This window comes from Oncorhynchus nerka, linkage group LG24 (assembly GCF_034236695.1).
Source record: "Oncorhynchus nerka isolate Pitt River linkage group LG24, Oner_Uvic_2.0, whole genome shotgun sequence".
Taxonomy (NCBI): domain Eukaryota; kingdom Metazoa; phylum Chordata; class Actinopteri; order Salmoniformes; family Salmonidae; genus Oncorhynchus; species Oncorhynchus nerka.
In genome coordinates this window covers 28,406,413-28,477,219 of record NC_088419.1, presented here as the reverse complement: position 1 = coordinate 28,477,219, position 70,807 = coordinate 28,406,413, and the positions used below count along the sequence as shown (strand labels likewise).

At 42.4% G+C, this 70,807-nt stretch overlaps 4 protein-coding genes and 2 long non-coding RNA genes across 11 annotated transcripts; all 6 read left to right on the top strand.

Annotated features, from left to right (window-relative positions):
* The first annotated feature begins 4,732 nt into the window (after positions 1-4,732).
* LOC115107790 (uncharacterized) lies at positions 4,733-7,799 on the top strand. 3 transcript variants are annotated; one of them, XM_065008791.1, is made up of 7 exons: positions 4,733-4,838; positions 5,492-5,509; positions 5,675-5,869; positions 6,009-6,214; positions 6,461-6,501; positions 7,030-7,075; positions 7,316-7,799. In XM_065008791.1, the coding sequence occupies exons 1-7, from the start codon at positions 4,829-4,831 to the stop codon at positions 7,391-7,393; spliced, it is 594 nt and encodes a 197-aa protein (XP_064864863.1). In that variant the 5' UTR covers positions 4,733-4,828; the 3' UTR covers positions 7,394-7,799. The 3 variants fall into 3 exon arrangements, with proteins under 3 accessions (XP_064864863.1, XP_029487288.1, XP_064864862.1); XM_029631428.2 differs by having other exon boundaries at positions 4,734-4,836; positions 5,496-5,509; positions 6,461-6,505; XM_065008790.1 differs by having other exon boundaries at positions 4,734-4,838; positions 6,461-6,505.
* Positions 7,800-23,972: 16,173 nt separating this feature from the next.
* LOC115107789 (uncharacterized) lies at positions 23,973-28,491 on the top strand. Of its 2 annotated transcripts, none has more exons than XM_065008788.1 (10): positions 23,973-24,770; positions 24,948-25,142; positions 25,289-25,494; positions 25,743-25,787; positions 25,952-25,967; positions 26,364-26,564; positions 26,668-26,870; positions 26,964-26,999; positions 27,206-27,251; positions 27,490-28,491. In XM_065008788.1, exons 1-10 carry the CDS (start codon positions 24,758-24,760, stop codon positions 27,588-27,590), a joined length of 1,062 nt encoding a protein of 353 aa, XP_064864860.1. In that variant the 5' UTR covers positions 23,973-24,757; the 3' UTR covers positions 27,591-28,491. The 2 variants fall into 2 exon arrangements, with proteins under 2 accessions (XP_064864860.1, XP_064864861.1); XM_065008789.1 differs by having other exon boundaries at positions 23,974-24,080.
* Positions 28,492-31,752: 3,261 nt separating this feature from the next.
* LOC115107307 (uncharacterized) lies at positions 31,753-33,850 on the top strand. Of its 2 annotated transcripts, none has more exons than XM_029630702.2 (6): positions 31,753-31,858; positions 32,591-32,610; positions 32,774-32,968; positions 33,115-33,320; positions 33,501-33,524; positions 33,610-33,850. In XM_029630702.2, the coding sequence occupies exons 1-6, from the start codon at positions 31,755-31,757 to the stop codon at positions 33,772-33,774; spliced, it is 714 nt and encodes a 237-aa protein (XP_029486562.2). In that variant the 5' UTR covers positions 31,753-31,754; the 3' UTR covers positions 33,775-33,850. The 2 variants fall into 2 exon arrangements, with proteins under 2 accessions (XP_029486562.2, XP_029486563.1); XM_029630703.2 differs by lacking the exon at positions 31,753-31,858 and adding an exon at positions 32,114-32,471.
* Positions 33,851-36,586: 2,736 nt separating this feature from the next.
* LOC135564297 (uncharacterized) lies at positions 36,587-43,459 on the top strand. The gene is made up of 2 exons (XR_010460872.1): positions 36,587-38,968; positions 39,066-43,459. It is a non-coding gene; the product is annotated as an uncharacterized LOC135564297 (long non-coding RNA).
* Positions 43,460-55,188: 11,729 nt separating this feature from the next.
* Positions 55,189-59,198, top strand: LOC115107306 (uncharacterized). 2 transcript variants are annotated; one of them, XM_065009434.1, is made up of 9 exons: positions 55,189-55,325; positions 56,204-56,398; positions 56,545-56,750; positions 56,995-57,039; positions 57,199-57,214; positions 57,621-57,821; positions 57,917-58,119; positions 58,509-58,554; positions 58,791-59,198. In XM_065009434.1, exons 2-9 carry the CDS (start codon positions 56,218-56,220, stop codon positions 58,880-58,882), a joined length of 990 nt encoding a protein of 329 aa, XP_064865506.1. In that variant the 5' UTR covers positions 55,189-55,325; positions 56,204-56,217; the 3' UTR covers positions 58,883-59,198. The 2 variants fall into 2 exon arrangements, with proteins under 2 accessions (XP_064865506.1, XP_029486560.1); XM_029630700.2 differs by lacking the exon at positions 55,189-55,325 and adding an exon at positions 55,862-56,034.
* A 7,037-nt stretch (positions 59,199-66,235) lies between these two features.
* LOC135564296 (uncharacterized) lies at positions 66,236-67,626 on the top strand. Its single transcript, XR_010460871.1, has 2 exons — positions 66,236-66,411; positions 66,509-67,626. It is a non-coding gene; the product is annotated as an uncharacterized LOC135564296 (long non-coding RNA).
* The last annotated feature ends 3,181 nt before the right edge of the window (positions 67,627-70,807 follow it).

Here is a 70,807-nt window from a genome sequence, read left to right as displayed (position 1 = left end):
AATGTGATTTTCTGGATTTTTTTCTTCTAATTTTGTCTGTCATAGTTGAAGTGTACCTATGATGAAAATTACAGGCCTCTCTCATCATTTTAAGTGGGAGAACTTGCACAATTGGTGGCTGACTAAATACTTTTTTGCCCCACTGTATGTGAATAGGGAATACATGAGAGGGCTGAGAACGCACCCTTGTGGGGCTCCAGTGTTGAGGATCAGCGGGGTGGAGATGTTGTTTCCTACCTTCACCACCTGGGGGCTGCCCGTCAGGAAGTCCATGATCCAGTTGCACAGGGCGGGGTCGAGACGAGTTTGGAGGGTACTATGGTGTTAAATGCTGAGCTGTAATCATTGAACAGCATTCTTACATAGGTATTTCTCTTGGCCAGATGGGTTAGGGCAGTGTGCAGTGTGTTTGCGTCGTCTGTGGACCTATTGGGGCGGTAAGCAAATTGGAGTGGGTCTAGGGTGTCAGGTAGGGTGGAGGTGATATGGTCCTTGACTAGTCTCTCAAAGCCCTTCATGATGACAGAAGTGAGTGCTACGGGGCGATAGTCATTTAGATCAGTTACCTTAGCTTTCTTGGGAACAGGAACAATGGTGACCTTCTTGAAGCATGTGGGAAGAGCAGACTGGGATAGGGATTGATTGAATATGTACGTTAACACTCCAGCCAGCTGGTCTGCGCATGCTCTGAGGACTCGGCTAGGGATGCCGTCTGGGCCGGCAGCCTTGCGAGGGTTAACACGTTTAAATGTTTTACTCCTGTTTGCCCCGGTGAAGGAGAGCCCGTAGGTTTTGGTAGCGGGCCGTGTCAGTGGCACTGTGCTGTCCTCAAAGCGAGCAAAGAAGTTGTTTAATTTGTCTGGGAGCAAGACGTCGGTGTCCTCAACGGGGCTTGTTTTCTTTTTGTAATCCGTGATTGACTGTAGACCCTGCCACATGCGTCTCGTGTCTGAGCCGTTGAATTGTGACTCTACTTTGTCTCTAAACTGACACTTTGCTTGTTTGATTGCCTTGCTGAGGGAATAGCTACACTGTTTGTATTCGGTCATGTTTCCATTCGCCTTGCCATGATTGAAAGCAGTGGTTCGCGCTTTCAGTTTTGCGTGAACGCTGCCATCTATCCATGGTTTCTGGTTGGGGAAGGTTTTAATTGTCACCGCGGGCACAACATCACACTTGTAATTAACTCAATGTTGTCGTCTGAGGCTATCCAGAACACATCCCAGGCCATGTGATCGAAACAATCTTGAAACGTGGAATCTGACTGGTCAAACCAGCGTTGAACAGACCTGAGCACGGGCGTTTCCTGTTTTAGTTTCTGTCTATAGGCTGGGAGCAACAAAATGGAGTCGTGATCAGGTTTGCCAAAAGGAGGGCGAGGGAGGGCTTTGTATGCGTCGCGGGAAGTTAGAGGAACAATGATCCAGAATGCTGCCAGCCCGGGTCGCGCATTTGATATGCTGATAAAATTTAGGGAGCCTTGTTTTCAGATTATCTTTGTTAAAATTCTCACTCACCTAATTTATTTTACTAGGCAAGTCAGATAAGAACAAATTCTTATTTTCAATGATAGCCTAGGAACAGTGGGTTAATTGCCTGTTCAGGGGCAGAATGACAGATTTGTACCTTGTCAGCTCGGGGATTTGAACTTGCAACCTTTTGGTTACTAGTCCAATGCTCTAACCTCTAGGGTACCCTGCCACACCTAAGGACTCTGTTTACCTTGGCTCCCGTGCAGGCCCATCCGGATCCCTCTTTGGCGTTCACAGTGGAGGTGGACGCGTCCAAGGCTGGGATAGGAGCCGTGCTCTCTCAGCGCTCGGGTACGCCACCGAAGCTCCGCCCCTGTGCCTTCTTCTCGAGGAAGCTCAGCCAGGTGGAGCAAAACTATGACGTTGGGGACCGGGAGCTGTTGGCTGTCGTCAAGGCTTTGAAGGCGTGGAGATATTGGCTTGAGGGGGGTAGAGGGCAGCATTCGGAATTTTGGATGAAAAGCGTGCCCAAATTAAACTGCCTGCTACTCAGGCCCATAAGCTAGGATATGCATATAATTAGTAGATTTGGATAGAAAACACTCTAAAGTTTCCAGAATCGGACAATGTGGCTGGATTTACAAGATGTTTATCTTTAAAATGGTGTATAATACTTGTATGTTCGAGGAATTTTAATTATGGGATTTCTGTTGTTTTGAATTTGGCGCACTACAATTTCACTGGCTGTTGTCGAGGTGGGACGCTAGCATCCCACTTGTATCAGACAGGTTAACCAGGATGTGGGTAGGTTTCTGCGGTCTTATTGCTAGGACCGGCCGGGGGAGTGGGCGGCGTTCGTGCCCTGGGCAGAGATGGCCCACAACTCACTTCGCCACTCCTCCACTAACCTCTCCCCCTTCCAGTGCGTACTGAGGTATCTGCCGGTTCTGGCTCCTTGGCATCAGTCAGACCGAGGCTCCTGCGGTGGAGGTTCCAGCGTGCGGAGGAGACATGGGACGCCGCCCATGTCCACCTTCAGTGCGCCGTGCTGCGCCAGAAAGCCAGCGCAGGCCGTCACCCGAAACATGCCCCTCCGCCTGCCCTGCCGGAGGCGGGGTCCGCGGTTTGTGGGGCCATTTAAAGTCCTGAGGAGACTGAACGAGATGTGTTTCAGGTTACAGCTCCCCCCGATTACCGTATTAACCCCTCGTTCCATGTGTCTCTCCTCAGGCCGGTGGTGGCTGGTTCACTCCAGGAGTCTGAGGTGCGGGAGGTTCCTCCGCCCCCCTCTGGACATCGAGGGGGCCCCGGCGTATGCCGTTTGCTCCATTCTGTTCCCCCCATGTCTGTGTGTGGAAATGTTTTTTGTAATTGTATTGTATATTTCAGACTGGTGTGCGACGGGTTATTTCTAACCGTATTTTGCTGTTCTGGGTGCAGTTTGGGTTTTTGCAACATTAAACTGCTCCGGTTGTTACCCATTTCTGCTCTCCTGCGCCTGACTTCCCTGCAGCCAGTTATGCACCGCTTACAAGGACTAACTTATTCCTTGCCACCCACTCTGAAACTAACTGCAACTCTTTGTTAGGTGTGGCAGTCATTTCAGTCGCTGTAGTAGCTGACATGTATAGAGTTGAGTCATCCGCATACATAGAAACTCTGGCTTTACTCAAAGCCAGTGGCATGTCATTAGTAAAAATTGAAAAACGTAATGGGCCTAGACAGCTGCCATGGGGAAATCCTGATTTTACTTGGATTATGGTGGAAAGGCTTCCATTAAAGAACACCCTCTCTGTTCTGTTAGACAGGTAACTCTTTATCATAAATATAGCTGGGGGTGTAAAGCCATCACACATACGTTTTTCCAGCAGCGGACTATGAACACTATGACACTGCACTTGTCACGTTCTTTCAAAATCGAACCCAGAAGCAGACCAGGACAAGGAGAGTAGGAAGAAGGTGAGTATTTATTTACAAGTGAATGTGAATGGGTAGATATATCCAGGTGGCGTAGCGGGCAGCGGTGGTGAGTTGATGGGAGTACATAGGTGGATCCAATGGGGTAGGGGAATCCTCCGACGACCAGGCGGGAATGGGGTAAATGATCCGGGTGAGTAACTGAAGACAGAACAAACGGAGGTAAGTTTAAGGCAAGCAATACGTAAAAAACAACAAAACAAATTCTATCCAACTTGAGGCTGATACTATGGCACAACATACTGTTCATGGCTAACGATCCGGCAGGGAATGGATCTCAGGTCAGAGCTTTTGAAGGGGAGAGGTGATGATCAGGACAGGTGTGCAGATTACTGATGGGATACAGGTGCGGGTGAACATCGATCTCCCAACAAGCTAATTCGCCCGGCAACCAGACAGGGTGCGTTCCAGGACACCGGAAACACACTCCAGGACAGAACACAGGCAAACACAGACTCAGGAAGCGGGATTCGTGACAGCACTAGCCATATCCACCTGCCCACTGCTTAGTACTGCCTCTCAGGGACCTTGTTGCATTACTCTCTTTGCATTCTTCACGGTACTACTGGACTCTGACATTGCTTTTCAAAGTCTGATGAAGGAAATCTTTCAGTTGTACATGTTTACCTCAGTAACCTCATTGCTGCTATCCCTGCAATTCAGTTGCATGCATCCTTTCACTTTCAATTTGCCGTCATTGCACATTAAGACTTGTCATTTGTACTTTCAATTTGCCTTCATTGTACATTAAGACTTGTCATTTGTACTTGCCATTTGCCTTCATTGTACATTAAGACTTGTCATTTGTACTTGCCATTTGCCTTCATTGCACATTTATACATCCCACTTAATAACATACATTGTATTTAATTGTTTCACTTGTACATTTTTTGCACTCTTTTATTTGCACTTCTGGTCAGATGCAAACTGCATTTCGTTGTAGTGTACTTGTTCCATGACAAAGTTGAATCTAATCTAATCTAATGATCAATAATGTCAAAAGCTGCACTGAAGTCTAACAAAACAAATTAACAATACTGGATGCGATTTCTGTCTGAATAATACTCATATCGTTAGTGACAAGTTATCCCTTTTTCTTTTTACTTTTACAACGATCGTTATAGATGCTTTTTTAGGTTGTTAATGGTTAACTAGGGCATACCAATTTTTAACTAAATGCCAGTTGAAAAAACAGGTGATGCTGCAGTTTTAAAAGCCTGCTATAGTGTCTCTTGAATATGAAAGTGAAGCTGTTTCTGATAAAACCATCTCTCCTCCTCTTTTCCCTCAAGCTGTGTACTTTTCACTTTCCTCTGGGCATCAAAGAAGGGAGTCAGATTGTCTTTCAATAGTCAACATCCAAAGAAATTCACACCATTATGGTTCAGTAAGTCAATTTTCCTCTTTACATTTAGCACTAACTTAGACATGATACAGTTAAAGGCAGATCTGATCTGTTTATCGTTTGTTCAATTGATATCTGAACTTAAACAACGAAGACTGATCTTTTTTTTCACTAATTGGTCTTTTGAACAATAATATCAGCTCTTTTTTAAATAATTTGTCAAAACTTCAGAATTGGTCTGCCTGTGTAAATGAAGTCATTATGTCTCAGATTAGTTGTTCTTAGGAGTGCACCTGTCTGAAAACTCAAGGAAGGATGAACAATGCATGAGTTATCGTAACACCACTATGATTTATGAATAAGTAAAGTTGATGTGGTGTGTATAGGCTATTGGTGCATATTGGAAAATATAATGAGGTTTATGATGCTAATTATATGGGTGTAAAATAGATGTGAGCAATCCACTTTCACTTGATGTTTTCTGTAGATCACATGGTCCAATAAATGCAAGAGGGGATGTGGGTGTGAGACTGCACAGCTTATCTCAGAGGGGTCTGTCATAGTCAGAATGAAAGTGAAAGATGACTTGAAATACTTATATTGTCTGCACACTGGTTGTTATGTTATACAGTAAGATGTGTATTTTATTGTCTGTTACATGATGCATATTTTTTCCCTGTTTACTCCACTTACATGTCCAGAATGGAACGCAGAGGTAATTATTTTAACAGGACACAGACCTACCACTTATTTAAATAATGTTTAAGGTCAGATCTTAGGTTAGGCTTATAGCTGTCTGGGCAGTGATCTAAACCAAAACATTGCTACTTTTAGTTAGAGTCTGTACTTGACTTTTCTTTTTTTGTCCATTATAAAACAGAGGTGACAAGTTTGATGAGGTACTACACCATCACCACTGGCAATACTATGGATTCTCATAATCAGTTTATGAGACAACTTGGAGGAGGCTTCACTGAAGTGTTGTCACCAGCGCAGAGTGATGTCATCATGGCTTTCTGTCCCATCGTCTCTCGTGCTGGTACTGATATTGAGGCAGCACTGCAGCAGATTCCAGGTAGCCAAACCCCATAGTATCCTCCAAAACTATATTACTGTCTCTTCTATCTCCATATCAGAGTTGATCTAGATAGAACATGTATCAGGTGGCTAATGACATGAATAAATGCTTTGTTTGTCCCTCATCCTTTTGACAGAGGGTAAAGATGTCATTCTGGTAGTCCTGCATCACTATTATAACCCAGAGTGCACTGTACCTGACAGCAGCAGACTAGTGACCAGAAGTGATGTAATACTCACAGTGGACTGTCTGTTCCATGAGAGTAAGGGAGGACTACTGAACTGTCCTCGCAACAAAGCAGCAGTTGGTAAAATTCGGAACCGGCTGAACATGAAGCCAAAGGTAGTTCACCCATGTTCTATGTATATCTGTCATTCAGTCAGGATCATTCATGAATTGGACACACAAACCAGACTCAGCGGGTTAACAAAAACAGTACATGCAAAAGCAGACATTTTAACTGAAGCATTTTATTAGACAGGGTCCAATAGTGTAAATAATGTTTTAAATGAAATTTGAGTATTTGTTATTTTTTATCAAAGTATACTGAACTTCTTTATTCAATACATTTAAATATTGTATTCATAGGTGATAGATGCCATCGTGGACATCCCTGATCACAGAAACAGGCCAGTATGTATATTTTCATTTTAGGAGTTGCCACTTAACTCAACAGTTTTATACCACTGTATGATGCCATATTTTAGTCTGATGCATCTTTTTATTTTATTTTATGTAGTTTATAGAGATCCATTTTTTTGTAATTTGTAAGCTCTCTGTCGCAGCACACATTTATTGGAGGTAAGTACTAGCTATAAATCATACATTAATATGATATATACATTATGTATAATATTTACATTCCCTTGTCATTTAAGAAAACTGCTATTGGGGGATCAGTGTTGATGCCTGTAAGAAAAACAGACTGTTAACAGATGGAAGCAGTGTTTGACCACATCCACCATTTTCTCATTTCAAGTGCCTTTACAAGCAGGGTCTATCTTTATTTTCATGATTTCTTCTTTTGTATTGTTGGTCAAAGTCCTATTCAGAGGTCTACATGTTGCTAGTAATGTAGTACATATACAGTACAACCTCCATACTATTATGAAGGTTTTGAAGCCAATGTGTCTTTTTCCAATTGTTTTAATTTCCAGATGGTGTGTTCCTGTGTCCTTGATTGCATCTGGGCAGTCAGGCGTTGTAAGTCCATCATTAAGTAAAGCTCAATTCTACAACATTACACTATTTACAGTTGCTTATATACATGTTATATTCACAACTAATAACTATATAATCCATATATGAAGTTGTTGGTAATTATGACATGTTTTTATAGAGGTTATATTGTTTGCATTTCAGAAACATTGACTGTATTGTGATAATTGTACTTTACTGTAGCTAACTGACATACAGCTTTGAATGTTTTCTACTCTCTTACAGGTTGCCAGAGATCACCATTTGCATGTGTTGTTGGGCTCATTATGTTTATTGCTCTTTTCTGTTTGGTGGTATTTTTGATTGTTTCTTTCTGGAAACAATGAGGTTTATCATAATAACCCAATGGAAATAGAGCAAGTAGGTCTAAACAGCAACAGAGGAATAAACTGTAGAAATTACACAGACAACACAGATAAACTGATTTAAATATACATTAAAAATAATGAATAAAGCCTAATAAAGCACCTACTCTACATACATCTATCTATCTATCTATCTATCTATCTATCTATCTATCTATCTATCTATCTATCTATCTATCTATCTATCTATCTATCTATCTATCTATCTATCAGGATAGTATATTAGTTTAAGATGGCATGATGCTCATGTAATATTGTAGGACTACTCTGATAGTATATTCTGTGTTGTCACTTTGTTCTGCTTTGACTGCCCTTCTTTTAAATATTAAAGTCATTGAATTTCAGTTGCTTTATGAGTGTGAGTCATTGATGAATCACAAATAGTCATCATTACGCTTTGACATTAAGAACATGAACCTGTATTGGGGTAGGAGTGATGCTGCGTTGTTAACCAAGTGGGAAGGTGGTATTTACCAGTTGTGTAGTCGTAAAAATACCAGTTTGCACTTGTTGAGAAACGCTGATTGACTAATGGCCAACAAGTTGTGTCAACCATGAACTAAAACTACAGCTATGCATAGCCGCAGGAAGTAGGGGTCCTGGGGGTGCTACCCCTGAAATATCAGAATGAAAATCTATATATGAGGGGGTGTGGTATATGGCCAATATACCACGGCTAAGGGCTGTTCTTACACATGATGCAACACAGAGTGCCTGGACAAAGCCCAGAGGTCCCTTATAGTTATTATAAACTGGTTACCAACGTAATTAGAGCAGTAAAAATAAATGTTTTGTCATACCAGTGGTATATGGCCTGATATACCACGGCTGTCTGACAATCAGCATTCAGGGCTCGAACCACCCTATTTATAATCTTTGTTTAAATGTGGACTTCCTGTATACAAAAGTCATTTTCTTTATTTGTTGTTACTGTTTAGGAAATGAAACGATGCATAGCCAACAATATGCCTGTCACGCCCTGACCTTAGAGAGCCTTTTATTCTCTAATTTGATTAGGTCGGGGTGTGACTAGGGTGGGTACTCTAGGTTCTTGAATTTCTATGTTGGCCTGGTATGGTTCCCAATTAGAGGCAGCTGTCTATCATTGTCTCTGATTGGGGATCATATTTAGGCAGCCTTTTCCCACTGGGTTTTTGTGGGATCTTGTTTTTGTGTTGATGCCTGTGAGCTCTACAGAACGTCACGTTTCGTTGCTCTTTATTATTTTTGTGAGTTTCAATTAATTAACATGTGGAACTCTACGTACGCTGTGCCTTTATCCGTTAATTCATTAGACGATTGTGAACAGTCCCACAATTTTTTCACAAGTTATTACATTTCCACAAAATAACAACAGTGCTTATTTGCAGTGCTGGGCAACTGCTCCGCCCACAAACGTAAGGCTCTCCAGAGGGTAATGAGGTCTGCACAACGCATCATCGCAAACTATCTGCCCTCCAGGACACCTACACCACCCGATGTCACAGGAAGGCCATAAAGATCATCAAGGACAACAACCAACCCGAGCCACTGCCTGTTCACCCCGCTATCATCCAGAAGGCAAGGTCAGTACAGGTGCATCAAAGCAGGGACCGAGAGACTGAAAAACAGCTTCTATCTCAAGGCCATCAGACTGTTAAACAGCCACCACTAACATTGAGTGGCTGCTGCCAACACACTGACTCAATTCCAGCCACTTTAATAATGGAAATAGATGGAAATTGATGTAACAATATATCACTAGCCACTTTAAACAATGCTACTTAATATAATGTTTACATACCCTACATTACTCATCTCATATGTATATGTATATACTGTACTCTATATCATCTACTGCATCTTTATGTAATACATGTATCACTAGCCACTTTAAACTATGCTACTTTGTTTACATACCCTACATTACTCATCTCATATGTATATACTGTACTCTATACCATCTACTCCATCTTGCCTATGCCGTTCTGTACCATCACTCATTCATATATCTTTATGTACATATTCTTTATCCCTTTACACTTGTGTGTATAAGGTAGTAGTTTTGGAATTGTTAGGTTAGATTACTCGTTGGTTATTACTGCATTGTCGGAACTAGAAGCACAAGCATTTTGCTACACTCGCATTAACATCTGCTAACCATGTGTATGTGACAAATACATTTGATTTGGCTACACTAATCCAGTTCCCTGCAAGTATGTGTAGCTGAAGCCTAAAATGACGACCAGAAAAGTGGGTGAACGGACAGAAAAGAAGCAAATTGGGCATATTTGTTGCTACTGTTTGTTGCTACATATTGCGTGGCTGATTGGGCTGCACAACGATTTGATAAGCCAGTGCTCCTGTTTCCACTAGATAGACAGCCACAAAGTAAAACCTACTTGGTATCAGGGTTGTGTTGCTAACATGGCCATTTTTTTCTAACTCATGATTTTATTTCAAGTAGGATAGCAGCCTACACAAGAAATAACTGATATTAAAAGGCAATGTATGGTAGTTGCAAGGTAAAAAACGTATGAAAAAAACCACAGCTTAAAACCTCAGAGCTCTCCCCTACTTTGTGCTATTTCTGCCTGAAGACATACCCAAATCTAACCAATATGCATATTCTTGGTACCATTTGAAAGAAAACACTCTGAAGTTTGTGTAAATGTGAATTGAATGTTGGAGAATATAACACAATAGATCTGGTTTAGATAAAACAATGGAAAAACCATACGTTTTTTATTTTTATATCATCTTCTTTAAAATGAACAAGATAAAACAAACATTCAGATAGGATGATGGGGACAAGTTCAGTGAAAAATATAAGAGGGCAACAGTACTTGTGCAAAGTTTCAGAATGATAACTTTCAAAATGACATTTATCATGAAGTCACCCAGGTATCCCACACAAGTAGCCAAAATGTACCCAAGTGGCCAAATTGGTGAAGGTATACATTTTGAACCAAATAACTATATACAAAAAACCTAAATGGTATTCTAACACCCCCCCCCCCCAAGTGAGATAAATAAATGGGGGGGGGGGGGGAACAGGGCAAAAAAAATATTATTGATTAAAAAAAAATATATATACACATTTACAAAATAACATGGGTAACTATTTACACAGTTTCAATATTTGGAAGACCCTCAGTCCTCTATCAAATCAAATCAATTTATATAGCCCCAGCCTAAAACCCCAAACAGCAAGCAATGCAGGTGTAGAAGCACAGTGGCTAGGAAAAACTCCCTAGAAAGGAAAAAAACTAGGAAGAAACCTAGAGAGGAAGCAGGCTATGAGGGGTGGCCAGTCCTCTTCTGGTTGTACCGGGTGGAGATCACAGTGGTTGTAGAGGGTGCAACAGGACAGCACCTCAAGACTAAAAATGAACAGTTTAGGGTTCCATAGCCGCAGGCAGAACAGTTGAAACTGGAACAGCAGCAAGGCCGGGTGGACTGGGTACAGCAAGGAGTCATCATGGCAGGTAGTCCTGAAGCATGGTCCAAGGGCTCAGGTCCTCCGAGAGAAAGAAGGAGAGAAAGAGAGAGCAGACTTAAATTCACACAAGACACCGAATAAGACAGGAAAAGTACTCCAGATATAACATACTGACCCTAGCCCCCACCCACTACATTAGAGGGAGCATCAAGGAGTTTGCTGGCTACAGCACCACTGCACCAAGCCCTGTTCCTTCTGCTCCTGCCACAAGTGTTCATCTGCACAAATATATTTGTGCAGGCATGGATGTGCCTAAGGGCCAAAAGTATATATATATACACACACACACACACACACAAACAGAGACATAGGCTATGGTCGTTCTCATACAAACAAACAGACCCTCACTCACAATGACTAGCTAATGTGTACTTTACCCATTTCATTACATCTTTATATATTGCAAATAAAATGTAAAAACAATCACAAATAATATTTTATATTAATTTAATTTCAAACAACGGCATTAGCATGAGAGCAACTTACCAGTCCAAAACAATGTCCTCTCCATTCAAAAAATATGCCTCAGTTTCAGTCTTCAAAATGGAGTCTTCAAAAAAGCAGATGTCTCACTTTCACGATGAATTTCCTTTAAAATTGTTTCTACATTCGTATATCTAGTCTTATAATTAGCTTTCCTTGACTTATTCGCCATGATGTTGGATAAATAAACAGCTGAAGATGCAAGTCACCGAAATACTGCATGCGTAATAAGCTTTGCTCCTTCGAGGTAGAATTGTCAATGGCGAAAGAACGGTCCTTACGCCAGCGTTCAATGGAAAGGTTTGTCAACAAAGAATCATGGGATTATTACCGTTTACCTATGCTCATTGGCTATCTACCCAGCTAGATTTCAAGACAATCAGTGGTCATTGGGTTAAAAGACAGTCAATCAACGAGACAGTGGTCATATAATTGGTGCACAATGGGCTCGTCGCTTGTTGTCTTCCAATCGTTTTTTCCGGGTCAATACGTCCCGCAAAATGACCCATCAGGTTTGGTTGTGTTACAAACAAACAGTTGATTGCAAGGAAACCAAACATGACTGGATAAAGTCAGGGAAAGTCTGTCTATTTTACGTTGGATGTTATGTCGAAAGTTGAATGACACGAAATTCAACGAGATAAGCGTTCACAAAATGTTTTGTGTTAGGCTATAAAAAATGGATTTAACCGAACAAAATACCATTCATTGTGTAACAATGAGCCTTGGGATTGCAACCAGAGCAAGATCTTCAAAGGTAAACAATTTATTTCAATGCAATCTGTGATTTCGTTACGCAAGTGCTAGCTGAATAAGTAGTTTGATATGGGGGTCTGTGCTCAGATAATCGCAGCGTATTCTTTCGCAATAAATAATTTAAAAAATCTGACAACGCAGTTGGATTAGCAAGATTCTAGGCTTTCAAACCATGTGAGACACTTGTATTTTCATTAATGTTTAATATGACTATTTATGTAGAGATCGCCTATGTTGTCGAATTTAATCCTGCTAACGGGTTCGGTGCGCAGAGAGGTTAATGCAAACCATCTAACCTCTACAGCAGAGCGCTTTCTACACACCCACTCCTTTCCACACGCCCAGTACTTTCCTTTCGACTCACCCACTCCTTCCCACACGCCCAGTACTTGCCTTTCGACTCATCCACTGCCTTCAGATCAACACACCCACTCCTTTCCACATACCCACTGCTTTCCTTTTGACACACCCACTTGCCCATACTCCGATCGCCATATTGAGCTGCAGATTCCCCTTTCTCGTTCTGAGATCACTCACTCTAGACCAGGGGTGTCAAACTCATTTCGCATCGTGGGCCACATACGGCCTAGGGAGATGTCAAGTGGGCCGGACCATTAAAATTATACCATACTCTGCTACACTGCTCCACGAAATTGAAAATTTATGGAGTTGTATGAACAGTAGAATTCCATCACACAACTTTTGTTTTGAAGCTGCTGACTAACATTAAAGTGCACATTTTTTAAATCACCACAGTAAGGATTCATCTTCACAGAGCTGTATTCTTTCAATGCAAACAGTATCTAAGGCAGCATTTTAAAGGTGTTAGTCTAGTCTGGACTTGTATTTGTTCCTGAAACTTGGCATCTTTTGGCCTGTACAAGTGCATCAACACCAGGTGTCATGTCCTGACTAGCTGTCACTTTCAGAATGTCATTTAAGTGCTTGTTTGTGAGCCTTGAACGCATTTTTGTTTTATTGATATTCATCACTGAGAAAATTTGTTCACAAAGGTAGGTTGTCCCAAACATGCACAAAATTTTAGCAGCCAGGGCTGTTAATTTGGGGTACCCTGGTAGTAGATACTGATAAAATCTGTCCAGACCTACAGAGGCAAATTTGCCCTTCAAATCTGCATCACACTGCAAATCAATTATCTCTAGCTGAATTTCGACCGGCAGATCAGAAGCTTTAACTGTGAAAGGTGAGCGAAAAACTGAAAATTCTGTCTCAAGTTCACCAAATACCTGAAAACGTTTCTCAAACTCCCGCAGTAGTCCTGCAATTTTGTCTTTGTACCGTTTCATGTCCGCATCAGGTCTGGTCACACACACATCTCTCAGACAGGGGAAATGAGCAGGGTTGCCATTTGCCAGTTGCATCTCCCACAAAGTCAGCTTCAACTTAAATGCATGTATGTTGTCAGAAAACTGTGTGACAACTTTTTTGCGGCCTTGCAACATTTTGTTCAGATTGTTCAAGTGTTCAGTAATATCAACCAAGAATGCAAGGTCCCGTAGCCATTCCTGAGATTGTAATTCCAACACCGGTTTTCCTTTTTTCTCCATGAACTGTCCGATTTCCTCTCGTAGATCAAAGAAATGCCTCAGCACAGCGCCTCGGCTTAACCATCTCACTTCAGTGTGGTATGGCAGGCTGTGGGTAATGTTGCTGTCGCTGAGAAGTTTGTCAAACTGACGATGGTTCAGACCTCTGGACCGGATGAAATTTACAGTGCGAACAACCACCTCCATGACGTGGTCCATTTTCAGCGACTTGCAACACAATGCCTCCTGGTGCAAAATACAGTGAAATGTCCAGAAACGATCTCCTCCATTAAGGGCTTGTACTTTGTCTTTGAACTTTGTCGCGACACCTGCTTTCTTTCCGACCATGGATGGCGCGCCGTCTGTAGCCAGGCTGACAGCGCGGGACCAGTCCACTCCAACTCTGTCCAATGCAGCAACGACAGAGCCGAAAATGTCCTCGGCTGTTGTGGTGTCCATCATTGGCACCAACTCAAGAAACTCTTCAGTAACAGTCAATGTCTCATCAACTCCTCGAATAAATATGGCCAGTTGGGCCACGTCTGTGATGTCAGTGCTCTCGTCAATTGCCACGGAAAATGCAATAAATGACTTGACTCTCTGTTTCAATTGACTGTCTAAATCTGCCGATAGTTCCAAATCCTCTCTGCTATAGTATTCCTCGTCAGGCTAATATTGGCAAAAGCTTGTCGCTTCTCGGGACATACAAGTTCAGCCGCCTTCATCATGCATCGTTTAACAAAGTCACCGTCGGAATACGGCTTCGATGCTAATGCTATTTCGCTAGCAATTAGGTAGCTGGCTTTTACCGCTGCTTCACTGACTTCTCGGCTCTGGATGAAAGTTGACTGCTGTTTCCTCAGACCCGCCAGCAATTCGTTAATCTTATCTCTTCTCAGTTGTCCTTGCAAGCCGTCATATTTTTCGCTGTGATGAGTCTCGTAGTGGCGTCGAATATTATATTCCTTCAATACCGAAACTTGTTGCAAACACACCAAGCACGAAGGTTTTCCGTGCATCTCTGTAAATAAATAGGACGTGGTCCATTTTTCTTTGAAAATTCTACACTCCTTATCTACTTTTCTCCGTTTGGATAACGACATTTTGGCTAATGAGGGTGTAGCGGAGAGGTAGAGACCAAGGTATTAACAACGTCGTAAAAAGCAGCAGATGGCGCATTGATACCGTCTGCTGTTTTCAGTCTGTCTCAGTGATGCGGCTTGTCTTCTACTCTGATGGAAAGAGTGCGCCCCTTAGCGGATAATCCATGAATTGCAGCGAATTAAAAATATTAATTCCATGTCTTTTATGCATTTTTTCCACTTTCAAATTATCCTGCGGGCCTGATCGAACCTCCTTGGGGGCCGGTTCCGGCCCGCGGGCCGTATGTTTGACACCCCTGCTCTAGACTAATGAAATAAACGTCATCAGGCTACCACCATAGAGACACTGTAATCAACAGCTACCACCTCTTCACTCCCTCCTCACACACGCTGTATGTTTAACTTTCTCTTATAATCAAACAGATCAACTGGCAAGAACAGCTACAAGGTATGTCATGTTTACTTTTTGAAATACATCGCAACTTAAACAATAAACATTAGGATGTTGTAATCAAACCAACTTTGCACTTGTTGTTGTTGAGTGTATGTCAAGGGAAATGTAAAATGTTACGCTGTTATTTATTCATTGCAATACTCCTCTCCAGAGAGGAATGTCGCAATGCACTTGGGATATGTGAGGTGAAAGGCGTGAGATACATCACCATGACACCATGAGATACATCACCATGACACCATGAGATACATCACCATGACACCATGAGAAACATCACCATGACACCATGAGATACATCACCATGACACCATGAGATACATCACGCTGGCATAGATGTCCTCTTTTGGGAAGGTCACCACAGGCATGGTTCCAATGGCCAGTACGCAGTTGGTTTCACAGAGAATCGCGACAGGGCTGAAGAGTGGTCTCGCCTGAAGAAAGGTGTTGGAGTCTTCTGCAGACCGACACAAACACAAAGAGAAAAACAAATATGTCCACAAAGACAATTCACACTCTTTGTATGTTATGGTTAAGTAATGAAAATTCTAATACATGCACCTCAAGGATGTGAAGCATAGCCTCACTTGCATGTCCTAACTTATTCAGTGGAGCCACAGGTGATGGGAATATATCTGGTAAAGCCTTCATCATGGCGTTTGAGTGCTTCAATACAATGTGATTTTCTGGATTTTTAAGAAGAAATATCTTATTAGACAAAAAACGAGCATATATTGCCTTTATTTAAGATATTTAATCTTACTTAGATTTCAATTTTTGCAGTGGAAGCCTGAATTATTCTAAGACAAATCAACATTTCAGATAATTAATCTAGTACTGAAAGCCTAAGCTATAGCTAGCTAGCACTGCAGTGCATAACATGTTATGAGTAGTTGCCTCAAAGAGAGAAAATGACAATAGTTGAACAGTTTTGAACAAATTCATTTCTTCCAAAATTAAGGAGAAGGGGAAAAAAAGGAGGTCGATGTCACCGGCCTTCTAGGCTGCACTGAACTGTGTCATTACACACACCTGGTTCCAATTCCTCACTGATTGGGTTTGTAATAATGTGCCCTTTGTTTCCCCACTGGGCTGTCGATTACTGTTCCAATGTCCATGGTCATGTGAGTACCTATGCATTGTTTCAGCCTGAGCTGCGTGCTTTGTGTATTACAGGTCTTGTCCCGTGTCGTTCTTAAAGGTTTACCCTTGTTCTTTTGTTTGGGTGTCACGACTTCCACCAAAGTTGGCTCCCCTGCCTGTTCGGACGGTCGTCGTCACCGGCCTACTAGCCGCCACCGATCCCTTTTTCGTTGTCTGTTTGTTTTGTCTTATTAGTTGCACCTGTCTATTTGTGTGCTTGATTGGCTTCCTTATTTATAGTACGTTTACCCGCCCTTGTTTCGTGCGGGATTACTCATATGTTACGTGTGTATGTTTTTTGTTGTTCGTGCTCTGGACCTGGTACCCTGTTGTGTTGGGTCGGTCCACATTTTCCACGCCCTGTTTTGTTGGTCATTATTTTCTGTGCGATATTAAAAGTGCTTGTCTTCCTGTGGAACTATATGCTTTCTGCGCCTGATTCTTCCCTCATGCACCAAGTTACCCGTGACATTGGGTACATCCCAGTGTTTTCTATACGTGTTTGTTTTGGGTGTATTAAAAACCTGGATGTATTCCTGCGCCAGTCTCCAAATCCTTTACATCAGCGTGACACAACCGCCACTAAATCTAAATGATCAGATCCAAAAAACTGATTGGGTGAAATGATGAAGCAAGTGGCTGGTGAAATACAGCTTTACTCTATCCAATCAGAGAGGCAGGATCAACATACAGCCTGTCCTTCTCTTTACATACAGCCAGTTGTATTATTGAGACCACGCAGAACCTCACACATGACTGACTGACATGAGAAAGGAATGGAATGGTTACAAATGCAAGGCGAATGTTAATGCTGCCGTCTGGACTCTCATACAGGAGAATATTTGTCTCTCCTCATCACGCTTTGAGCCCACATCAACAAAAAAGCATTTTACAAATGTACATGTTAATATTTTTAAAACACTAAAATGTCATTTTAAAAACGTTGTACACCAAATATGTATTTGAGTGTACTATTATACCTGAGGCATACTAATGAGGCAATAATGTCATTCCTGACATAACCTGACAGGTAACAAAATGAACAGCAGCTACTGTAGCTGGGCACATTAGACATGAAATACAAAAACGTCTAATTTCAAAACATACCTGCATGGAATGGATACAAATGCAAGGCAAACGTTAATGCTGCCTCCTGAACTCTCATACATATGTATATTTGCCTGACAAAAGACAGTGCAGAATGCCTGTGAGAGAACTCATGCTGCCTGTACCTGAAAGAGACCCCCTAAGCCACATATGTCAGAGTCAAGGCCCGCGGGCCACATCCGGCCCGCAAGAAGGTTTTTTACGGCCCCTGGGATGATCTTGATTTATTATTAGAACCGGCCCGCAGCAAGCCGGCAGCCCGCAGATCTTTTACACGCACCAATACTACATTTCCCACAATGCAAAGGTGACGCACCGAGCAGTAGGCTGCTTCATTTCAATATTTATTGGCACAGCAGTCGTCAGCATCACAGTAAAATTAACTTTCAGATACCCATCAAAAATGGCAAAACGGAAGGTGGATACTGAGAACCGGGGGTTTCAAACAAGGTGGGAGTCGGAGTATATGTTCACGAAGGTAGCTGGAAAACCTGTGTGTCTTCTGTGTGGAGAAAGTGTGGCGGTACTGAAAGAGTATAATCTGAGACGACATTATGAAACGAAACACGCGGACAAAAACAAGAATATGGACATGGAACAAAGGCTACAAAAGGCAGAGGAATTAAAACGAGGCCTCAAATCTCGACAGGCTCTGTTCAAAAAAGCCAAATCACAAGGCCAGGCTGCTGTCAAGGCCAGTTTTATTTTGGCAGAAGAGATCGCTAAATCAGCCCGGCCATTTACGGAGGGGGATTTCATCAAAAACTGCATGATTAAAGTTTGTGACGAAGTTTGCCCAGAAAAAGGCAACTCTTTTTAAATGTGAGTCTGAGCAGAAACACCATTGCCGAGAGAGTAGACCAGTTGTCCATCAATCTAAAAGAGCAGCTTGTGAAAAAGGGAAAAGATTTTATTGCATATTCCTTGGCTGTGGATGAGAGCACCGACATTTCTGACATTGCCCAGTTGTCAATTTTCATCCGCGGAGTGGACTCCAACCTAAGCGTGACAGAGGAGTTTTTGGCTTTACGTCCTATGCATGGCACAACTACGGGGCATGATTTGTATGAAGAGGTGTCAAGATGTGTAAATGAGATGGAGCTGCCTTGGGAAAAACTCGTGGGTTTGACAACCGACGGAGCACCTGCGATGTGTGGACACAGGAGCGGACTGGTGGCGAAGATACGGGAAAAGATGCAAGAGGAAAACGCGACAGGTGAGCTGACAGCTTATCATTGTATCATACACCAGGAAGCGTTGTGCGGTAAAGCCTTGAAAATGGAGCATGTAATGAGCATCATCACGCGCACAGTTAACTTTATCAGAGCCAAAGGTTTGAATCACCGCCAGTTCAAGGCATTTCTGACGGAGTTAGAAACGGAGCATGGTGATTTGCCTTATCACACAGAGGTGCGATGGCTAAGCCAGGGAAAGGTGCTTCAAAGATGTTTCGAGCTTCGTGAGGAGATTTGTCTGTTCTTGGACAGCAAAGGGAAAGACACAACACAACTCCGAGACGAAATGTTTCTGTGTGAAATGGCTTTTCTGTGTGACATTACGAGTCATCTGAATGCAATAAACTTGCAGCTGCAGGGTCGGGATCGTGTCATCTCTGATATGTACAGTACAGTGAAGGCATTTAAAACCAAACTGACTCTGTGGGAGACGCAGATGCGGAAAGAAAATTTGAGCCACTTTCCCAGCTGCCAGACCATGAAAGAGAAGCTCTCTACCAGTGCGTTCCCGAGCACACAGTTGGCTGATAAAATAGGTATGCTTGCCGCTGACTTTCGACGCCGATTTGCTGACTTTGAAGCACAAAAAAGCAGGTTGGAACTGCTCGGTAACCCATTTGCTGTTGACGTGGAAAGCTCACCACCAAACCTCCAAATGGAGTTGATTGACCTCCAATGCAATGATGCACTGAGGGCAAAATATGCGGCAGTGGGTGCTGCGGAGTTCGCCCGTTTCCTCCCGGCACAATGCCCCAGCTGCGCATCCAGGCTGCTCAAACGTTGTCTATGTTTGGCAGCACATACCTGTGTGAACAACTGTTTTCTTTGATGAACCTGAACAAAACATCACACAGAAGTCGACTTACTGCTGAACACCTCCACTCAATTCTGAGGATTTCTTCAGCTCAGAGCCTTACCCCGAACATTGATGAACTTGTGGAAAAGATGGGACACCACCAAGTATCACCCTCAACCTCAAACAAGTGAACATTACTGTGCAATCACATATTTAGAGTTTTTACTCAGTTCAAGTTTAAAAGTTAAAATTTAATATTTGTTTTCACTGCATGTTACTTCTCCTTAAACAAAGTGTTGTTTTTGATTAATAGATTTTTGCACTTTATTTTTTTGTATTTCAATCCAATTATATTTTAAAAATATTTCAGTTGAGTGGATGATAGAAAATTGCTATTATTGTTTTTTCTTTGAAGTAAATTTAGCCCACTTTTGCTAAAATAGAAAATATAGTCTACTGATGGTGCCTTGAATACCGGTTTCTTTCATTTAATGTTCATGTTATGGGGATATTTATATAAAGGAAATTTGTCTTTTGTGTCTGTTGAAAATTAAAGATTACTGACAGAGCCATAAGAAAATATTGCTTTATTTATCTGATCATATTGTAATATATTTGTTAGGTTTTCAGTAGGTTCAATTAGGTTCACTAGACTATATGCGTCATTTAAAATTTTTTCAATGAACATTCGAACAGTCCGGCCCTCGTCTTGTAGCTGATTTTTTATTTGGCCCTCCGTCCATTTGACTTTGACACCCCTGCCCTAAGCCAACGGTAGCTGGGCTGGCTTTGCAAAGTTGCAATCAAAGTTGCACTCGAAAATGATCCCCATTCACGCTAATATTGAGCCCTCACGACAGTAGTGCAACAACACTAAATCAACAACAATATAATTTTTGCTATTTTTTTTTGTGCATTTGTGAGCATTTGCTAACATGTGTTTTCAAAAGACTGGAGCGAACATAAACACATAACTCTCCTCATCACGCTTTGAGAAACCTGAGGAATAAAAGCATGGCTCCCGTTGATGACATCAAAACATCAACACAATTGATCAATTAAATACAATAAAATCATTCACTCTTGAATACATCTAAAAATAACTTTAAAATAATCAATTAAATACATAAAGTATCATTTACACCTGTTAAATTGGCTCCCAGAAATGTTTTTTTTTCCCAATTAGAAAAATAAATAAATCATTAGAAAAAATAGTCGGATCATAATCGTATACAGACAATTGCCCATATCCGTTCCGTTACTCAATTTGTCCGACTGCTCGTACGTGCCACTGTACTAACATTTTAACATTTTCCATACTGATATATAGAGAAGGTTGAAATACTACTAGTTTTACAGAAATCTAGCTAGCAGCAGCCACTTTTAGAATGGCAGTGTAAGCCAATCAGCTCATTTGTTGTTCAACCCTATGTGCCATTCCATAATGGCTGCTGTGGCTACTGGTAGCTAGTATGAGGACTAAAAAGTTTTCTGCGAAAACGAGCAGTATTTCAATCTTCTCGATGGAGAATTGTGGATAAAGGTAACATTTGTAGTACAATGGCATTTCCCATCCCTGCATTGAGGTACGTTTTCTGACCAAATCTGCCGCAGGCTCCATGGTGTCTTGATGAAACCATGATTGCGTTCCGACCTCAGTGTAGGCAGTGTAAACGAGCGTAACTGTAGATGGTATCTTCTGGCAAAGACAAACACTACAGTATCAATTCTCCATATTGCATACCCTCTTTGAGATACATTCATTCCCGAAACACCCACTTTGCGGAGACAACAAATTAGATTCTCTTCGCATTCACCTCCACTGTAAAAGGGACATTTTCTTTCAGCCAACCAGTAGGAACAGGTTTGTCTTGAGCAGACACGAAACAGATTCCAGATCAGCTACATCCGTACATGCATTTCCCCACATGGCCCCCAAGCATTATAGCTGGTCCAGAGACAGTGTCTAATTAACAATTCTGGATGCGATTTCTGAATGTAACCGGAAGGTTGCAAGTTCAAACCCCCGAGCTGACAAGGTACAAATCTGTCGTTCTGCCCCTGAACAGGCAGTTAACCCACTGTTCCTAGGCCGTCATTGACAATAAGAATGTGTTCTTAACTGACTTGCCTAGTTAAATAAAGGTAAAATAAAAAAATATGAAAGTAAAGCTGTTTCTGATTAAACCATCTCTCCTCTTTTCCCTCAAGCTATGTACTGTTTCACTTTCCTCTGGGCATCAAAGAAGATTGTCTTTCAATAGTCATCATCCAAAGAAATTCACACACCATTATAGTTCAGTAAGTCAATTTTACTCATTACATTTAACACTAACTGACACATGATACAGTTAAAGGCGGATCTGATCTGTGTATCGTTCGTTCAATTCATATCCAAACTTAAACAACAAAGGCGGATAATAACTTCCAAATGGATAAGCACACAGAATAAGTAATGGCATCATTAGCTGCGTTTACACAGCCAGTAATATTTAAATCTTTTATCCACTGATTGGTCTTTTGAAAAATCAGATCAGCTCTTTTGTCAATAATTTGTCAAAACTTCACAATTGGCCTGCCTGTGTAAATGAAGTCATTATGTCTCAGATGAGTTGTTCTTAGCAGTGCACCTGTCTGAAAACTCATGCATTGCTCATTGTTCATCCTTCATTGAGTTATCTTATTTAACACCACTATGATTTAAGTAAAATGTATGTGGTGTGTATAGGCAACTGGTGCAGACATGAAAATATAATGGGGTTTATGATTCTAATTACAGTATATGGGTGTAAAATAGATAGATTAGATTAATTTACAACTTTCACTTTCTTGTTTCCTGTAAATCACAAGGTTAAATAAAGGCAAGAGAGGAGGTGGGTGGGAGACTGCATAGCTTATGTCAGAGAGATCTGTCATAGTCAGAATGAAAGTGAAAGATGACTTGAAATATTTACATTGTCTGCACACTGGTTGTTATATTATACAGTAAGATATGTTTTTTTCCCTGTCTGTTACATGATTCATTAAAAAATGTCTCTGTTCACTCCCCTTATAGATCCACAATGGAACGTAGAGGTGATTATTTGAACCGGACACAGATCTTATTTTATAGAATGTTTGAGGAATGTTTAAGGTCAGATCTTAAGTTAGTCTTATAGCTGTCTGGGCAGTGAACTAAACCAAAACATTGCTACTTTTAGTTTTAGAGTCTGTACTTGACTTTTCTCTTTTTTTCCATTATAAAACAGAGGTGACAAGGTTGATGAAGTACTACACCATCACCACCGTGCACCTGGCGACCTGGTTAGCGTACACTGCGCACGGCCCGCCACAGGAGTCGCTGGTGTGCAAGGATATCCCTACCGGCCAAGCCCTCCCTAACCCGGACGACACTAGGCCAATTGGACCTCCCGGTCGCGGCCGGCTGCGACAGAGCGCGAACCCAGAGTCTCTGGTAGCACACCGGGAGGCCCCTGTATTTATTTTCTTAGTCAACCTTGTGTTCTGTTTCGTTGTGTTCTTGAACGTAGCCTTGTCTTTGATTTTTGTTAATTGATTTCACCTGTGTTAGTTACTCACCTGGTCTCATCAGCTCCTTATTTAGTTCAGTTCATACGTGTTTGTGCCTTTGTCAGGTATTGTTTGTTTTGACTCTACTAAGCCTTTTCCTAGCGCAATTGTGAGAACCAGTTATAGCCTTCAGTCTTAGTTTTGATTCACAAGCCTGTTCCCCTACCTGTGTATGATCATTGCCTGCTTGTGACCACGATTTCTGCCTTCTGTGAAGGTGAAAAAAATACCTGCTGTGCTCTGCACGTGAATTACAATACCCAAGGCAGTGTAAACAAGCACAGCTGTAGTCAGTATCGTCTGGCAAAGCGAAACACTAAAGTATTAATTCTCCATATTGCATACCTTTTTTGAGATTACTTCATTCCTGAAACGCCCTCTTCGCGGACACAACAAACAAGATTCTCATCTCATTCGCCACAACTGAAAAAGGGACCTTTTCTTGCAGCCGACCAGTAGAAACTGGTTTTGTGTTGAGCAGACGCAAAACAGTTTCCAGATCAGCTACTTCTACCCTTCATGCATTCCCCCACATGGCCCCCAAGCCTTGTAGCTGGTCCAGAGACAGTGTCTAATTAACAACAATATCACAATTTAATCACTAATATGTGATTTCTGTATGAATAATACTCATAACGTTGGTGACAAGTTATATCATTTTTTCTTTTCTTTTTTACTTTTACAATGAATGTTAAAGAGGCTTTTAGGATGTTTCACAGGCTAATGGTTAACTACGGCCAGTTGAATGCCAGTTGAAAAAACAGGTGATCCTGCAGTTCTAAAAGCCTACTATAGTGTCTCTTGAATATGAAAGTAAAACTGTTTCTGATAAAACCATCTCTTTTCCCTCAAGCTGTGTACTTTTTCACTTTCCTCTGGGCATCAAAGAAGGTAGTCAGATTGCCTTTCAATAGTCATCTTCTCAAAAGGAATTCACACAATATTATGGTTCAGTAAGTCAATTTACCTGCTTACATTTAGCACTAACTGACACATGATACAGTTAAAGGCGGATCTGATCTGTGTAGTTTTTGTTCAATTGATATCCAGACTTAAACATTGAAGACTGATAATAATTTCCGAATTGATTTTTAAAATCTTTTTCCACTAATTGGTCTTTTGGAGAAACAGATCAGCTTTTTTTTCAATATTTGGTCTAAACTTTAGAATTAGTGTGCTTGTTAAATGAGGTCATTATGTATCAGATGAGTTGTTCTTAGGAGATCACCTGTCTGAAACTCATGCATTGCTCATTGTTCACCCTTCATTGAGTTCTCACTATGCTTTATGAATAAGTCAAAGTGATGTGGTGTGTATAGGCTACTGGTGCAGACAAGAACATATAATGGGGTTTATGATGCTAGTTATATGGGTGTAAAATAGATGTCAGCAATTCACTTTCTTGTTTCCTTTAGATCACATGGTCAAATAAAGGCAAGAGGGGAGGTGGGTGGGAGACTGCATATCTTATCTCAGAGGGATCTGTCATGTCAGTGAAAGTGAAAGACGACTTGAAATATTTACATTGTCTGCACACTGGTTGTTATATTATACAGTAATATATGTATTTTATTGTCTGTTACATGTTAATACATATTTGTTCCCTGTTCACTCCCCTTACATATCTACAATGGAACGCAGAGGTAATTATTTTAACAGGACACAGACCTACCACTTATTTAAATAATGTTTCAGGCCAGATCTCAGATCTTTCAGGCCAGGCTTATAGTTGTCTGGGCAGTGATCTAAACCAAAACATTGCTACTTTTAGTTTTAGGGTCTATACTTGACTTTTCTCTTTTTTATCCATTACAAAACAGAGGTGCCAAGGATGATGAGGTACTACACCATCACCACCGGCAATACTATGGATTCCCATGTCCAATTTATGAGACAACTTGGAGGAGGCTTCACTGAAGTGATGTCACCAGAGCAGAGTGATGTCATCATGGCTTTCTGTCCCATCGTCTCTCGTGCTGGTACTGATATTGAGGCAGCACTGCAGCAGATTCCAGGTAGCCAAACCTCAAAGTATCCTCCAAAACTATACTATTGTCTGATCTATCTGTTCTATCTCCATATCAGTTGATCTAGATAGAACATGTATCAAGTGGCTAATGACATGAATAAATGCTTTGTTTGTCCCTCATTCTTTTGACAGAGGGTAAAGATGTCATTCTGGTAGTCCTGCATCACTATTTTAACCCAGAGTGCACTGTACCTGACAGCAGCAGACTAGTGACCAGAAGTGATGTAATACTCACAGTGGACTGTCTGTTCCATGAGAGTAAGGGAGGACTACTGAACTGCCCTCGCAACAAAGCAGCAGTTGGTAACATTCTGAACCGGCTGAACAGGAAGCCAAAGGTAGTTCACCCATGTTCTATGTATATCTGTCATTCAGTCAGGATCATTCATGAATTGGACACACAAACCAGACTCAGCTGGTTAACAAAAACAGTACATGCAAAAGCAGACATTTTAACTGAAGCATTTTATTAGACAGGATCCAAGAGTGTAAATACTTTGTTTTCATTTAAATATGAGTATTTGTTATTTTTAATGAAAGTATATTGAACTACGTTATTCAGTGTATTGCAATATTGTATTCATAGGTGGTAGATATCGGCATGGACATCCCTGATCACAGAAACAGGCCAGTATGTATATTTTCATTTTAGGAGTTGCCACTTAACAGCTGACAACATTCCCAACAATTGTTAACCACTATATGATCTCATATTTTAGTCTGATACATAGTTTATTTTTTTACAAAGTTTATAGAGATCCATTTTTTATGTAATTTGTAACCTCTCTGTTGCAGCATACATTTCTTCAAGGTAAGTACTAACTATAAATCATACATTAATATGATGTATATGTCCAATATCTACATTCCTTTGTCATTTAAGATATTGGGGGATCAATGTTGATTCCTGTAAGAAAAACAGACTGCAAACTGATTATGTGGAAGCATTGTTTGACTTCAGTTGGAAAACCACATCCACTTTCTCATTTCCAAAAACGATTATGAAAGAAGTGCCTCCTGTCTCGTTTCAAAGACATAGTTCATCTTGATAACTGGATTGCCATATTACCAAATAAGTACAGTGGACTACTAGTGTATTCTTCCCCTTGAGCTATTTTTGATGTAATACAATTAAAAATATAATGCATTATATCTAGATAATTCACATTATGTCTACATTTTCTTCATATTGTCTATGTCTCTATAGGGATGTCAGGGATGGTGAGATTCTTCATATTTGTGGTTGGCAATACCTTGGGTGCTCATGTGGATTTGACAAGACAGCTCGTCATCAGAGGAGGCTGTACTGAAGTGATGCCACAAGAGGAGAGTGATGTCATCATGGCTTTCTGTCCCATCGTCTCTCGTGCTGGGACTGATATTGAAGCAGCACTGCAGCAGATTCCTGGTAATCTAGTCAGGGCAGGGTCAATCCATCCAAAATTAATTGGAAAAGGAAATCAAAATAAAATGGTAATGAGGTGAAGTGTATTTTGTTTTCCTTTTGACAGCTGGTAAACCTGTCATTCTGGTAGTACTGCACCACACCTCCAACCTAGACTACACTGTACCTGACAGCAGCAGACTAGTGACCAGAGAGGATGTAATACTCACAGTGGACTGTCTCTTCCATGAGAGCCAGGGACTATTGGAGTGTCTTCACAATGAAGCAGCAGTCAAAGAGATTCTGAAGAAGCTTAATATACATCCTGAGGTAATAACTCATCACCGTCATTTTTTCTCGCACTTTGTTAGTTATCTACTATGAGAGCTAAAGATAATGTTTTAATATTTCTTTCTTTTACAGACTGATTCTGGATCTGTCTGTATGGGTCTGCTCATGGTATGAAAAACCAATGCAAATGACAAAATACATCAGCATTATACTGCATTATACCCTCTCAACCAATTTTCGTATTGGGATTTTTAATTGTTTTTATTCAGAGGTCTACTTGTTGCTTGTAATGTAGTAAATATACAGTACAACCTCCATACTATTCTGAGGGTTCTGAAGCCAATATGTCTTTTTCTAATTGTTTTAATTTCCAGATGGTGTGTTCCTGGATCCTTGATTGCATCTGGGCAGTCAGGCGTTGTAAGTCCATCATTAAGTAAAGCTCAATTCTACAACATTACACTATTTACAGTTGCTTATGTTCACGTTATATTCATAACTAATAACTATGTAATCCATATGTAGATTTGGGTCATTATGACATGTTTTTATAGAGGTTATATTGTTTGCATTTCAGAAACATTGACTGTATTGTGATAATTGTACTTTACTGTAGCTAACTGACATACAGCTTTGAATGTTTTCTACTCTCTTACAGGTTGCCAGAGATCACCATTTGCATGTGTTGTTGGGCTCATTATGTTTATTGCTCTTTTCTGTTTGGTGGTATTTTTGATTGTTTCTTTCTGGAAACAATGAGGTTTATCATAATAACCTAATGGAAATAGAGCAAGTAGGTCTAAACAGCAACAGAGGAATAAACTGTAGAAATTACACAGACAACACAGATAAACTGATTTAAATATACATTAAAAATAATGAATAAAGCCTAATAAAGCACCTACTCTACATACATCTATCTATCTATCTATCTATCTATCTATCTATCTATCTATCTATCTATCTATCTATCTACCTATCTATCAGGATAGTATATTAGTTTAAGATGGCATGATGCTCATGTAATATTGTAGGACTACTCTGATAGTATATTCTGTGTTGTCACTTTGTTCTGCTTTGACTGCCCTTCTTTTAAATATTAAAGTAATGCAATTTCAGTTGCTTTATGAGTGTGAGTCATTGATGAAGCACAAATAGTCATCATTACGCTTTGACATTAAGAACATGAACCTGTATTGGGGTAGGAGTGATGCTGCGTTGTTAACCAAGTGGGAAGGTGGTATTTACCAGTTGTGTAGTCGTAAAAATACCAGTTTGCACTTGTTGAGAAACGCTGATTGACTAATGGCCAACAAGTTGTGTCAACCATCAACTAAAACTACAGCTATGCATAGCCGCAGGAAGTAGGGGTCCTGGGGGTGCTACCCCTGAAATATCAGAAGGAAAATATATATGTGAGGGGGTGTGGTATACATAGACAACACAGATAAACTGACTTAATTATACATAAAAAATAATGAATAAAGCCTAATAAAGCACCTACTCTACATACCTCTACCTATCTATCAGGATAGTATATTAGTTTAAGATGGCATGATGCTCATGTAATATTGTAGGACTACTCTGATAGTATATTCTGTGTTGCACTTTGTTCTGCTTTGACTGCCCTTCTTTTAAATATTAAAGTCATTGAATTTCAGTTGCTTTATGAGTGTGAGCCATTGATGAAGCACAAATAGTCATCAAATCAAATCTAATCAAATGTATTTTATATAGTCCTTCGTACATCAGCTGATATCTCAAAGTGCTGTACAGAAACCCAGCCTAAAACCCCAAACACCAAGCAATGCAGGTGTAGATGCACTACATGCGCTCAAACAACTTGGCTACAATGTAGCCACCTACTGATTTAATTGTTTGATACATTTACATTGTGAAATGTCTACCTGTACAGTACACTTCCCTTAGCAAGGTTACCTTCCATTTCTCGCTGTTTCAGTCTCCCTCTGTCATTCCGACCTTGCCGTTAAGCTTGTTTACACTGAGCTGCACTGAGGTCAGAACACAATCATGGTTACATTAAGACACAGTGGAGTCCATGTGAGACATAGGTAGGAAAACGTAGGGATGGTATGTGCTAGGGGTGTGCTGACATGGCCATACTCGTATTTGTAATTGTATCTGTAAATTGACAGTTGATAGTCATATCGGATCGGATGACGGTCGTGATAAAAATAAAAAAAACTTTTTGAATATTCCTGAGTAGATGTTTGTAAAATTCCTCCCTGTACATTCTCACTGCAAAAAAAGCTGCAGATTAGGAGCAGCGAGAGGAGGGGTGCTTGTCACGCCCTGACCTGAGATATCTCTGTTTTATTTTTATTTTGGTTAGGTCAGGGTGTGACTAGGGTGGGTACGCTAGTTTTGTATTGTCTAGGGTTTTGTAGGTCTAGTGGTTTTTGTAATTCTATGTTGGCCTGATATGGTTCCCAATCAGAGACAGCTGTTTATCGTTGTCTCTGATTGGGAATCATATTTAGTTAGCCATTTCCCGTTGGTGTTTGTGGGATCTTGTCCATGTGTAGTTGCCTGTCAGCACTCGTTTGTATAGCGTTTCGTGTTGTTATTTTGTTAGTTTGTTCAGTGTTCATTCTATTAATAAATAAGAATGCACGCACACCACACTGTGCCTTGGTCTGATCTTTATAACGAACGTGACAGTGCTTGTGCGTGTCCTCAAGTCACTTAGTCAGAATGCTCATCAGCATTTCATATATTTTCCCTACCCTTGCCCCGCATGTTAGATATTATGCACATTGATAGCTTGATAGCAAACATCCTCACCATATGATTTATCATAGTAGCAGGCAGCAGCCATCTAAATAGTGGAGGCTCCTCAGAGGAGGAAGGGGAGGACCATCCTCCTCAGTGAATAAAACTATACCAAATATATTCACGTCACCAAATTATTTATTAAAACAAACTGTTTTGCAATGAAGGTCTACAGTAGCCTCAACAGCACTCTGTAGGGTAGCACCATGGTGTAGCTGGAGAACAGCTGTATTCTGTCCTCCTCTGGGTACATTGACTTCAATACAAAACCTAGGAGTCTCATGGTTCTAACCCCCTACCATAGACTTACACAGAAATTATAACAAGTTCTAACGGACATCCTCCAACCTATTAGAGCTCTTGCAGCATGAACTGACATGTTGTCCACCCAATCAAAGGATCAGAGAATGAATCTAGTTGTCAAGGGATTCTTCTGTTGAACGAGAGGCGGACCAAAACGCAGCGTGGTTATTATGATACATCTTTAATGAAGATGATTTATGAACAATATACAAAACAAGAAATGTGAAGAACCGAAAACAGCCCTATCTGGTGTAACAAACACAAAGACAGGAACAATCACCCACAAAACCCAACACAAAACAGGCTACCTAAATATGGCTCCCAATCAGAGACAATGACTAACACCTGCCTCTGATTGAGAAGCATATCAGGCCCAAACACAGAAACAGACAAACAAGACATCCAACATAGAATGCCCACTCAGATCACACCCTGACCAAACAAAACATAGAACATACAAAGCAAACTATGGTCAGGGTGTGACGCTAGTACTGAAGGCATAAACTATAGCTAGCCTGCACTGCAGTGCATAGCATGTGGTGAGAAGTTGACTCAAAGAGAGAGAAAGATAATAGTTGAACAGTTTTGAACAACTTAATTTCAACCAAAATGAAGGAGAAGCAAGATAGAAAAAGAGAGATATATTTTTATCTTGTGAATGCAGCTATCTAGTTTAGCCTACTCAAACACCCGGCTCAAACAGAGAGGGAATGCTATGTTAGCTAGCTGGCTAAGGCTATCCAACATTGGAACTCTTCAAGTCAAGGTAAGCTTTTGGTTTTATTAATTTATTGTCACTAAGGCCCGCCAGTGTAACTGCAAAATTGCTTGTTCACTGTACACTGTACTGCATGATTGTAGCAGATTTACTCATGCTTTAGCTCTAGTAGTTCTCGTTGACTATGACGTGACAGAGATGTACGGTATGTGTAGCGGTTAGCGGTCATGATATGAAGGTTTGGCTTGGAAAGGTTTTTCGCCTGGTCACAGACAGCTGATATTTTGTGCACTGAAGTCCACAATTACACTGATATATTGAGAAGATTGAAATACTGCTAGTTTTACAGAAAACTGCCCTAGCAGTAGCCACCACAGCCATTTAGAATGGCAGAGTCAGCCAATCAGCTCCTTTGTTGTTCAACTCTACGTACCATTCTGGTAGCTATCATGAGGACGAAAAGGGAAGTTATTTGGAGTACAGTGGCATATCCCATCCCTGCATTGAGGTACGTTTTCTGACCAATATCTGCCGCCGGCTCCACGGTGTCTTGATGTAACCATATTTGCGTTCCGACCTCAGTGTAGGCAGTGTAAACAAGCACAGCTGTAGTCAGTATCTTCTGGCAAAGATAAACACTACAGTATCAATTCTCCATATTGCATACCTTCTTTGAGATTACTTCAATCCCGAAACGCCCTCTTTGCGGAGACAACAAATGAGATTCTCATCTCATTCACCACGACTGTAAAAGGGGCAGTTTCTTGAGGCCAACCAGTAGGAACAGGTTTTGTGTTGAGCAGACGCTAAACAGATTCCAGATCAGGTACTTCTACCCTATATGCATTCCCCCACATGGCCCCAAGCTTTAAAGCTGTTCCCGTGACAGTGTCAAACAATACTGGATGTGATTTCTGTATGAATAATACTCATAGCGTTGGTGACAAGTTATACTTTTCCTTTTTCCTTTTACAATGAATGTCATAGAGGCTTTTTAGGTTGTTTCACAGGCTAATGGTTAACTAGGGCATGCCAATCTTTAACCAAATGCCAGTTGAAAAAACAGGTGATGCTGCAGTTTTAAAAGCCTACTATAGTGTCTCTTGAATATGAAAGTGAAACTGTTTCTGATAAAAACCATCTCTCCCTCAAGCCGTGTACTTTTTACCTTTCTTTTGGGCATCAAAGAAGGTTCACACACCATTATGCTTCAGTAAGTAAATTTTCCTCTTTACATTTTAGCACAAACTGACACAGGATACAGTTAAAGGCGGATCTGTATCGTTTGTTCTATTTATATCTGGACGGATGACAACAAAGACAGATAATCATTTCCAAATTAATAGGCACACAGAATGAGTCATGGCATCATTGGCTGTGTTTAAATAGGCACCCCAACATGGATCTTTTTTCGACTAATTGGCCTTTTGAAGAATCAGATCAGCTCTTTAGTCAATAATTGGTCAAAACTTCAGAATAGGTCTGCCTGTGTAAATGCAGCCATTATGTTGCAGATGAGTTGTTCTTAGGAGATCACCTATCTGAAAACTCATGCATTGCTCATTGTTCACCCTTCATTGAGTTCTTATTTAACACCACTATGCTTTATGAATAAGTCAAAGTGATGTGGTCTGTATAGGCTACTGGTGCAGACAAGAACATATAATGGGGTTTATGATGCTAGTTATATGGGTGTAAAATAGATTGACTTTCACTTTTCACAGCAATTGACTTTCATTTGTTTCCTGTAGATCACATGGTCAAATAAAGGCAGGAGGGGAGGTGGGTGGGAGACTGCACAGCTTATCTCAGAGGGATCTGTCATAGTAAGAATGAAAGATGACTTGAAATATTTACACTGGTTGTTAAATTATACAGTAAGACATGTATTTTATTGTCTGTTACATGATTAATAATTATTTCTTCCCTGTTTATTCCCTTACAGATCCACAATGGAACGCAGAGGTAATTATTTTAACAGGACAAAGGCCTACCACTTATTTAAATAATGTTTCAGGCCAGATCTTAGTTTGGGATTATAGTGGTCTGGGCATTGATCTAAACCAAAACATTGCTACTTTTAATTTTAGGGTCTATACTTTTCTCTTTTTTGTCCATTACAAAACAGAGGTGCCAAGATTGATGAAGTACTACACCATCACCACCGACAATTCTATGGATTCTCATATCCAGTTTATGCAACAACTTGGAGGAGGCTTCACTGAAGTGATGTCACCAGAGCAGAGTGATGTCATCATGGCTTTCTGTCCCATCGTCTCTCGTGCTGGTACTGATATTGAGGCAGCACTGCAGCAGATTCCAGGTAGCCAAACCTCAAAGTATCCTCCAAAACTACACTATTGTCTGATCTATCTGTTCTATCTCCATATCAGTTGATCTAGATAGAACATGTATCAAGTGGCTAATGACATGAATAAATGCTTTGTTTGTCCCTCATTCTTTTGACAGAGGGTAAAGATGTCATTCTGGTAGTCCTGCATCACTATTTTAACCCAAACTGCACTGCACCTGACAGCAGCAGTCTAGTGACCAGACGTGATGTAATACTCACAGTGGACTGTCTGTTCCATGAGAGTAAGGGAGGACTACTGAACTGTCCTCTTAATGAAGAAGCCGTTAAAGAGATTAGGAAGAAGCTTGACATACATCCTGAGGTGAAGCATCAATATCTTCACTCTGTTGTTGGCAAATCTGAGTGGGTGGGGTTTGCACTTTTGGGATTATTGTATTGGTTCCATTATGCCGGGTAAGCTAAATCAAGAAAAAAACAAATATGAGTTGATGATGTACTGTGATAACTTATCTTTTTGTGCTTCTTGCTTGTTTTTCTAAAGACCAAAGACCAGATGGACAGTGGGGTATGCCATTATCCTTTTCATTTGACATTTCTAACATATTATGCTATATCCTGTCTAATATATTTTTTCTTATTTTTTGTTCCAGTGGACGATTTTCAATGTCTGTTGTACAATAGTTGTAATCTTGGCCATTGGGACTTTTTTTAAAGAAAATGATTTCAGAGAAATATGCTTAGCTTTTTGGCTGCATGTCTGTTCCAACAGTGAATCAATGATAACCTCACAACTGTGGAAGTGGGGCCAATTCTAAACATGTTTCCCACCAGATATACATTTTCTGATGTGATATCCTTCAAAAATAGTAAAAGAGCATAGAGGACTTGCCACTTGCTTTGTGTCATTTCTCCCCACTTACGACAACACACAAATGATCAAATTCAAAAGACCTGTAACCACAGTTACTGCCAGCTGGCTACTGAAGCTAGAGTTGTTCTTGCAGTAAATGTTTTCTATCCAATCAGGCAGTGAGCATTCACACCAATTATTATTTAAAGTTAATTCACAGTCAATTCTGGAGTTCACTGTACTTGACAGCAGCAGACTAGTGACCAGAACTGATATAATACTCAGTGTGGACTGACTGTCTGTTCCATGAGAGCCAGGAGGACTGTGTTGGGATTGATACTGAAGCAGCACTGCAGTTGCCTGGCTACCCAAACTCCTTTCTCCGCCCAAATGCTACGTCACGCCTACGGACGTTAGTTTCTGGATCTGGGTACCTCCCTGACGATTTCTAGAATGCAAACACATTCTAACCATTCTGATTGGTGTTAGAAACCAATGGGTTGGGCCAGAGCCATTTTGAAAATTAGTCATGGGCTTTGATACTCTGATTGGTTAGAGATGATCCATTCACTGATTACTGTGTTTTGTACAACACCCCTCATTTTGACGTCACCACAAACAACTTCAATGATGTCAGTCTCAGACTGAAGTACTATATGTAGTGAATAAGAGTTCAGTTTGAGTCATCAGACAAGCTTAATGCTTAATCCTGTTACTAATAAGCATGCACCCTTTAAGAACATGACTGTAAAAATGGTTAAATCCCTGTGGGTTGATGAGAAGGAATGGCAAATAAGTCTGGCTGCACAACCGATTTTCAAACATATTGCAAATTGAGAAACCATGTGACTAAACTGAATAAAAAGAAGATTAAACTATGCTATGAAACAAAGATAAATAAATAATAAATTAAATGAAATAAAGAAAGCTAGTAAAAACAGCATATATAGCATGTGCAAATGAGGTAGGATAAGAGAGGTAAGGCAATAAATAGGCCATGGTGGCGAAGTAATTACAATATAGCAATTAAACACTGGAATGGTAGAATGTGCAGAAGATGAATGTGCACGTAGAGATACTGGATTGCAAAGGAGCAAGATAAATAAATACAGTATGGGGATGAGGTAGATTGAATGGGCTATTTACAGATGAGCTATGTACAGGTGCAGTGATCTGTGAGCTGCTCTGACATCTGGTGCTTAAAGCTAGTGAGGGAGGTAAGAGTATCAGCTTTAGTGATTTTTGCAGTTCATTCCAGTCATTGTCAGCAGAGAACTGGAAGGAGAGGCGGCCTAAGGAAGAATTGGCTTTGGGGGTGACCAGTGAGATATACCTGCTGGAGCGTGTGCTACGGGTGGGTGATGCTATGGTAACCAGTGAGTTGAGATAAGGCGGGACTTTACCTAGCAGAGACTTATAGATGACCTGGAGCCAGTGGGTCTGGCGACGAATATATAGCGAGGGCCAGCCGACTAGAGCATACAGGTCGCAGTGGTGGGTGGTATAAGGTGATTTGGTAACCAAACGGATTGCACTATGATACACTGCATCCAGTTTGCTGAGTAGAGTGTTGGAAGCTAATTTGTAGATGACATTGCCGATGTCGAGAATCGGTAGGATAGCCAGTTTTACTAGGGTAAATTTGGTGGCGTGAGTGAAGGAGGCTTTGTTGTGAAATAGAAAGCTGATTCTAGATTTGATTTTTGACTGGAGATGTTTAATATGAGTCTGGAAGGAGAGTTTACAGTCTAGCCAGACACCTAGGTATTTATAGTTGTCCATATATTCTAGGTCGGAACCGTCCAGGGTGGTGATGTTAGTCGGGCGGGTGGGTGCGGGCAGTGAACGGTTGAAAAGCATGCATTTGGTTTTTACTAGCGTTTAAGAGCAGTTGGAGGCCACGGAAGGAGTGTTGTATGGCATTGAAGCTCGTTTGGAGGTTAGTTAGCACAGTGTCCAAGGAAGGGCCAGAAGTATACAGAATGGTGTCGCCTGCGTAGAGGTGGATCAGGGAATCGCCCGCAGCAAGAGCGACATCATTGATATATACAGAGAAAAGAGTCGGCCCGAGAATTGAACCCTGTGGTACCCCCATAGAGACTGCCAGAGGTCCGGACAACATGCTCACCGATTTGACACACTGAACTCTGTCTGCAAAGTAGTTGGTGAACCAGGCGAGGCAGTCATTAGAAAAACCAAGGCTATTGAGTCTGCTGATAAGAATACGATGATTGACAGAGTCGAAAGCCTTGGCCAGGTCGATGAAGACGGCTGCACAGTACTGTCTTTTATCGATGGCGGTTATGATATTGTTTAGTACCTTGAGCGTGGCTGAGGTGCACCCGTGACCGGCTCGGAAGCCGGATTGCACAGCGCAGAAGGTACGGTGGGTTTCGAAATGGTCAGTGATCTGTTTATTTACTTGGCTTTCGAAGACTTTAGATAGGCAGGGCAGGATGGATATAGGTCTGTAACAGTTTGAGTCTAGGGTGTCACCCCCTTTGAAGAGGGGGATGACCGCGGCAGCTTTCCAATCTTTAGGGATCTCGGACGATACGAAAGAGAGGTTGAACAGGCTGGTAATAAATAGGGGTTGCAACAATGGTGGCGGATAGTTTTAGAAAGAGAGGGTCCAGATTGTCTAGCCCAGCTGATATGTACGAGTCCTGGTTTTGCAGCTCTTTCAGAACATCTGCTGTCTGGATTTGGGTGAAGGAGAAGCTGGGGAGGCTTGGGCGAGTAGCTGCGGGGGCTGGCGGGGGGCTGTTGGCCGGGGTTTGAGTAGCCAGGAGGAGGGCAAGGAAAGCCGTTGAGAAATGCTTATTGAAATTTTTGATCTTCATCGATTTATCAGTGGGGACCGTGTTACCTAGCCTCAGTGCAGTGTGCAGCTGGGAGGAGGTGCTCTTGTTCTCCATGGACTTTACAGTGTCACAGAACTTTTTGGAGTTAGAGCTACAGGCTGCGAATTTCTGCTTGAAACAGCTAGCCTTTGCTTTCCTGACTGACTGCGTGTATTGGTTCCTGACTTCCCTGAACAGTTGCATATCGTGGGGACTATTCTATGCTATTGCAGTCCACCACAGGATGTTTTTGTGCTGGTTAAGGGCAGTCAGGTCTGGAGTGAACCAAGGGCTATATCTGTTCTTAGTTCTGCATTTTATGAACGGGGCATGCTTATCTAAGGTGAGGAAATTACTTTTAAAGAATAACCAGGCATCCTCGAATGACGGGAAGAGGTCAATATCCTTCCAGGATACCCGGGCCAGGTCGATTAGAAAGGCCTGCTCGCAGAAGTGTTTTAGGGAGCGTTTGACAGTGATGAGGGGTGGCCACCTGGGACCCATAGCAGATACAGGCAATGAGGCATTGATCGCTGAGATCCTGATGGAAAACAGCGGAGGTGTATTTGAAGGGCAAGTTGGTCAGGATAATGCCTATGATGGTGCCCATGTTAACGGATTTAGGGTTGTACCTGGTGGGTTCCTTGATGATTCGTGTGAAGTTGAGGGCATCTAGCTTAGATTGTAAGACACGCCACCATATCCCAGTTTAGGTCACCTAACAGAATGAACTCTGAAGCTAGATGGGTGGTGATCAATTCACAAATGGTGTCCAGATCACAGCTGGGAGCGGAGGGGGGTCGATAGCAGGCGGCAACAGTGAGAGACTTATTTCTGGAGAGGTACATTTTTAAAATTAGAAGTTCAATCTGTTTGCGTAAAACCTGGAAAGTATGACAGAACTTTGCAGGGTATCTCTGCAGTAGATTGCAACTCCTCCCCCTTTGGCAGTTCTATCTTGACAGAAAATGTTGTAGCTGGGTATGGAAATCTCAGAATTGTTGGTGGCCTTCCTAAGCCAGGATTCAGACACGGCAAGGACATCAGGGTTGGCGGAGTGTGCTAAAGCAGTGAGTAAAACAAACTTAGGGAGGAGGCTTCTGATGTTGACATGCATGAAACCAAGGCTTTTTCGATCACAGAAGTCAACAAATGAGGGTGCCTGGGGACATGCAGGGCCTGGGTTTACCTCCACATCACCCGTGGAACAGAGTAGGAGTAGGATGAGGGTACGGCTAAAGGCTATCAAAACTGGTCGCCTAGAGCGTTGTGGACAAAGAGTAAAAGGAGCATATTTCTGGGTGTGGTAGAATAGATTCAGGGCATAATGTGCAGACAGGGATATGATGGAGTGCGGGTACAGCGGAGGTAAGCCCAGGCACTGAGTGATGATAAGAGAGGTTGTATCTCTGGATAAGCTGGTTATAATGGGTGAGGCATGTGTGAGAGTGGGACAAAGGAGGTATCAGAGGTATAATGAGTGGAACTAGGGGCTCCGCAGTAAACTAAAACAATGATAACTAACCTAAACAGCAGTATACAAGGCATATTGACATATGAGAGAGACATACAGTGAGGCATAAAGTAATCACAGGTGTTGATTTGGAGAGCTAACTTAGACAACAATGGGTGAGACAACAACAGCTACATCAGCTAAAACAACAACAGGTAAAATGGCGATGACTGGGCAGAGAGGGTCGGTTAACTATACACACAGCCTGAGTTCGCGGCTGGGACCGACAGATAAAGACGCCATCACGCGGGCGATGCGGTCTTTAAAGTTAGTACCCCTGGGCTAGTAGAAGCGTCTGCTCCGACGGAGGCCGGTTGAAGGCACAGCGGATGGAGTATTCGTCTGCAGCCCTGCAGTGTTGGTGCGGCGGGGCGCCGTGTCGACTAAGGATCCAAGCCAGATGGTGAAAGAGGTATTGTAGTTGTAGTAATTTAGTTTTCTATCCGGGAGATGCGCCTGGATCACGGCTAACTGGTACTTTCACTTTCTGATTACTGGAAATCAGGAGGATGTTTCAAGAGTGAAAGTAGAAGCAGTACAGACGTGTTTACATAACCTGTTAAGATATGACTTTTGATCTGGTATTTGATGACCCTCTCATCCAAACCTAATGTTGTGACTAGTTTGTTTATTTTCTCTGTTGATTGACATTGTGAGAGTATTGTGCAGGTAAACAAATTGATATTATATATTTGGGCATATTTCTCTTGCCAGAGCCACAATCGATGTAATCCCTATCCCAGGCTGTTGTCCCCAAATGCTTCAAGACAGCCACCATTGTCCCTGTACCTAAGAAAGCAAAGGTAATTGAATTAAATGACTATCGCTCCATAGCACTCACCTCTGTCATCTAGCAGTGCTTTGAGAGACTAGTCAAGGACCGTATCACCTCCTTTGCAGATGACACAGCAGTAGTAGGCTTGATTACCAACAATGACTTGACAGCCTACAGCGAGGAGGTGAGGGCTTTGGGAGTGTGGTGCCAGGAAATAACCTCTTACCCAACGTCAACAAAACTAAGGAGATGGTGGACTTCAGGAAACAGCAGAGGGAGCACCCCCCTATCCACATCGATGGGACCGCAGTGGAGAAGGTGGAAGGTTTTAAGTTCCTCGGCGTACACATCACTTACAAATTCAAACTGAAATGGTCCACCCACACAGACAATGTAGTAAAGAAGGCACAACAGCGCCTCTTCAACCTCAGGCGGCTAAAGAAATTTGGCTTAACACCGAAAACCCTCACAAACTTTTACAGATACACAATTGAGAGCATCCTGTTGGGCTGTATCACTGCCTGGTACGGCAACTGCACCGCCCACAACGGCAAAGCTCTCCAGAGGGTGGGGCGGTCTGCCCAACGCATTACCGGGTGCAAACTTCCCGCCCTCCTGACACCTACAGCACCTGATGCCATAGGAATGCCAAAAAGATCATCAAGGACATCAACCACCCGGACCACTGACTGTTCACCCGATATCATCCAGAAGGCGAAGTCAGTACAGGTGCATCAAAGCTGGGACAGACAGATTCTATCTCAAGGCCCTCAGACTGCTAAACAGCCATCACTAGCACAGAGGCGGCTGCCTATAGACATAGATTAGGAATCACTGGCCACTTTTAGAAATGGATCACTAGCCACTTTAATAATGTTATGTATCTAGCATTACTCATTAGGGATGCACCGATTTGACATTTTTGGCCGATACTGATATCTGATATTTTCCTTGCCAAAAAAAATGATACCGATATTTACAATTTTAGCGGCCTTTTAAGCATTCTAGTACAGTTAAATAGTTAACACACACACATGGACGCAGCGGTCTAAGGCACTGCATCTCAGTGCAAGAGGTGTCACTACAGTCCCTGGTTTGAATCCAGGCTGTGTCACATCTGACTGTGATTGAGAATCCCGTTTTGCGGCGCACAATTGGCCCAGCATCATCCGGGTCGTCATTGTAAATAAGAATTTGTTCTTAACTGACTTGCCTAGTTAAATAAAGGTTACACAAACACCACACTGACCAAAAAGTTATTTTGTTGGCATTTACGTATGTCCCCATTACCAGTAAAACATAATCAAAAACCTATTTCTTTCACTTACTTGCTGTGCTGTTTCGTTGTTCATTTGTTCAGTCGTTTCATTCTCAACCAGGATTTCTATGGAACGCCGTTTGTCTTTGCGTGGCATAAAAGATACACGTCAAATAACACTATTTGATGTGTCAAATAGCACTACATCTGTTTCATTAGCTATAGTTAGCTAGCTAACTATATAGCTAGGTGTCATCATCTAAAATAACCCTCATTTATAAGACAGTTGTTATTTGATTAATGGTGGTTGGACCCATCTACGTGAAACTAGCCCCAATAAGGATTAGCCACAATAGTGGACTTTGTTTATCCTTCAAAATAAAAGTATGGCATAATTCTACTATTTGTATTCATTTGCATTACTATCAATAACATACTTTTATTTTGAAGGCAAACCGCAAATTCCACTATTGTGCCTAATCCTTACTGTGGCTAGCTTCACAACACATAACCCGGTGCGGTGGAGCCTCACTAGCCAGATGAAGCTAGCTGGCTGCTTATAACATTAACTTTGGGCAACAGGTTGCTGACTAGCTATTTATTTTCATGAACTGAAGTTCAATTTCAATAGAAGAACAATAAGTGGAAACCTAGCTAATATTTACTCACAAGGATATATATATTTTTGTACCTTTATTTAACTAGGCAAGTCAGTTAAGAACAAATTCTTATTTTCAATAACGGCCTAGGAACTGCCTGTTCAGGGGCAGAACGACAGATTTGTACCTTGTCAGCTCGGGGGTTTGAACCTACAACCTTGCGGTTACTAGTCCAACGCACTAACCACTAGGCTACCCTGCCGATTCCTAAATCATTGCTAAGAATAATGAAAATGACTGCAGGTTCTACTGGTAATTGTTTTCAGTCTGGGTGTATTGGTGCTAGCTAAGTACCAAGCTAAAGCTAGCTACCCCAGAAGTTGCGGCCGAACAAATTATGCTTTATTACCAACACGGTATTGTAAACACATCGTTCGTGGCTGGTGTTTGCTTGTTTGCTGACTTTTTTGTACAACTTTGACAGTGCTACTGTATCGTGTTTGACATGCAAAGACCCAAACAGCGTTCCATAGTATGTATGTCGTGAAACTAATAGCAGTGACACTATTACTGTGTAACTCCGGGAGGACAACATCTCAAAATAGCGCACTTGGTAGTGTGTACCAGTGCTAGATCAGTCGGCGAAAGCCAACATCACCCACGACAGAAAACATTTATTTGTCAAGGGCAATGAATTCCATTACTTGGCTTTAATGGATTTCACCTTTGAGTTGTCTCGCTGAAATTTTGTTATTCTTTAAAATGACTGCTCGAGGGGGGTAGCTCTAAGAAGTTAATTACTTGTATAAAATACACCTGTCCACACACGCAATCAAACAGACTCCAACCTCTCCACAATGGCCAAGACCAGAGAGGGTGTAAGGACATCAGGGATAAAATTGTAGACCTGCACAAGGCTGGGATGGGCTACAGGACAATAGGCAAGCAGCTTGGTGAGAAGGCAACAACTGTTGGCGCAATTATTCGAAAATGGAAGAAGTTCAAGATGATGGTCAATCACCCTCGGTCTGGGGCTCCATGCAAGATCTCATCTCGTGGGGCATCAATGATCATGAGGAAGGTGAGGGATCAGCCCAGAACTACACGGCAGGACCTGGTCAATGACCTGAAGAGAGCTGGGACCACAGTCTCAAAGAAAACCATTAGTAACACACTACGCCGTCATAAATTAAAATCCTGCAGCGCACGCAAGGTCCCCCTGCTCAAGCCAGCGCATGTCCAGGGCCATCTGAAGTTTGCAAATGACCATCTGGATGATCCAGAGGAGGAATGGGAGAAGGTCATGTGGTCTGATGAGACAAACGCAGAGCTTTTTGGTCTAAACTCCACTCGGCGTGTTTGGAGGAAGAAGAAGGATGAGTACAACCCCAAGAACACCATACCAACCGTGAAGCATGGAGGTGGAAACATCATTCTTTGGGGATGCTTTTCTGCAAAGGGGACAGGACAACTGCACCGTATTGAGGGGAGGATGGATGGGGCCATGTATCGCGAGGTCTTGGCCAACAACTTCCTTCCCTCAGTAAGAGCATTGAAGATGGGTCGTGGCTGGGTCTTCCAGCATGACAACGACCGAAACACACAGCCAGGGCAACTAAGGAGTGGCTCCGTAAGAAGCATCTCAAGGTCCTGGAGTGGCCTAGCCAGTCTCCAGACCTGAACCCAATAGAAAATCTTTGGAGATAGCTGAAAGTCCGTATTGCCCAGCGACAGCCCTGAAACATGAAGGGTCTGGAGAAGGTCTGTATGGAGGAGTGGGCCAAAATCCCTGCTGCAGTGTGTGCAAACCTGGTCAAGAACTACAGGAAACGTATGATCTCTGTAATTGCAAACAAAGGTTTCTGTACCAAATATAAAGTTCTGCTTTTCTGATGTATCAAATACTTATGTCATGCAATAAAATGCAAATGAATTACTTAAAAATCATACAATGTGATTTTCTGGATTTTTGTTTTAGATTCCGTCTCTCACAGTTGAAGTGTACCTATGATAAAAAATTACAGACCTCTACATGCTTTGTAAGTAGGAAACACTGCCGATTTTGCAGGTTTTCAAATACTTGTTCTCCCCACTGTAGTTATTTGTTTCAAAATGTATACCTTCACCAATTTGGCCACTTCGGTAAATTTGGGCTACTTGTGTGGGACACCTGGGTGACTTCATGATAAATGTCATGTAGTACACTCATTTTGGAAGTTATCATTCTGAAACTTTGCACAAGTACTGCTGCCCTCTTATATTTTTCACTGAAATTGTCCCCATCATCCTATCTGAATGCTTGTTTTATCTTTTTCATTTGAAATATGATGATACAATAATACAAAGAAAAACGTGTGTTTTTTTCATTGTATTATCTATACCATATCTATTGTGTTATATTCTCCTACATTCAATTCACATTTACACAAACCTTGCTTCTGGGCCAGAGCTACAGGCAGTTAGATTTGGGTATGTCTTCAGGCGGAAATTGAAAAAAGTAGGGGGGTAGCTCTAAGAGGTTCTAGTTACTTGTTACTTTTAGCTCTTATTCGTATCCGTATTTTTTTTTTAACTGCACTGTTTTTTAGGGGCTCGTAAGCATTTCACTGTTGTATTGGGTGCATATGACGAATAAAATTTGATTTGATTTAATTAAACATTATTTGCATTGTGAGTAATAAGTGGGTGAGTGTATGTTGTTTTATTTTTCCTTGTCAGCCACCTATCCCTGCTTTGTCAGTCTTGATAAGCCCAGTGTATGCACTTCTGGGTGAGGCTGTGGCTGTGGTGGAGTGCATGGCAGATCTGAAAGAGAGATGCACAAAGGGACAGTAAGTATACAGCTCAACAACATGTCTGTGTGTACATCTGTTGGTGTGGGTGAGCATATGCAATATAATTCTGAATGACCTCTATCCATCTCGGTATCCTCAAAAGTTTCTCCCTTCACGGCCAGTGTAGTAGGAACTGGTGCAGCCGGTAGATTAAATACCACAGCTGTGAATGCAGCTGAACTGCTGGGGGTGGCAGATCTAAAAGAGAGAGGCACAATTTTCTTAATTGACAATAATCATACAACTAAATAGACTGAATGAGTGTAAAGGCCTAGATTCAATCAATCAAACGTTAACCGGTGATAGCCAACACTCGCATAGCTGATGTTTTGGTGGTGTCTGAGGTGTAACTGCGTTGGATCTGTCAAATCAGTAAGTAGCTGCTCTTGATCATTGTCACAAAACTACACCCGTCCTACTCACGTTACAAGTTCAGAACCAGAAAGTACTTTCACTTTTTATTTCCTTCGTTACAGGTTATGAGAATCTATCGTCTGAGGCTGCAGCAATATCCCTTGACTGTACCTGAAACGATACAACGATACAAGTGCTATCTGTGGAACGAAAGAAGAATTCCTCACTACCGGCAGACTGTCAGAACATAATTTCTCATTTCTAATGTGCGACTGATAACAGTGTGGAAGAGCTGGTCATTTTTAAAGGACTTTGTGAATGATGACCTTGACAATAGGACAATTGAATATTATTGTCTTGCAGACAAGTGAAATATGTTTGAAATTATTTTCCTTGTGAGTTTCCTCCTAATACAGGATGTGGGTGGTGTTTCCATTTCTAACACAGAGATTATTGGTACTAATTGGGGTAAGAATGTTGAGTATCAACATGCGAGAGTATCTAGTTCTGCAGTACCTTTCTTCATTTGAGATCACCAATGACACTAATCAGCGACCACCTTACCTAGTTATTACACATGCCCCTGTTGGGTGGTTATGTTTTAATAGGTCACTCTTTGAATTTGTCTCAACTGCACCAGGACAAGTTTGTCAAAGTAGGGCAGAGTAAGTGTGAGCAGAAAACAGATCTACCTATCTGCCTGTGACGGTACTAAGGTTGTGGAACGTTTACTGTCTGTTGAATTGACTCTCGGTAATGGCACTAAGACCACTTTTTATGCCAATACCTTCGGTAATATCATCAATAATGGTATGATAGCTCCTAAGGGGACTTACTTTATCTGTGGATCCTATGCCTATTCCTGGTTACCAAAGTTGTGGCAAGGGTCGTGTTATTAAGGGTGTTATTTGGGATATGTCATATGCCATGAAGGACATTCTGTGAATTCTTCTTTTTCACAACGTGTGATTACAGAAACTGAGAGATTCTTTGCTTTCTCTTTTCTTTGCGATTGCTTTTCCATTTTATGGCATTTCTAAAATAGCACGGGAAGTTATTAATATGTCTAATTCGTTGGAAATCCTAGCTAATAGTACAGTTAATTACAGCTGAGATGGTTGCCATATGGACTGTGGTGATGCAAAATCGTTTGGCCCTTGATTATCTTCTGTCTGCACAAGGGGGTACATGTCCTGTTATTGTGTCACGAATATTACCGAAGGTGACTCCCCTTCTTGTTCGGGTGGCGCTCGGCGGTCGTCGTCGCCGGTCTACTAGCTATCGCTGATCCGTTGTTCTGTGTTCGTTTAGTTCTGTCTAATTGGTATCACCTGTTTCTTGTTTGGTTGTTAGGATAGGGTTATATAAAGTCTGTTCAGCCCGCTTCTGTTTCGTGCGGGCTTGTTCTCCTGTTTCTTTGTTTGAGTGTATTTTTGTTGGCATTTGGGTTTCACGCTGTCCGTTTATATTTCTGTTCATTTGTGTTTTCACTTTTGTTCATGTTATGTTTCCAGGACATTTAAGCGTGTTGTTTTTCCCACATCCTTTGCTCTCTGCGCCTGACTCCACAGCTCTTCACTCATTTACACGTAACAGAAGCCCGCACCACCTATGGAGTCAGCAGGAGCAGCGACCACTCCTCTTCCCACTATGGAAGAGCGAGTTCAACATCACACGTCCATCCTCCATCGCCTAGGATCAGCGATTGATCAGATGATGGAGAGGATGGATCGTTGGGAGAGGAATGGTTTCCCTACTACTACCCCACCGACCCTCCTACCAGCAACTCTACCATCTCCCCCATCTGGATCCGGTTCCAGCGCTCTGCACATGACGCCTCCGAGGAATTACGATGGAGCAGCGACGGGGTGCCAGGGATTCCTGCTTCAATTAGACCTCTACCTGGCCACCGTTCGGCCGGCCCCCTCGGAGGAGGAGAGAGTAGGGGTCCTCATCACCTGCCTGACCGGTAGAGCCCTGGAGTGGGCTAATGCGGTCTGGAACGGGCCCGACTCAGCGAAGGACAACTACCCGGAGTTCATCCGCCGTTTCAGGGCCGTGTTCGATCACCCTCCAGAAGGTCGAGCGGCGGGTGAGAGATTGTTCCATCTTAGACAGGGGACGAGGAGCGCACAGGACTTCGCGCTGGAGTTCCGGACCTTGGCTGCGGGAGCAGGGTGGAACGACAGGGCCCTGATAGACCATTACAGGTGTAGCCTGAGAGAGGACGTCCGTAGGGAGCTGGCCTGTCGGGATACTACGCTTAGCCTGGATGGACTGATAGACCTGTCGATCCGGTTGGACCATCTGCTAGCTGCTCGTGGACGTTTTGAAAGGGTTCTGTCAGTTCTACCTCCTGATCCTCCTGCCCTATCCCGATGGAGCTAGGAGGGACTGCGTCAAGGGAGATCGGAGGAGGAAGCTCCTCCTGTACCAGTTGTGGCCGGAGAGGGCACACGTCTAGTTGGTGCTGGAGGAATTCATCTGGGAATCGTGAGGGCAGGCTGAACACTCATCGGTCACCCCAGGTGAGTAAGCACCACACTCTCCCAGAGTTTCTTGTTGGTCACATGTTCCTATTAATGTTTCCTGAATTATTCTCCTTCTCTCCAGCATAAGGCACTGGTAGATTCAGGCGCAGCTGGAAACTTTATAGATCGCGGACTCGCTCAGAGGTTGAGGATTCCGTTAGTAAAAGGAGACCCCCCTTTTCCCGTGCACTCTTTAGATAGTCGACCATTAGGGTCAGGGCTGGTGAAGAAAGCCACAATTTCGTTGGAGATGATTACGCAGGGGAATCACAAGGAGCGAATTAGTTTGTTCCTTATCGATTCACCTGCGTTTACAGTTGTTCTGGGGATTCCCTGGCTAGCTATTCATAATCCTACGATTTCGTGGAAACAGGGAACTCTACAGGGGTGGTCTGATGAGTGTTCAGGCAGGTGTGTAGGGGTTTCCATCGGTGCGACAACGGTGGAGAGTCCAGACCAGGTTTCCACCGTGCGCATTCCAGCTGAGTATGATGATTTGGCTATCGTTTTCAGTAAAAAGAAAGCGACCCAATTACCACCCCATAGGCAGGGGGATTGCGTGATAAATCTCCAGGCTAACGCTGCACTCCCCAGGAGTCATGTGTATCCTTTGTCCCAGGAGGAGAAGGTGGCTATGGAAACATATATCACCGAGGCTCTGGGACAGGGGTACATTCAGCCCTCCATATTCACCTGTCTCTTCGAGTTTCTTTTTTGTGAAGAAAAAAGATGGTGGTTTACGTCCGTGTATTGATTATAGAGGTCTAAATTCCATCACAGTTGGTTTTAGTTACCCACTACCTCTCATTGCTACGGCAGTGGAATCATTTCACGGAGCGGCAGTTCTTCACTAAACTGGATCTCAGGAGTGCTTATAATTTGGTGCGTATTCGGGAGGGAGATGAGTGGAAAACTGCATTTAGCACTACGTCGGGCCATTATGAGTACCTCGTCATGCCATACGGTTTAAAGAATGCTCCAGCTATATTTCAATCTTTTGTGGATGAAATACTCAGAGACCTGCACGGACAGGGTGTAGTGGTGTATATTGACGATATTTTGATCTACTCCGCTACACGCACTGCGCATGTATCTCTTGTGCGCAAGGTTCTTAGACGACTGCTGGAGCATGACCTGTATGTGAAGGTGGAGAAATGTGAGTTTTCCAAACAATCAGTTTCCTTCCTGGGTTAACGCATTTCCAGCTCTGGTTTGGTAATGGAGGGTGACCGCATAAAGGCCGTGCGTAATTGGCCGACTCCGACCACGGTAAAGGAGGTGCAGCGGTTCTTGGGATTTGCCAATTACTACCGGAGGTTTATCCGGGGTTTTGGTCAGGTAGCTGCCCCTATTACCTCACTGCTGAAGGGGGGGCCGGCGCGTTTGCAGTGGTCAGCAGAGGCGAACAGAGCTTTTCATAAGTTGAAGGCGATGTTTACTGAGGCGCCGGTGTTGGCACATCCGGACCCTTCTTTGGCGTTTATAGTAGAGTGGACGCATCCGAGGCTGGGGTTGGAGCGGTGCTCTCACAGCGTTCGGGTGTGCCTCGAAACTCCGCCCCTGTGCCTTTTTTCAAAGAAACTCGGGCCAGCGGAGCGGGAATTATGATGTGGGGGATAGGGAGTTGTTGGCTATGGTTAAGGCCCTGAAGGTGTGGAGACACTGGCTTGAGGGGCTAAGCACCCTTTCCTTATCTGGACTGACCATCGTAACCTGGAGTATATCCGATCAGCTAGGAGACTGAATCCTCGTCAGGCAAGGTGGGCCATGTTTTTCACCAGATTTCGTTTCACTATCTCGTATAGACCAGGTTCCCTCAACACTAAGGCTGATGCGCTGTCAAGACTCTATGACACTGAGGACAGGTCCATCGATCCTACTCCCATCATTCCGGCAGCTAAGCTGGTGGCACCAGTAGTATGGGATGTGGACGCGGACATCGAGCGGGCGCTAAGGGGGGAACCTGCGCCTCCACAGTGTCCGGAGGGTCGTAGGTACGTGCCTCTGGCTGTCCGTGATCAATTGATTCGATGGGCTCATTGTCTACCCTCGGCGGGTCACCCAGGTATTTATAGGACAGTGAGAGGTCTTGAGAGGAAGTACTGGTGGCCCACTTTGAGGAGGGATGTGCAATTCTATGTTTCCTCCTGTTCGGTGTGCGCCCAGAGTAAGGCTCCTAGACACCTGCCAAGAGGTAAATTACAACCTCTTCCCGTTCCACAATGGCCGTGGACCCATCTTTCGGTGGATTTTCTTACTGACCTCCCCCCCTCTCAGGGTAACACTACAATCCTGGTCGTTGTGGATCGGTTCCCTAAGTCCTGCCGTCTTATCCCATTGCCCGGTCTCCCTACGGCCCTACGGACTGCGGAAGCTCTTTTCACCCATGTCTTCCAGCACTACGGGGTGCCCGAGGATATAGTTTCTGATCGGGGCCCCCAATTTATCTCCCGTGTTTGGAGGGCATTTATGGAACGTCTGGGGGTCTCGGTCAGCCTGACCTCAGGGTATCACCCGGAGAGTAATGGTCAGGTGGAGAGAGTTAACCAGGAGGTGGGCAGGTTTCTGCGGTCGTATTGCCATGACCGGCCAGGGGAGTGGGCGAGATATATTCCCTGGGCAGAAATAGCCCAGAACTCACTAAGCCACTCCTCTACCAACATGTCACCATTTGAGTGCGTGTTGGGGTACCAGCCAGTCCTGGCACCGTGGCATCAGAGCCAGACTGAGGCTCCTGCGGTGGAGGAGTGGGTACAGCGCTCTAAGGAGACCTGGAGGGCGGTCCAAGAGTCATTACGCCAAGCGAGTATAAGGCAGAAGAAGAGCGCTGACCGTCACCGCAGTGAGGCCCCCGTGTTTGCACCTGGGGACAGGGTCTGGCTCTCGACCCGAAACCTGCCTCTCCGCTTGCCCTGCCGGAAGCTGGGTCCGCAGTGTATAGGGCCATTTAATGTCCTGAGGAGAATAAATGAGGTTTGTTATCGATTATTACTTCCTTCGTATTATCGTATTAACCCCTCATTTCATGTGTCTCTTCTCAGGCCGGTGGTAGCTGGTCCTATGCAGGAAGATGAGGTTCCGGAAGTTCCTCCGCCCCCTCTGGACATCGAGGGTCCCGGCGTACAAGATACGAGCTATTCTGGACTCGAGACGCCGGGTGAGAGGCTTGCAGTACCTCGTTGACTGGGAGGGTGCGGTCCGGAGGAGAGGTGCTGGGTCCCGGTGAGGGATATTCTAGACCCATCTATGTTGAGTGAATTCCATCGCCTCCGTCCGGATCGCCCAGCGCCTCGGCCCCCGGGTCGTCCCCGAGGCCGGCGTCGGCGTGCTGCGGGAGCTGCGCGTCAGGAGGGGGGTACTGTCACGAATATTACCGAACGTGACTCCCCTTCTTGTTCGGGTGGCGCTCGGCGGTCGTTGTCGCCGGTCTACTAGCTATCGCTGATCCGTTGTTCTGTGTTCGTTTAGTTCTGTCTAATTGGTATCACCTGTTTCTTGTTTGGTTGTTAGGATAGGGTTATATAAAGTCTGTTCAGCCCGCTTCTGTTTCGTGCGGGCTTGTTCTCCTGTTTCTTTGTTTGAGTGTATTTTTGTTGGCATTTGGGTTTCACGCTGTCCGTTTATATTTCTGTTCATTTGTGTTTTCACTTTTGTTCATGTTATGTTTCCAGGACATTTAAGCGTGTTGTTTTTCCCACATCCTTTGCTCTCTGCGCCTGACTCCACAGCTCTTCACTCATTTACACGTAACATATTGGTGCTGAATGCTGTACTTACATTCCTGATAATTCTGAGGAAATAACTGACCTAATCCAAAAGATCAGAACTGAGGGCGCTAAATATCATGATTACAATCCAGATGATTTAGGCTTAGTCATGTGGTTGTCTTCATCATTCGGTAAATAGGGACGTTTTTTGGTGAGCATTTTTTGGTGTGGTTCTTTTTCTTATCCTCATCCAGGTTATCAAGTGTGCTATTGCCCGATGTTTATCTGCAAAAATCTGATGATTACGTGATAGGGGATATCATAAGATTCGTCAACCGTGTCCTTTTGGAGATGGGTGTCAGTAGTGTTCACAAAAACGTGGTGGGGATCATAAGGGTCATCATCATCACATCAAGCCTCATGATTGTGGTCAAGGTAACAATGGTAACTATTCTCGGTGCTGTAACGAACCATGCTCTCTCAGGTGTGGTATCACAACTGTTAACCTGTTACGGCTGGGGGTTCTGCTAGCGGAACGTTTTGACAACATCCGGTGAAATTGCAGGGTGCGGAATTCCCCAAAAATTATTAGAAATATTTCACTTTCATACAATCAAGTGCAATACACCAAATTAAAGCTTCACTTCTTTGGGACTGGGGGGCAGTATTGAGTAGCTTGGATAATAAGGTGCCCAGAGGAAACTGCCGGCTACTCAGGCCCAGAAGCTATGATATGCATATAAGTGGTCGATTTGGATAGAAAACACTCTGAATGATATCTGTGAGTATAACTCGTATGGCAGGCAAAAACCTGAGAAAAATCCAACCAGAAAGTAGGAAATCTGAGATTTGTGGTTTTTCAAGTCATTGCCTATCGAATATACAGTGTATATGGGGTCATATTGCACTTCCTAAGGCTTCCACTAGATGTCAACAGTCTTTAGAACATTGTTTCAGGCTTCTACTGTGAATGAGGAGAGAATAAGAGCTGATTGAGTAAGGGGTCTGCCAGAAGGCCATGTGCTTTGTCAGGCGCGCTCCCGTGAGATGTAGCTGCGTTGCATTACATTTCTAAAGACAAAGGAATTCTCCGGTTGAAACATTATTCAAGATTTATGATAAAAACATCCTAAGCATTGATTCTATACATCGTTTGACATGATTCTACGAACTGTAATATGACTTTTCATCTGAACTTTCGCCTGGACTTGCCCTCGCTTCCTGAGTTTGGATTTGTGTACTAAACGCGCAAACAAAAAGGAGGTATTTGGACATAAATTATGGACTTTATCGAACAAAACAAACATTTATTGTGGAACTGGGATTACTGGGAGTGTATTCTGATGAAGATCATCAAAGGTAAGTGAATATTTATAATGGCATTTCTGACTTTTGTGACACCTCTCCTTCTTTGGAAAATGGCTGATTGTTTTTCTGTGACTTGGCGCTTAACATAATCGCAAGGTGTGCTTTTGCTGTAAAGCGTTTTTGAAATCTGACACAGCAGTTGCATTAAGGAGAAGTGTATCTATATTTCAATGAATAACACATGTATCTTGTATCAATGTTTATGATGAGTATTTCTGTAATTTGATGTGGCTCTCTGCACTTTCACCGGATGTTAGTTTGAGACAATGCATTTCTGACCATAACCCACCAATTTCAAATTAGGTTTTTGGACATAAAGATGAACTTTATCGAACAAAACACACATTTATTGTGTAACATGAAGTCCTGTGAGTGCCATCTGATGATCATCAAAGGTTAGTGATTAATTTAATCGCTATTTCTTACTTTTGTGAGGGCTCTCCTTGGCTGGAAAATGGCTTTATGGTTTTCTGTGACTAGGTGCTGACCTAACATAATCATTTAGTGTGCTTCTGGAGTAAAGCCTATTTGAAATCGGACACTGTGGCTGGATTTACAAGAAGTTCAGCTTTAAAATGGTGTAAAATACTTATATGTATAGGAATTTTAATTATGGGATTTCTGTTTTGAATTTTGCACCCTGCAATTTCACTGTCTGTTGTCGAGGTGGGACGCTAGCCTCCCACTTGTCCCAGAGAAGATAACTTCTTGTTAATCCAGCCACCGTGTCAGATTTCAAAAAGGATTTAAGGTGAAAGCAGACCATGAGATTATCTGAGGACAGCACAATAAAAAACATTAGCAGTAAGCCTAAAACCATTCACATTAAACACCTTGCATTCCTATAAAACACAAAGGGCATATTCTCCTTGCCGTTGCAATAAGAAATAGATTTCACACAGTTATAGAAAAGAGGTCTCACTCTTTGGGCTAGGGGGCAGTATTTTCACGTACGGATGAAAAGCGTGCCCAAAGTAAACTGGCTGCTACTCAGGCCCAGAAGCTAGGATATGCATATAAGTGGTAGATTTGGATAGAGAACACTCTGAAGTTTCTAAAACTGTTTGAATGATGTCTGAGTATAACAGAACTTATTTGGCAGGCAAAACCCGAGGACAAACCATCCAGAATGTTTTATTTTTGAGGTAACAATGTTTTCAATGGATTTTCTAGGGGATCCCAGATTTATGTGGCATTTTTGTTGCAGTTCCTATCGATTCCACTGGATGTCAACTGTCTTTAGAAATTGGTTGATGTTTTTCTTTAGAGAAATGACGAAGTACAGCTATTCAGAATGAGTGTCCATGTTAGGGCTCTGAACACAGTTCATCCGGCCTTAAATTTGATCGATTATTTACATTTTTAAAAATGCCTAAAGTTGTATTACGAAAGTTGTTTGAATTTTTATTTCATTTATTATAATTTAAAAAAAATATTTTTTCCCCGTTTTCGTGGTATCCAATTGTTTAGTAGCTACTATCTTGTCTCATCGCTACAACTCCCGTACGGGCTCGGGAGAGACGAATGTTGAAAGTCATGCATCCTCCGATACACAACCCAACCAAGCCGCATTGCTTCTTAACACAGCGCGCATCCAACCCAGAAGCCAGCCGCACCAATGTGTCGAAGGAAACACCGTGCACCTGGCAACCTTGGTTAGCACGCACTGCACCCGGCCCGCCACTGGAGCCGCTGGTGCACAATGAGACAAGGATTTCCCTACCGGCCAACCCCTCCCTAACCCGGACGAAGCTAGGCTAATTGTGCGTCGCCCCACAGACCTCCCGGTCGCGGCCGGTTACGACAGAGCCTGGGCGGGAACCCAGAGTCTCTGGTGGCACAGCTGGCGCTGCAGTACAGTGCCCTTAACCACTGCACCACCCGGGAGGCCTGTTGTTTGACATTTTTGGACAAAGATTACAGGTATTTTATGATATATTTTATAGTCATGTTGTGCGAGTTGGAACCTGTGTTTTTCTGGATCAAACGCGCCAAATAAATGGACATTTTGGATAATTAACGGTGGAATTAATCGAACAAAAGGACCATTTATGATGTTTATGGGACATATTGGAGTGCCAACAAAAGAATATCTTCGAAGGTAAGGCATGAATTATATCTTTATTTCTGAGTTTTGTGTCGCGCCTGGCGGGATGAAATATGATTTTCTGTGCTTGTTTGATGGGGTGCTATCCTCAGATAATAGTGTTTGCTTTTTCCATAAAGCCTTTTTGAAATCTGACACAGCTGTTGCATTAAGGAGAAGTTTATCTTTAATCGTATGCTAAACACTTGTATCTTAGATCAACGTTTATGATGAGTATTTCTGTAATTTGATGTGGCTCTCTGCACTTTCACCGAATGTTTGTTTGAGACAATGCATTTATAACGCGCCAATTTCAAATGAGGTTTTTGGACATAAAGATGAACTTTATCGAACAAAACACACATTTATTGTCTAACATGGAGTCCTGGGAGTGCCACCAGATGAAGATCAAAGGTTAGTGATTAATTGAATCGCTATTTCTGACTTTGTGAGCCCTCTCCTTTGCTGGAAAATGGCTGTATGGCTTTCTGTGGCTAGGTGCTATCCTAACATAATCATGGTGTGCTTTTCCCGTAAAGCCTTTTGAAATCTGACATGATGGCCAGATTAACAAGAAGTTCAGCTTTAATTTGGTGTGTTGTACTTGTGAATGAATGAAAGTTTTATATTTTGTATATATTTTTTAAATTTCGCGCTCTGCAGTTCCCCCGGATGTTGTCGAAACGTTCCGCTAGTGGAACCCCTTTCCCAAACAGGCTAGCCTATGAATGAAAGTTTACAACGTAGGTGCACAGGTTGAGAGAATTGACACATTCAATACTACCTTGCACACTCTTGCCTGCATAATGGCTGCTGTGGCTACTGGTAGCTAGCATGAGGACGAAAAGGAAAGTTTTTCTGTAAAACTAGCAGTATTTCAATCTTCTTGATGGAGAAATGTGGATAAAAGTAACATTTGGAGTACAGTGGCATATCTGTCGCTGGCTCCACGGTGTCTTGACATAACCATGATTGCGTTCCGACCTCTGTAGGCAGTATATACAAGCGCAGCTGCAGTCGGTATCTTCCGGCAAAGACAAACGCTACAGTATCAATTCTCCATATTGCAAACCTTTGAGATGACTTCATTCCTGAAACGCCCTCTTTGTGGATACAAGAAACAAGATTCTCATCTCATTCACCACAACTGTAAATGGGGCAGTTTCTTGCGTCCAACCAGTAGGAACAGGTATTGTGTTGAGCAGACGCAAAACAGATTCCAGATCAGCTACTTCTACCCTACATGCATTCCCCCACAATGCCCCCAAGCCTTAAAGCTGTTCCAGTGAGAGTGTCTAACAATACTGGATGTGATTTCTGTATGAATATTACTCATAGCATTGGTGACAAGTTATGTTAGTTTTTCTTTTTTACTTTTACAATGAATGTTATAGACTTTTTAGGTTGTTTCACAGGCTAATGGTTAACTACAGCCAGTTGAATGCCAGATGAGAAAACAGGTGATGCTGCAGTTCTAAAAGCCTACTATAGTGTCTCTTGAATATGAAAGTGAAACTGTTTCTGATAAAACCATCTCTTTTCCCTCAAGCTGTGTACATTTTCACTTTCCTCTGGGCATCAAAGAAGGTAGTCAGATTGCCTTTCAATGGTCATCTTCCAAAAGGAATTCACACACCATTATGGTTCAGTAAGTCAATTTTCCTCTTTACATTTAGCACTAACTGACACATGATACAGTTAAAGGCAGATCTGATCTGTGTATTTTTTGTTCAATTGATATCCAGACTGAAACAACAGAAGACTGCGTTTACACAAATGACACAATACTAATCTTTTTCCACTAATTGGTCTTTTGAACAATCAGATCAGCTCTTTTTTTTTTAATTGGTCAAAACTTCAGAATTGGTCTGCCTGTGTAAATACAGCCATTATGTATCAGATGAGTTGTTATTAGGAGATCACCTGTCTGAAAACTCATACATTGCTCATTGTTCACCCTTCATTGAGTTCTTATTTAACACCACTATGCTTTATGAATAAGTCAAAGTGATGTGGTGTGTATAGGCTACTGATGCAGACAAGAACATATAATGGGGTTTATGATGCTAATTATATTGGTGTAAAATAGATGTCAGCTATTGACTTTTAGTTTCTTGTTTCCTGTAAATAACATGGTCAAATAAAGGCAAGAGGGGAGGTGGGTGGGAGACTGCATAGCTTCTCAGAGTGATATGTCATAGTCAGAACGAAAGTGAAAGACGACTTCAAATATTAACATTGTCTGCATACTGGTTGTGATATTATACAGTAAGATATGTATTTTATTGTCTGTTACATGATTAATAAATATGTTTTCCCTGTTCACTCCCCATACATATCTACATTGGAACACAGAGGTAATTATTTTAGCAGGACACTGACCTACCACTTATTTAAATAACGTTTCAGGCCAGATCTTAGGTTAGGCTTATAGTTGTCTGGGCAGTGATCTAAACCAAAACATTGCTACTTTTAGTTTTGAGGTCTATACTTGACTTTTCTTTTTTTTAATCCATTATAAAACAGAGGTGCCAAGGTTGATGAGGTACTACACCATCACCACCGGCAATACTACGGATTCCCATATCCAGTTTACGAGACAACTTGGAGGAGGCTTCACTGAAGTGATGTCAGCAGAGCAGAGTGATGTCATCATGGCTTTCTGTCCCATCGTCTCTCGTGCTGGTACTGATATTGAGGCAGCACTGCAGCAGATTCCAGGTAGCCAAACCTCAAAGTATCCTCCAAAACTATACTATTGTCTGATCTATCTGTTCTATCTCCATATCAGTTGATCTAGATAGAACATGTATCAAGTGGCTGATGACATGAATAAATGCTTTGTTTGTCCCTCATTCTTTTGACAGAGGGTAAAGATGTCATTCTGGTAGTCCTGCATCACTATTTTAACCCAGAGTGCACTGTACCTGACAGCAGCAGACTAGTGACCAGAAGTGATGTAATACTCACAGTGGACTGTCTGTTCCATGAGAGTAAGGGAGGACTACTGAACTGCCCTCGCAACAAAGCAGCAGTTGGTAACATTCTGAACCGGCTGAACAGGAAGCCAAAGGTAGTTCACCCATGTTCTCTGTATATCTGTCATTCAGTCATGATCATTCATGAATTGGACACACAAACCAGATTCAGCTGGTTAGCAAAAACAGTACATGCAAAAGCAGACATTTTAACTGAAGCATTTTATTAGACAGGGTCCAAGAGTGTGAATAATTTTCATTTAAATATGAGTATTTGTTATTTTTAATGAAAGTATATTGAACCACTTTATTCAGTGTTTTGCAATATTTTATTCATAGGTGGTAGATATCAGCATGGACATCCCTGATCACAGAAACAGTCCGGTATGTATATTTTCATTTTAGGAGTTGCCACTTAACAGCTGACAACATTACCAACAATTGTTAAGCACTATATGATGTTTTTAGTCTGATACATAGTTAATTTTTTACAAAGTTTAAAGAGATCCATTTTTTATGTAATTTGTAACCTCTCTGTTGCAGCATACATTTACTCAAGGTAAGTTCAAGCTATAAATCATACATTAAGATGATGTATATGTACAATATCTACAATCCTTTGTCATATAAGAAAACTGCTATTGGGGGATCAATGTTGATTCCTGTAAGAAAAACAGACTGCAAACTGATTATGTGGAAGCATTGTTTGACTTCAGTTGGAAAACCACATCCACCATTTTTTCATTTCCAAAAACTATTATGAAAGAAGTGCCTCCTGTCTCGTTTCAAAGACATAGTTCATCTTGATAACTGGATTGTCATATTACCAAATAAGCACAGTGGACTACTAGTGTATTTTTCCCCTTGAACTACTTTTGATGTAATACAATTAAAAATATAACGCATTATATCTAGATAGTGTGAATAATGTCTACATTTTCTTCATATTGTCTATGTTTCTATAGAGATGTCAGGGATGGTGAGATTCTTCAACTGTGTGGTTGGCAATACCTTGGGTGCTCATGTGGATTTGACAAGACATCTCGTCATCAGAGGAGGCTGTACTGAAGTGATTTCACAAGAGGAGAGTGATGTCATCATGGCTTTCTGTCCCATCGTCTCTCGTGCTGGGACTGATATTGAAGCAGCACTGCAGCAGATTCCTGGTAATCTAGTCAGGGCAGGGTCAATCCATCCAAAATTAATTGGAAAAGGCAGACAAAATAAAATGGTAATGTGTATTTTGTTTTCCTTTTGACAGCTGGTAAACCTGTCATTCTGGTAGTACTGCACCACACCTCCAACCCAGACTACACTGTACCTGGCAGCAGCAGACTAGTGACCAGAGGTGATGTAATACTCACAGTGGACTGTCTCTTCCATGAGAGCCAGGGACTATTGGAGTGTCTTCACAATGAAGCAGCAGTCAAAGAGATTCTGAAGAAGCTTAATATACATCCTGAGGTAAAAGCTCATCACCGTCATTTTTTCTCTCACTTTGTTAGTTAAGTACTATGAGAGCTAAAGATAATGTTGAAATCTTTAATTCTTTGACAAACTGAATCTGGATCTGTCTGTATGGGTCTGCTCATGGTATGACAAACCAAAGCAAATTACAAAATACATCAGCATTATACTGCATTATACCCTCTCAACCAATTTTCGTATTGGGATTTTTTTTTAAAGCAGGACCTATTGTTTTTTGTCATGATTTCTTCTTTTGTATTGTTGGTCAAAGTCCTATTCAGAGGTCTACATGTTGCTAGTAATGTAGTAAATATACAGTACAACCTCCATACTATTCTGAGGGTTCTGAAGGCAATGTGTCTTTTTCCAACTGTTTTCATTTCCAGATGGTGTGTTCCAAAGTCCTTGATTGCATCAAGGTAGACAGGTGTTGTAAGTATCATTAATTAAAACGAAATTCTACAACATTACACTATTTACAGTTGCTTATGTTCACATTATATTCATAACTAATAACTATGTAATCCATATGTAGTTGTTGGTAATTATGACATGTTTTTATAGAGGATAAATTGTTTGCATTTCAGAAACATTGACTGTATTGTGATAATTGTACTTTACTGTGGCTAACTGACATACAGCTTTTAATGTTTTATACTCTCTTACAGGTTGCCAGAGATCACCATTTGGTGTTGGGCTCATTCTTTTTCTTTTTCTTGTTCTTTTGTGTTTGGTGGTATTTTTGATTGTTTTTTTATAGAAAGAAACAATGAGGTTTATCAAAATAACCTAATGGAAAAAGAGCAAGTAGGTCTAAACAGCAACAGAGGAATAAACTGTAGAAATTACACAGACAACACAGATAAACTGATTTAAATATACATTAAAAATAATGAATAAAGCCTAATAAAGCACTTACTCTACCTACCTCTACCTATCTATCAGGATAGTATATTAGTTTAAGATGGCATGATGCTCATGTAATATTGTAGGACTACTCTGATAGTATATTCTGTGTTGACACTTTGTTCTGCTTTGACTGCCCTTCTTTTAAATATTAAAGTCATTGAATTTCAGTTGCTTTATGAGTGTGTCATTGATGAAGCACAAATAGTCAAACAATGTAACTGACAGCAGCAGACTAGTGACCAGAGGTGATGTAATACTCACAGTGGACTGTCTCTTCCATGAGAGCCAGGGGTAGGAGTGATGATGCGTTGTTAACCAATTGGGAAGGTGGTATTTACCAGTTGGCAAGTCGTAAATACCCGTTTGCACTCGTTGAAAAATGCTGATTGGCTAATGACGAACAAGCTGCGTCAACCGTAAACTAAAACTACAGCTATGCATAGCTGCAGGAAGTAGGCGTGCTGGGTGTGCTGCCGCACCCCCTGAAAAATGAGAATCCAAAAGTAAATATATATTGACTCAGCAAAAAAAAAAGAACCGTCCTCTCACTGTCAACTGCGTTTATTTTCAACAAACTTAACATGTGTAAATATTTGTATGAACATAACAAGATTCAACAACTTAGACATACACTGAACAAGTTCCACAGTCATGTGACTAACATAAATGTAATCATGTTTCCCTGAACGAATGGGGGGTCAAAATCAAAAGTAACAGTCAGTATCTGGTGTGGCCACCAGCTGCATTAAATACTGCAGTGCATCTCCTCCTCATGGACTGCACCAGATTTGCCAGTTCTTGCAGTGAGATGTTACCCAACTCTTCCAAGGCACCTGCAAGTTTCCGGACATTTCTGGGGGGAATGGTCCTAGCCCTCAACCTCCGATCCAACAGGTCCCAGACGTGCTCAATGGGATTGAGATCCAGGTCTTTGCTGGCCGTGGCAGAACACTGACATTCCTGTCTTGCAGGATATCACGCACAGAACGAGCAGTATGGCTGGTGGCATTATCATGCTGGAGGGTCATGTCAGGATGAGCCTGCAGGAAGGGTACCACATGATGGAGGAGGATATATTCCTTGTAACGCACAGCATTGAGATTGCCTGTAATGACAACAAGTTCAGTCCACCCCAGACCATGACAGACCCTTCACCTCAAAATCGATCCCGCGCCAGAGTACAGGCCTCGTGTAACGCTCATTCCTTCGACGATAAACGCGAATCCGACCATCACAAAACCCGACTCGTCAGTGGAGAGAACTTTTTGCCAGTCCTGTCTGGTCCAGCGATTTTGTGCCCATAGGCGACATTGTTGCCGGTGATGTCTGGTGAGGACCTGCCTTACAACAGGCCTACAAGCCCTCAGTCCAGCCTCTCTCAGCCTATTGCGGACAGTCTGAGCACTGATGGAGGGATTGTGCATTCCTGGTGTAACTCGGGCAGTTGTTGTTGCCATCCTGTACCTGTCCCGCAGGTGTGATGTCCAAATGTACCGATCCTGTGCAGGTGTTGTTACATGTGGTCTGCCACTGTGAGGACGATCAGCTGTCCGTCCTGTCTCCATGTAGCACTGTCTTAGGCGTCTAGGGGTACGGACATTGCAACTTATTGCCCTGGCCACATCTGCAGTCCTCATTCCTCCTTGCAGCATGCCTAAGGCACGTTCAAATAGATGAGCAGGGACCCTGGGCATCGTTCTTTTCGTGTTTTTCAGAGTCGGTAGAAAGGCCTCTTTAGTGTCCTAAGTTTTCATAACTGTGACCTTAATTGTCTACCGTCTGTAAGCTGTTAATCTCTTATCGACCGTTCCACAAGTGCATGTTCATTAATTGTTTATGGTTCATTGAACAAGCATGGGAAACAGTGTTTAAACCCTTTACAATGAAGATCTGTGAAGTTATTTGGATTTTTAGGAATGATCTTTGAAAGACAGGATCCTGAAAAATATAGCTAGTTTAGCCTACTCAAATAGTAAAAGAGCATAGAGGACTTGCCACTTGCTTTGTGTCATTTCTCCCCACTTACGACAACACACAAATGATCAAATTCAAAAGACCTGTAACCACAGTTACTGCCAGCTGGCTACTGAAGCTAGAGTTGTTCTTGCAGTAAATGTTTTCTATCCAATCAGGCAGTGAGCATTCACACCAATTATTATTTAAAGTTAATTCACAGTCAATTCTGGAGTTCACTGTACTTGACAGCAGCAGACTAGTGACCAGAACTGATATAATACTCAGTGTGGACTGACTGTCTGTTCCATGAGAGCCAGGAGGACTGTGTTGGGATTGATACTGAAGCATCACTGCAGTTTCCTGGCTACCCAAACTCCTTTCTCCGCCCAAATGCTACGTCACGCCTACGGACGTTAGTTTCTGGATCTGAGTACCTCCCTAACGATTTCTAGAATGCAAACACATTCTAACCATTCTGATTGGTGTTAGAAACCAATGGGTTGGGCCAGAGCCATTTTGACAGTTAGGCCAGAGCCATTTTGAAAATTAGTCATTGGCTTTGATACTCTGATTGGTTAGAGATTATCCCATCACTGATTACTTTGTTTTGTACAACACCCCTCATTTTGACGTCACTACAAACAACTTCAATGATGTCAGTCTCAGACTGAAGTACTATATGTAGTGAAGAAGTAGTCAAGAGTTCAGTTTGAGTCATCAGGCAAGCACTGCAGCAGAGTCCAGGTAAATATCCATTAAATAAGTTATTATAGCAGTTGTTTTTGTTTTGTTAATGCTTACCCTACTAGCTAAGTAACTACTACGTAACTATTACTAAGATGACACTTGTCTATAGCAATTCATGGAACTGAACCTGTCACTTGATCAGAGTTTAGTGTAGTACTGCATCACACCTTCAACCCAGACTCCAATGTAGCTGATAGCAGCAGACTAGTGACCAGAGATTATGTAATGAAGACTGTTAACCTTCTGTTCCATGAGAGCAAGGGAGGACTACTGATGTGTCGTCACAATAACAAACCAAACACAAATATTTTGAAAACAATAAAGAAACAGAAAGGAAGCAAGGGCGGTTGCTGCAGCATTTCCTTATGAAAGGTCCAAAGAGTATTTGTTGGTCCGTGGTTTGTAATGAGGAGCAAACAGACTCTGCACTTGACACATTTATGAAATTGCTTAATCCTGTTACTAATAAGCATGCACCCTTTAAGAACATGACTGTAAAAATGGTTAAATCCCTGTGGATTGATGAGGAATTAAAAAATGGTATGGTTAAGAGGGATGAGGCAAGAAGGAATGGCAAATAAGTCTGGCTGCACAACCGATTTTCAAACATATTGCAAATTGAGAAACCATGTGAGTAAACTGAATAAAAAGAAGATTAAACTATGCTATGAAACAAAGATAAATGAAATGAAATAAAGAAAGCTAGTAAAAACAGCATATACAGCATGTGTAAATGAGGTAGGATAAGAGAGGTAAGGCAATAAATAGGCCATGGTGGCGAAGTAATTACAATATAGCAATTAAACACTGGAATGGTAGAATGTGCAGAAGATGAATGTGCACGTAGAGATACTGGATTGCAAAGGAGCAAGATAAATAAATAAATAAATAAATACAGTATGGGGATGAGGTAGATTGAATGGGCTATTTACAGATGAGCTATGTACAGGTGCAGTGATCTGTGAGCTGCTCTGACATCTGGTGCTTAAAGCTAGTGAGGGAGGTAAGAGTATCAGCTTTAGTGATTTTTGCAGTTCATTCCAGTCATTGTCAGCAGAGAACTGGAAGGAGAGGCGGCCTAAGGAAGAATTGGCTTTGGGGGTGACCAGTGAGATATACCTGCTGGAGCGTGTGCTACGGGTGGGTGCTGCTATGGTAACCAGTGAGTTGAGATAAGGCGGGACTTTACCTAGCAGAGACTTATAGATGACCTGGAGCCAGTGGGTCTGGCGACGAATATATAGCGAGGGCCAGCTGACTAGAGCATACAGGTCGCAGTGGTGGGTGGTATACGGTGATTTGGTAACAAAACGGATTGCACTATGATACACTGCATCCAGTTTGCTGAGTAGAGTGTTGGAAGCTATTTTGTAGATGACATTGCCGATGTCGAGAATCGGTAGGATAGCCAGTTTTACTAGGGTAAATTTGGTGGCGTGAGTGAAGGAGGCTTTGTTGTGAAATAGAAAGCTGATTCTAGATTTGATTTTTGACTGGAGATGTTTAATATGAGTCTGGAAGGAGAGTTTACAGTCTAGCCAGACACCTAGGTATTTATAGTTGTCCATATATTCTAGGTCGGAACCATCCAGGGTGGTGATGTTAGTCGGGCGGGTGGGTGCGGGCAGTGAACGGTTGAAAAGCATGCATTTGGTTGTACTAGCGATTAAGAGCAGTTGGAGGCCACGGAAGGGGTGTTGTATGGCATTGAAGCTCGTTTGGAGGTTAGTTAGCACAGTGTCCAAGAAAGGGCCAGAAGTATACAGAATGGTGTCGCCTGCGTAGAGGTGGATCAGGGAATCGCCCGCAGCAAGAGCGACATCATTGATATATACAGAGAAAATAGTCGGCCCGAGAATTGAACCCTGTGGTACCCCCATAGAGACTGCCAGAGGTCCGGACAACATGCCCACCGATTTGACACACTGAACTCTGTCTGCAAAGTAGTTGGTGAACCAGGCGAGGCAGTCATTAGAAAAACCAAGGCTATTGAGTCTGCTGATAAGAATACGATGATTGACAGAGTCGAAAGCCTTGGCCAGGTCGATGAAGATGGCTGCACAGTACTGTCTTTTATCGATGGCGGTTATGATATTGTTTAGTACCTTGAGCGTGTCTGAGGTGCACCCGTGACCAGCTCGGAAGCCGGATTGCACTGCGCAGAAGGTACGGTGGGTTTCGAAATGGTCAGTGATCTGTTTATTAACTTGACTTTCGAAGACTTTAGATAGGCAGGGCAGGATGGATATAGGTCTGTAACAGTTTGAGTCTAGGGTGTCACCCCCTTTGAAGAGGGGGATGACCGCGGCAGCTTTCCAATCTTTAGGGATCTCGGACGATACGAAAGAGAGGTTGAACAGGCTGGTAATAAATAGGGGTTGCTACAATGGCGGCGGATAGTTTTAGTCCAGATTGTCTAGCCCAGCTGATTTGTACGGGTCCTGGTTTTGCAGCTCTTTCAGAACATCTGCTGTCTGGATTTGGGTGAAGGAGAAGCTGGGGAGGCTTGGGTGAGTAGCTGCGGGGCCTTTGCTTTCCTGACTGACTGCGTGTATTGGTTCCTGACTTCCCTGAACAGTTGCATATCGTGGGGACTATTCGATGCTATTGCAGTCCACCACAGGATGTTTTTGTGCTGGTTAAGGGCAGTCAGGTCTGGAGTGAACCAAGGGCTATATCTGTTCTTAGTTCTGCATTTTTTGAACGGGGCATGCTTATCTAAGATGGTGAGGAAATTACTTTTAAAGAATAACCAGGCATCCTCGACTGACAGGAAGAGGTCAAAATCCTTCCAGGATACCCGGGCCAGGTCGATTAGAAAGGCCTGCTCGCAGAAGTGTTTTAGGGAGCGTTTGACAGTGATGAGGGGTGGCCACCCGGGACCCATAGCAGATACAGGCAATGAGGCATTGATCGCTGAGATCCTGATGGAAAACAGAGGAGGTGTATTTGAAGGGTAAGTTGGTCAGGATAATGCCTATGATGGTGCCCATGTTAACGGATTTAGGGTTGTACCTGGTGGGTTCCTTGATTATTTGTGTGAGATTGAGGGCATCTAGCTTAGATTGTAAGACACGCCACCATATCCCAGTTTAGGTCACCTAACAGAATGAACTCTGAAGCTAGATGGGTGGTGATCAATTCACAAATGGTGTCCAGATCACAGCTGGGAGCGGAGGGGGGTCGATAGCAGGCGGCAACAGTGAGAGACTTATTTCTGGAGAGGTACATTTTTAAAATTAGAAGTTCAATCTGTTTGGGTAAAACCTGGAAAGTATGACAGAACTTTGCAGGGTATCTCTGCAGTAGATTACAACTCCTCCCCCTTTGGCAGTTCTATCTTGACAGAAAATGTTGTAGCTGGGTATGGAAATCTCAGAATTGTTGGTGGCCTTCCTAAGCCAGGATTCAGACACGGCAAGGACATCAGGGTTGGCAGAGTGTGCTAAAGCAGTGAGTAAAACAAACTTAGGGAGGAGGCTTCTGATGTTGACATGCATGAAACCAAGGCTTTTTCGATCACAGAAGTCAACAAATGAGGGTGCCTGGGGACATGCAGGGCCTGGGTTTACATCCACATCACCCGTGGAACAGAGTAGGAGTAGGATGAGGGTACGGCTAAAGGCTATCAAAACTGGTCGCCTAGAGCGTTGTGGACAAAGAGTAAAAGGAGCATATTTCTGGGTGTGGTAGAATAGATTCAGGGCATAATGTGCAGACAGGGATATGATGGAGTGCGGGTACAGCGGAGGTAAGCCCAGGCACTGAGTGATGATAAGAGAGGTTGTATCTCTGGATAAGCTGGTTATAATGGGTGAGGCATGTGTGAGAGTGGGACAAAGGAGGTATCAGAGGTATAATGAGTGGAACTAGGGGCTCCGCAGTAAACTAAAACAATGATAACTAACCTAAACAGCAGTATACAAGGCATATTGACATATGAGAGAGACATACAGTGAGGCATAAAGTAATCACAGGTGTTGATTTGGAGAGCTAACTTAGACAACAATGGGTGAGACAACAACAGCTACATCAGCTAAAACAACAACAGGTAAAATGGCGATGACTGGGCAGAGAGGGTCGGTTAACTACACACAGAGCCTGAGTTCGCGGCTGGGACCGACAGATAAAAACGCCATCACGCAGGCGATGCGGTCTTTAAAGTTAGTACCCCTGGGCTAGTAGAAGCGTCTGCTCCGACGGAGGCCGGTTGAAGGCACAGCGGATGGAGTATTCGTCTGCAGCCCTGCAGTATTGGTGTGGCGGGGCGCCGTGTCGACTAAGGATCCAAGCCAGATGGTGAAAGAGGTATTGTAGTTGTAGTAATTTAGTTTTCTATCCGGGAGATGCGCCTTTCACTTTCTGATTACTGGAAATCAGGAGGATGTTTCAAGAGTGAAAGTAGAAGCAGTACAGACGTGTTTACATTACCTGTTAAGATATGACTTTGATCTGGTATTTGATGACCCTCTCATCCAAACCTAATGTCGTAACTAGTTTGTTTATTTTCTCTGTTGATTGACATTGTGAGAGTATTGTGCAGGTAAACAAATTGATATTATATATTTGGGCATATTTCTCTTGCCAGAGCCACAATCGATGTAATCCCTATCCCAGGCTGTTGTCCCCAAATGCTTCAAGACAGCCACCATTGTCCCTGTACCTAAGAAAGCAAAGGTAATTGAATTAAATGACTATCGCTCCATAGCACTCACCTCTGTCATCTAGCAGTGCTTTGAGAGACTAGTCAAGGACCGTATCACCTCCTTTGCAGATGACACAACAGTAGTAGGCTTGATTACCAACAATGACTTGACAGCCTACAGCGAGGAGGTGAGGGCTTTGGGAGTGTGGTGCCAGGAAATAACCTCTTACCCAACGTCAACAAAACTAAGGAGATGGTGGACTTCAGGAAACAGCAGAGGGAGCACCCCCCTATCCACATCGATGGGACCGCAGTGGAGAAGGTGGAAGGTTTTAAGTTCCTCGGCGTACACATCACTTACAAATTCAAACTGAAATGGTCCACCCACACAGACAATGTAGTAAAGAAGGCACAACAGCGCCTCTTCAACCTCAGGCGGCTAAAGAAATTTGGCTTAACACCGAAAACCCTCACAAACTTTTACAGATACACAATTGAGAGCATCCTGTTGGGCTGTATCACTGCCTGGTACGGCAACTGCACCGCCCACAACGGCAAAGCTCTCCAGAGGGTGGGGCGGTCTGCCCAACGCATTACCGGGTGCAAACTTCCCGCCCTCCTGACACCTACAGCACCTGATGCCATAGGAATGCCAAAAAGATCATCAAGGACATCAACCACCCGGACCACTGACTGTTCACCCCGATATCATCCAGAAGGCGAAGTCAGTACAGGTGCATCAAAGCTGGGACAGACAGATTCTATCTCAAGGCCCTCAGACTGCTAAACAGCCATCACTAGCACAGAGGCGGCTGCCTATAGACATAGATTAGGAATCACTGGCCACTTTTAGAAATGGATCACTAGCCACTTTAATAATGTTATGTATCTAGCATTACTCATTAGGGATGCACCGATTTGACATTTTTGGCCGATACTGATATCTGATATTTTCCTTGCCAAAAAAAATGATACCGATATTTACAATTTTAGCGGCCTTTTAAGCATTCTAGTACAGTTAAATAGTTAACACACACACATGGACGCAGCGGTCTAAGGCACTGCATCTCAGTGCAAGAGGTGTCACTACAGTCCCTGGTTTGAATCCAGGCTGTGTCACATCTGACTGTGATTGAGAATCCCGTTTTGCGGCGCACAATTGGCCCAGCATCATCCGGGTCGTCATTGTAAATAAGAATTTGTTCTTAACTGACTTGCCTAGTTAAATAAAGGTTACACAAACACCACACTGACCAAAAAGTTATTTTGTTGGCATTTACGTATGTCCCCATTACCAGTAAAACATAATCAAAAACCTATTTCTTTCACTTACTTGCTGTGCTGTTTCGTTGTTCATTTGTTCAGTCGTTTCATTCTCAACCAGGATTTCTATGGAACGCCGTTTGTCTTTGCGTGGCATAAAAGATACACGTCAAATAACACTATTTGATGTGTCAAATAGCACTACATCTGTTTCATTAGCTATAGTTAGCTAGCTAACTATATAGCTAGGTGTCATCATCTAAAATAACCCTCATTTATAAGACAGTTGTTATTTGATTAATGGTGGTTGGACCCATCTACGTGAAACTAGCCCCAATAAGGATTAGCCACAATAGTGGACTTTGTTTATCCTTCAAAATAAAAGTATGGCATAATTCTACTATTTGTATTCATTTGCATTACTATCAATAACATACTTTTATTTTGAAGGCAAACCGCAAATTCCACTATTGTGCCTAATCCTTACTGTGGCTAGCTTCACAACACATAACCCGGTGCGGTGGAGCCTCACTAGCCAGATGAAGCTAGCTGGCTGCTTATAACATTAACTTTGGGCAACAGGTTGCTGACTAGCTATTTATTTTCATGAACTGAAGTTCAATTTCAATAGAAGAACAATAAGTGGAAACCTAGCTAATATTTACTCACAAGGATATATATATTTTTGTACCTTTATTTAACTAGGCAAGTCAGTTAAGAACAAATTCTTATTTTCAATAACGGCCTAGGAACAGTGGGTTAACTGCCTGTTCAGGGGCAGAACGACAGATTTGTACCTTGTCAGCTCGGGGGTTTGAACCTACAACCTTCCGGTTAATAGTCCAACGCACTAACCACTAGGCTACCCTGCCGATTCCTAAATCATTGCTAAGAATAATGAAAATGACTGCAGGTTCTACTGGTAATTGTTTTCAGTCTGGGTGTATTGGTGCTAGCTAAGTACCAAGCTAAAGCTAGCTACCCCAGAAGTTGCGGCCGAACAAATTATGCTTTATTACCAACACGGTATTGTAAACACATCGTTCGTGGCTGGTGTTTGCTTGTTTGCTGACTTTTTTGTACAACTTTGACAGTGCTACTGTATCGTGTTTGACATGCAAAGACCCAAACAGCGTTCCATAGTATGTATGTCGTGAAACTAATAGCAATGACACTATTACTGTGTAACTCCGGGAGGACAACATCTCAAAATAGCGCACTTGGTAGTGTGTACCAGTGCTAGATCAGTCGGCGAAAGCCAACATCACCCATGACAGAAAACATTTGTTTGTCAAGGGCAATGAATTCCATTACTTGGCTTTAATGGATTTCACCTTTGAGTTGTCTCGCTGAAATTTTGTTATTCTTTAAAATGACTGCTCGAGGGGGTAGCTCTAAGAATTTAATTACTTGTAAAAAATACACCTGTCCACACACGCAATCAAACAGACTCCAACCTCTCCACAATGGCCAAGACCAGAGAGGGTGTAAGGACATCAGGGATAAAATTGTAGACCTGCACAAGGCTGGGATGGGCTACAGGACAATAGGCAAGCAGCTTGGTGAGAAGGCAACAACTGTTGGCGCAATTATTCGAAAATGGAAGAAGTTCAAGATGATGGTCAATCACCCTCGGTCTGGGGCTCCATGCAAGATCTCATCTCGTGGGGCATCAATGATCATGAGGAAGGTGAGGGATCAGCCCAGAACTACACGGCAGGACCTGGTCAATGACCTGAAGAGAGCTGGGACCACAGTCTCAAAGAAAACCATTAGTAACACACTACGCCGTCATAAATTAAAATCCTGCAGCGCACGCAAGGTCCCCCTGCTCAAGCCAGCGCATGTCCAGGGCCATCTGAAGTTTGCAAATGACCATCTGGATGATCCAGAGGAGGAATGGGAGAAGGTCATGTGGTCTGATGAGACAAACGCAGAGCTTTTTGGTCTAAACTCCACTCGGCGTGTTTGGAGGAAGAAGAAGGATGAGTACAACCCCAAGAACACCATACCAACCGTGAAGCATGGAGGTGGAAACATCATTCTTTGGGGATGCTTTTCTGCAAAGGGGACAGGACAACTGCACCGTATTGAGGGGAGGATGGATGGGGCCATGTATCGCGAGGTCTTGGCCAACAACTTCCTTCCCTCAGTAAGAGCATTGAAGATGGGTCGTGGCTGGGTCTTCCAGCATGACAACGACCCGAAACACACAGCCAGGGCAACTAAGGAGTGGCTCCGTAAGAAGCATCTCAAGGTCCTGGAGTGGCCTAGCCAGTCTCCAGACCTGAACCCAATAGAAAATCTTTGGAGATAGCTGAAAGTCCGTATTGCCCAGCGACAGCCCTGAAACATGAAGGGTCTGGAGAAGGTCTGTATGGAGGAGTGGGCCAAAATCCCTGCTGCAGTGTGTGCAAACCTGGTCAAGAACTACAGGAAACGTATGATCTCTGTAATTGCAAACAAAGGTTTCTGTACCAAATATAAAGTTCTGCTTTTCTGATGTATCAAATACTTATGTCATGCAATAAAATGCAAATGAATTACTTAAAAATCATACAATGTGATTTTCTGGATTTTTGTTTTAGATTCCGTCTCTCACAGTTGAAGTGTACCTATGATAAAAAATTACAGACCTCTACATGCTTTGTAAGTAGGAAACACTGCCGATTTTGCAGGTTTTCAAATACTTGTTCTCCCCACTGTAGTTATTTGTTTCAAAATGTATACCTTCACCAATTTGGCCACTTCGGTAAATTTGGGCTACTTGTGTGGGACACCTGGGTGACTTCATGATAAATGTCATGTAGTACACTCATTTTGGAAGTTATCATTCTGAAACTTTGCACAAGTACTGCTGCCCTCTTATATTTTTCACTGAAATTGTCCCCATCATCCTATCTGAATTTTTGTTTTATCTTTTTCATTTTAAATATGATGATACAATAATACAAAGAAAAACGTATGTTTCTTTCATTGTATTATCTAAACCAGATCTATTGTGTTATATTCTCCTACATTCAATTCACATTTACACAACCTTCAGAGTGTTTTCTTTCAAATGGTACCAAGAATATGCATATCCTTGCTTCTGGGCCAGAGCTACAGGCAGTTAGATTTGGGTATGTCTTCAGGCGGAAACCTCTAAGAGGTTCTAGTCACTTG

What these genes read in the sequence shown, in the direction of transcription:
- LOC115107307 (XM_029630702.2), top strand. Translation starts at nt 31,755, where the DNA reads ATGAAAGTGAAACTGTTTCTGATAAAAACCATCTCTCCCTCAAGCCGT. An exon ending in ATCCACAATGGAACGCAGAG is followed by an intron (nt 32,611 to 32,773) that starts GTAATTATTTTA and finishes ATTACAAAACAG; the next exon opens with AGGTGCCAAGATTGATGAAG. An exon ending in AGCTTGACATACATCCTGAG is followed by an intron (nt 33,321 to 33,500) that starts GTGAAGCATCAA and finishes GTTTTTCTAAAG; the next exon opens with ACCAAAGACCAGATGGACAG.
- LOC115107306 (XM_029630700.2), top strand. Translation starts at nt 55,953, where the DNA reads ATGTATTTTATTGTCTGTTACATGATTAATAAATATGTTTTCCCTGTT. An exon ending in ATCTACATTGGAACACAGAG is followed by an intron (nt 56,035 to 56,203) that starts GTAATTATTTTA and finishes ATTATAAAACAG; the next exon opens with AGGTGCCAAGGTTGATGAGG. An exon ending in CATCAAGGTAGACAGGTGTT is followed by an intron (nt 58,555 to 58,790) that starts GTAAGTATCATT and finishes ACTCTCTTACAG; the next exon opens with GTTGCCAGAGATCACCATTT.
- LOC115107790 (XM_065008790.1), top strand. An exon ending in AGCACTGCAGCAGATTCCAG is followed by an intron (nt 5,870 to 6,008) that starts GTAGCCAAACCC and finishes TCCTTTTGACAG; the next exon opens with AGGGTAAAGATGTCATTCTG. An exon ending in CATCTGGGCAGTCAGGCGTT is followed by an intron (nt 7,076 to 7,315) that starts GTAAGTCCATCA and finishes ACTCTCTTACAG; the next exon opens with GTTGCCAGAGATCACCATTT.
- LOC115107789 (XM_065008788.1), top strand. An exon ending in AGCACTGCAGCAGATTCCAG is followed by an intron (nt 25,143 to 25,288) that starts GTAGCCAAACCT and finishes TTCTTTTGACAG; the next exon opens with AGGGTAAAGATGTCATTCTG. An exon ending in TCTGTATGGGTCTGCTCATG is followed by an intron (nt 27,000 to 27,205) that starts GTATGAAAAACC and finishes TTTAATTTCCAG; the next exon opens with ATGGTGTGTTCCTGGATCCT.